Raw genomic sequence first — 72,089 nt, 5'->3', positions numbered from 1 at the left:
ATGACTTGATTTCTGCAATGAATCAATGGCAGAAGGAAAAGAAAGATAGAGAGAGATACAGATAGAGACTGAGAACAAGCCATGGTTATGATATTATCTTAGCATATACACTCAACGGAGAGATACTTTAATAGAGTATTGGTTTTATGAGCCAGGTGGCTAGAGCTCATATCCCGATCAGCTATTGTCATTACACAAATAAACTCATGATTCATCAAGGGGTGAAAAGCCAAGAGTTGATGCAAGGTTCAAATGAGACCATGTCTACCAAATATCTAATATGAAATTGTATCTATACATAGTTTTGTAGACATCTCATTTAAATATCTATACATAGAGTTCCTGCAATGCCGACCATTTCTCTCCTTTTGCTCATTCTGTCCCCTTGAGTGTTTCAAGCTTATCTATAGCCTGCCACTATACCCATTAATGCAGTCAACAAACTCATATTGAATAACTATGAGTCTCAGGATGGCAGTAATTATAAGCACAGTAAGACAAAGTCCCTGCCCCAAGAGGATTTTCAATGCAGTCAAATTGTCGAAGCCACAAGATGAAATAAAGGCAGAGGCTACTAAATGTGGCAAAGGGTTTGGGGCAGGAGACATGATTTCAAATCTCAGCTCTGCCATTCCCAGCTGAGTGAGTCAGGTCCACTCTGCACCCTGAATCACCTTGTTTTTGGCTCTGAGAGACCCATGTGTAGGGACAACTTCAACAGGCCTGATGCCCTCTGGCTTCCTACTGGGGTTGACCTCCAGAGGAGCTTGGAGGCCAAGAGCAGAGGCAGGCAGGACAATTTTCTTCCTCGTGACTTAGGACCTGCTGTATTTTACTACCTGAGGTCCCTAGGGGCTGCTCTCACAATGGCCCTCAAGAGAGTTCTCTCTTTCCCTCCTCTTTTTAGTCCTTTGGGTAACAGCCCTGACGCTAACTAGTCCTGGAATACTGCACTATGCCTGTCACTTCCTAATGCTGCCCACACCTTTTAAAATAATCCTTTACTAGACTGTTATGAAGCAGTCTCCTTTGTGTGAGCCACCTGTTTCCTGATGGAACCTTGACTAGTACACTGGGTGATCTCGGGTAAGTCTTAAACTTCTGGAGCCTTTGTTTACTCATCTGTAAAGTGGGACTAAGTGTAATCCCTTCCACCTGGCCCTAGGCAACTTTGATTAAGGAGAAGGCTGTGAGGTACAAGGAAGACTAAACAGGGGGAAGGAGAGATCAAGGTTCAAATCTGACTTCTGCTCTTACAAGTTGAGTAACCTTTGGCATTTGGCAACAGATATCTTTGCAGCTCAGTTCCTTATGGATAAAGGACAATAGCCTAGGTTCAATAGGACTAAGTTTGGCTGAGATCCTAAAGGGGGACAAAGCTAAGTAGCCATTGTTCTAAAGAGAGGAGCTAGGCCCCTCTCCAGGAGAATGTCTGGTCTGTATCCAAATCAACATTCCCAACAGCTTGCTTACAAGAAGACTAGAAGCTTCCTTAGAGAGGAAGAATTCTTCCCAAGAACCTAGTAATATTGGGTGTGAGGTCATTTCCACTCACCCATAGCAAAATGATGGTGTCTAGAATAATCAGTCTTGAAGAGAGCATTTGTTACTAGAAAGCAGACTGGATGCTTGTGAGATGTGGAGATGCAGGGACCGGTCCCAAGCTGTATAGTCTTGGGGCATTGTGGAGTTCTTGGGACATCTTCAAATATGTTCTATTGGCATTAGTTGTTTAGAGACTAGTGCCTAGCACTTCCCTGGAGAAGACGGAGGATGGGGCCCATCAAAGCAGCCCAGGATGGCAAAGCAAGTATGTGCACATTTAACTGGGGCCAGGTGAATACCATGGAAGGTAGACAGCTTAACTTATCTGCTTAAGCAAACTAGGGTACCATGAGGTACAGAAACTGAGAGAAGTCACAAGAGGTTACTGTAGTGCATTGCCAAGCCAGTGTCCCTCATGAAAGATGCCACATGAGTGAGACAACATTTGGATCCTACCATTTGTAGGGACTTTACTAGCTAAGAGAACACTACGAACAGTATCCACCACCAGATCTCTCATCCTTCTCATTACCCTAACCTTGAAAAATCCATCAACTATTAGGTGAGTCAGGTAAGAAGCTGAACAAGGATTATTGAAGAATGGATCGAAGGCCCCATGCCTTTACTAGTATCTGAGCATCTGGACATGCCTGAGCTGGGCAGAGGGAAGAAGCTCTAAACTGGATATGAGATTAAATTTTGACTTAAATTGGACTGGACATTTTAATACTTGTAAGTGACCAAGAAGTTATAGACCATCCCTGATATGCCATCAGGGGAAGGAAGAGGCAAATGAGTTTGAAGGCGATAGGGAGAAAAGTAAAGCTATTTCCCGATTGTATCGACCAGGTCCAACCTATTTCCAACAAACCTATTATATTCATTTTGCAGAGTATTTGTGAAAAATAACTGAAATAACCCATCATGCTATATCCTCGTGAATAGCAGTGGTATTATTAAAGATTCCAATGTATATGTTACACGTGCAAGTTAACACACGCAGTAGTCACATTCCAACAAGGTTAATGTGGAAGAGTGGTTGCCCCAGTGTGCTTCAGCCCAGGGATATGTTTTGAGGGAACCCCTGGCTCCTGAGTGGCCGGGCTGCTATCCAGAAAGCTAAAAGCCAATGCGAAAGGTCTACACAGTCTTTAACCATGACCACTGAACTGACATCCAGTCCAAATCCACACCACCAGTTGTATCCTTTGTTTATCGCACCCACATAATAGTCTTCAAATTCTTAGAGCAGCACACAAAATATTTGGACTCTGGTTTCCAAACCCACTTTCCACAAATCCTACATTACCTGTTAGTTTCTTCTCCCTAGAAGCTGTCTGCCCTGCTTTTTGGTCATGGTTGTTGCCCTTGCAGGACAATCAAATCTTTCCATTAAGACTAGAATACCTAGGTTTCTATGTTCTTCTAGGCTTCTTTTTTCTCCTCTCTTCAGTGATTCACCAACTCTATCATTAACTCTTACATCCTTTAAAGGCGGGTTAGGTGAGAAAACTTGCCTGAATTGAATGAGTGACAAAAAATGAGCCCGGGGCATTAAGAAAATTGTCAAAATTCACATGCAGGACACAGGCCTTGAGACTTTAAGGAGATTCACTCCCTGGGGCAGCTGGATGGCTCCGTCGGTTAAGTGTCTGACTCTTGATTTCAGTTTAGGTCATGATCTCAGGGATGTGATATGGAGCCCCATGTCAGGTTTCACACTGGGCATGGAGCCTGCTTGAGATTCCCTCTCTCTCTGCCCCTCTTCCAGCCTCTTCTCCCCACCCCAACCCTCAAAAAAGATGACGAAGAAGAAGATTCACTCCTTGTTTTTGCGTGCTCAGTGAATGTGGAGTGGATGTGCTTGTGACCGCACATTTGTGTGAATACCCAAAAGTGATCGAAGCTTCTGTGTAATCAGCATGTCCCTTCCTGACTGTATCCATGTGACAAGGGATGAAGGAGGAGTATCCTTCTTTAACCACTTCATGGTTAGCATTATGCAGACTACACAGATTCAAGAAGCCAGCTGGTATCAGAGTCTTGGCCACAACACAGCTTCAACTATCACTACTCCTTCACTGTGCTCCACGGCCTCTGCACATAGGTCTCTCAATGACCTATGAGACTCCTTCCTAGAAGCTAAGGAGAAAGGGAGTTTTTCTTCTCCTATGAGTTTTGCCTAAAATATACTGCGCAAAGTTTACAGAATGTTTCAACTAACCCTCCAGTCTAGTAGTTCTTCATGTTTTGGCGGATGTGCGTAATAGCCATGGGACTCTTCTGAAAGATTTGGAAATTTTCTCAGAAAAAGAAGGCCACAGAAGACATAGATATACAATCTGTATAAGTATCAGAAGGTTCATGAACACTATCTATAGACCTTTGCAGATCAGTGAATTCCAGGCTCAGATTCCTGTCCTCATGGAAGTAAAAAAGTACCTCCTTGTCAGGCACCCTCTGAGTATCAGTAAGAACCAGAGGATCAATGATCCAAAGTGGTTCCTCTTCCAAGGAGTGTAGGGGGAAAGGGGACAAGGTCAGTTGGGTGAATGCTACTGAAAGCAGCTCTGTGAGAAGTCCTTGATTGAGCTTCCCCTTGCACTTTTTATTTAAGATTTTATTTATTTATTCATGAGAGACACAGAGAGTGAGGTAGAGACACAGGCAGAGGGAGAATCAGTCTCCCTACAGGGAGCCTGACGCAGGACTAGATCCCCGAACCAGGATCACACCCTGAGTCTGAGCCGAAGGCAGACACTCAATCACTGAGCAACCCAGGTACCTCACTCCTTGCACTTTCTTGCAGCAGAAAGCAATGCTTGTAAGTGCCGCTATGCATTTCCAGTAAATTTGGTTCAAGTCCAGCTTGGATTCATGACTGCGATTCGTGTTATATGGATCATCATAATGTTCATGGGCCAAGTACCTTCTCAGCTGATGAATTTTATGAAAACATCTTTTTTTAATATTTAGCAAACTCCTTGTTGGAAATCTGCTATATGCCTTATATTTCATGGCCCCTGATTCCAGCATCGTTTCTCCTCCTCTATTACCCAGGCTGCAGAGGAGACTGATGAGCACACGTTAGAAATATAGTGAACATAATTTAGGGAACATAAGGGTCCCTGTCAGAACACAGGTGGGTGTCCATGAGGGAGCTGATCCAGAGTGCCTGGGGGAGGGGGGCAGTCTGCAGTCTGCCCTTAAATGCCATCTTAACTGATTTTACCATTAAACACATTGCCTTTGGTGGAATGAAGGGTGGGAGGTATGGAAATGAGACCAAAGGTATGGAATTCTCATGATGAGAATCATGAAGGCAAAAAGATTCTAAATTTTACAGACTGAAGAAAGTGGACCGGAAAAAGAAAAGGAAAAAAAAAAAAAGATAAAGAAGAAAAAGAAAATCACAGCTAACCCACAGATGAACTACTTAAGCACCCATCTCATGGCCCGGTGTCACCCTGGCTTAAGAAGGCTCAGCAAGCCCCTGCAGCAAGAGCTTTTACCTCAGGGAGGATGAGGAGGGGTGGTTTTTAAATCTTCCCTCATAACAGTCATAAGCAGGGTGAGGAGGCTGCAACTATTGGGTTGATTAGTAACAGAGGTCACCTTGCTATCTGCACAGCTTTCTTGTCTTTTTTCTCTGGTGGGAAGCTTAAGACCTGAGACAACAAACTTAACCCCTTGGTTGTTTATTTTTTTTTTAATCTTTTTTTTATTTTTTTATTTTTATTTATTTATGATAGTCACAGAGAGAGAGAGAGAGAGAGAGAGAGGCAGAGACACAGGCAGAGGGAGAAGCAGGCTCCATGCACCGGGAGCCCGACGTGGGATTCGATCCCGGGTCTCCAGGATCGCGCCCTGGGCCAAAGGCAGGCGCCAAACCGCTGCGCCACCCAGGGATCCCTCCCCTTGGTTGTTTAGGTGGGACTGTCTAGAAACAAATTTGTTTAAATAATGGAGGTAGCAAGATGATATAGGAACCCCCGAGGGAAGCTGCTTCCTCATTATCATGGTCACTGTCATCATATCGTCATGATTACCTGGCTAGATGCAAGAGTGGTGTCGAATGTGTGTGTGTGTGTGTGTTTGTGTGTGTGTGTGTGTGTGCATACATCTTCCCAGCAACCCTGCAAATGTAGATTTTGAGTTGTCATTTCATAGATGAGCACACTAAAGCTCCCAAAGACTAGATGTCCTCCCCAAGGGCTCTCACTTCACTCAAAAATCAACAGCACCAGAATTATGTTCCGGATGTTATTAGCTCCCAACCCCCTTGGGTTCCATTATTTACTTTATTTCCAATTAGTCATTTAGCAAATGGATTTGCAGACCTTGGCTATGATGTGCTGGACACCATGCTAGGCTGTAGGGATACCAAAATGAGGAGACACCATCCATCAGGAAGTCCACAGCCTAGTAAAATAAACTACTATCTACTGGAATATTTGGAAATTTGCCTTCACTACGAAAGCACTGTACAAATACTGGCTGCTCCGATTGGACTAAAGCAGTGTCACTCTCATCTTTCACCCATTTCTTCAGGAGCCCTGCCAACCTCACTTACACCTTTGCACTCCTTATCTCCTTTCCTCCGGGGCTGACTTCCAGGCTACAGGTCAAAGTCTGCATCTGCTCTCTGTGTCCCTCTCTGTCGGTTCCCAGGTCACAGTTCCCTGGCTCTCTTTCTGTCTGCCACACACCCTGCTCCCCTTCCGGCCCTCCCCCTGGCCTGGTCCTGCTGTTAGTGCCTGGACTCAATCAATTTCTTAATGCTGTGATCAGTGGCTCAATCAATTTGGAAAGAGGAAGGGAAGGCAAGGAACCAGGTCTGAAAGGCTCTGTAGGATGCCGAAGGACAAGAGTCTGGCTCTGAGGGAGTACCCCAGGAGAGGGTAGATTAAATTTATTGAGTGTCGGTGTTAAAAGCAAGGACTTTGGAGTCTTATAGACTTTTTCTCATCAGTCTTTCTAGCTATGTGACTTGGAGGAAATAATTAATCATTCTCTGCCTTGGTTTCTGGAGACTTACTAAACTCCTTACAGTGTGACTCAAAGTAGTGACTGAGTTATCAGAGCAAAATAATTATCATTATACAGCATTTGGCATTTAATTCAAGGAGTCTTAGATGGCCGTATGAACACTCAGTGGGATGTGGTCCCCATGTGCCGGACATGTTCAACTGACCAGCCCCAGATTCTCCATCCTTCCCTGTGCACCAGGAGGCTGACCTGGATGACTCCATTATTGGGCTCCCTTGCAATTTGGTTTATCCTAGGCTTTGGCCAATTAGAAATACCAGCAGAAGAGGGAGGATTGTGAACTGGGCTGTTTATTCTCAGTCACACCTGGAGCAGGCTGTCTCCTTTCTCCTTGGGTCTCGTTTGTGTCAGACAGCTTTCTCCATACTGGTCAGGCCCTCTCTGTTTCTGTTCCATATGCCACTCTGTCCCTCTTTCTCTTGGACCTGTTCTTATCACGTACTGCTTCTTCCCTCAGGGTTTCTCTATTCCCACATAGGACGTCAGTAGGCTCTTGATTAAAGTGTCCTTGAGTGTGAATAACCTGAAGGTGATGTCTTCTCCCAGGACCCTGACCGAAACCACCCCCTTCACTTTGCCTGAGATGCTGCTTGCTCCAAAAGAAGGCAAGAATCCAGTTTTGAAGTTCTTGTCTTCTGGCTTGAGTCTGTGTTGTTGGGAGGATTGAGAAAGAAGTACTAGTTAAAGTAAATAACCCTGGGGAGAACACGTTGTTGAGGAATAAAGAAGGAATAAAGAATAAAGCTCTTATGGAAAGAGCTTGTAATTGGAATGAGGAACCACCTATCTCAATTCTCTTATCTCTGGAGATCACCCCACAGCATCTTCCTTCCTGTCCAGCACCTCCAGCGCCCTCCTCCCCAGGGCTCCTGAGAGCAGATCTAGGCCCACACTAACTGTGGGGCGAGGAGGGGATAGGACTGACTGATGAAGAGCAGAACAGATGTTCAACTTCACTAGTAACCGAGAAAAGGAAATGAAACGTTTAATGGTTTTAAACAAACGAGGAGCGCTTTCTAAACCAGGGCACATTTTTAGATTGACAATTTTTAGCGCAAAGACTTCTGGTTTCAGCTCAGAGATGTAGAGCACTGGAAAGAACATGGCTCTCACCCTCACAGCAATAACAAAAACAGCTGGACGAACTACAAGGTAACAGCTTCTCTTGCACCTGTCAGAGAATGGAGGCCACAGGACTATCCTGGAGTCTGGGAGAAGTAGGCATCTACGAAGGAGGCACATGATTCAAGCATTTGCTCCTTTATTAACCTGGGGCAGATGCCAGCTAAGAAGATTCAGTTCAAATCATGTGTGAGTATAGTGTTATGTGAAAAATACACAGACCTATATGCATATATGTATACAAGTTGACTCACACCAACAAACGGTGGGTACGTATTAATTTGAATTAAGGGTGGCGTAAATTGTACCATACTTAGTTCACTTCACGGAGTGGGTTTAATCATTCTCATTTACTCCATTGTTACCTTTACTTTTACACATTCTATTTTTAAATATTTCCAACTTCCAATATAATTACAGAGAGTAAGACATACATCCACCGAGCTCTCACTCCCCAGATTTAACCCATGCCAATATATGCCCCCTCCCACGCTGGCCACCCCTCCTCTGTTTCAATGGGGCTGACCCAGCTCCTTAGGCTTGGCAGACTTGCAGGAGCCCCGCACAATGCCCACCCATCTTACTGCCCATGGCAGCCTCACCATACCTGCACAACTGTACCTTGTATTCTCCTCTCTGGTTTAGCGACCCATCCCCTTCCTCTCTAAATGGTACTCAGTGTGGTGAGTTCATTTTTGTTTCGCTTGGAGCTGGTGAGTTTTTGTTTTCATGTGTAAGAAAAAGGATCTGCTTTCAGCCTCAGCTTTGAAGCAGAAATCGGCCTGTACCAGACTAAAATAGATGCTTCCTGTCACACAAAGATCTTAATGATAAAACCGCTGATTTTGGAAGCCCTGATATATACTAACTCATTTAATGTATTGTTCCATTTGCCTTTCTAGCAACACTGAGGGGTGTGTGGGGCCAGCCCTGCCCTTCAGACAGGAAACAGAACTGAAAAGGCCAAGGCTTATGGAGCCTTGTGTATCTATCAGGCACCCAAACCTGCACTTTCTTTTTAATGACAAAAGTACAGATTGTCTTTTATTTCACAATATCTAGATCGGTTACTCTAATAGGCCTTTTCTCTATCTGTGGCCTCATTCCAGAAAACTGAGGCTGAGAGGTAAATTACTTCCACATTAGCGAGGACAAGTGGGGCTCTCCAATATTTCTTTGTAGCTAAGCCTTCAATTCCTGAATATGACATTATTTTGAACTTAGACGAAGGGTATAGCAGAACTTCACTACTCTCTGTCTTAGGTCTGTGCCCTCAAAGCAGCCCCTGGGACGAGTGATTTGGGTGAAGGCAGGTTCAAGGACTGGGGAGGGCCCTCAAGAGAGAGCAAATGCAGGAAGCAGCATGGGCAGGGGAGGAGGCTAAGCCAGGATGTGGTCTCAGCAAGATCTAGCTTTAGCCTGAGCTCATAGGGAGTTCTGGAGCATGAAATATGCCAGTTAGTCATTGCCACTTTGAGGCATGGGGATGGCCTTTGTGGAAAGGTGAAAATTATCTTCTCACAGCAGCTGGGGAATTTGTGTGGGGACCAAGTAAAAGGAATCCCGAGAAGAAACCAACATCCCAGCTCCACTGTCCTCAAACATTTGAAAGATTGACGAGGGCCACAAGTAGACTTTTGTATTATGATAGAAAGGCACAGAATGATTAGAAGGTTTGAATTGGAACTAAAGAAAACCTGCTACCTTTTAGATGATTGGACACACTGGATAAGGAGATTAAGTATGAGGGGGGGGGGTGGAAATGCTGGTCTTAAATGGTGAATTTCCTCTACCATCTGCAAAACCATTCAATTGCAGGGGGAATGAGTTCGGTCCATGGCTGACTACCTCCAGAGCCTTCTGCTATTCTTTCTGATGATGTCTTCACGGAAGCCCCATTGCCAGCCTTGAGATTGCTGATTTCAAGGCACTTTTAAGACAAAAATAAAAATTCCATTACTTTCTGAGGGAGATGACTGTCTGCTCCTTTTGAGCTGGGCCGGAGGGAGCATTCAGAATACATTGCTGGAAGTAAATGGAATTTTTCAGCTATTTAAATTGCAATTCACCCCTGAAAACTTCATTTTATCAAAACTCCAGGTTAATACTATTTTCCGTGCTCAGGTATTCTCCCCAAATACACATGCAGGAGACGCTGGAGCCCAGGGGACACTGTTCCAGAGACAGAGTTCCTTAAAGAGGCCGCAGGTACTAACATCTTCACAGCCATGTAACAAACAAAATTCAGAAAGGACTGACCTTTAACATGACAGACAGGTGTGCTGGGACAGAGGACGCTACTGAAATCAGAGGATTTAATTCTACCTGTGTGCTGGTGAGAAGGTCATGTAATTGTGGGATGCCTGGGTGGCTCAGCGGTTGAGTGTCTGCCTTCCGCTCAGGGTGTGAGCCCGGGGTCCAGGGATGGTGTCCTGCATCAGGCTCCCTTAGAGGAGCCTGCTTCTTGCTCTGCCTGTGTCTCTGCCTTTCTCTCTTGTGTCTCTCATGAATAAATAAATAAAACCTTAAAAGAAAAAAAAAAGAAAGAAAGAAAGTAATATAATCGCTCTGAGCCTTTTAGTTCACATCTCTGAAATAAGATTTGGGACACCTTCCTTGCCTATCTCAAATTGCTGTCGTGACAATTACATTAGGTCACTTTATACAAAAGTGCTATACAAAAACCTACAATTAAACTTATAGTAGTCAAAATTCTAAGACAAGAATCCCCTCAAGAACACCACACCTTGGTAAACATACCTTATATAATCCTTGCTCCCCGAATGTGAACATGTCCTGTGAATATGATAGGCTAGGCACTCCCATGATTAGACTATGTAACTTCAGTTACATAACTTAACAAACCGGAGAGAGATTTTTCCTGCTGGCTTTGAAGAAAGTACGTTTCCAGGTCATGGTTAGGACATAGGGGTAGCCTTGAGAAGATGAGATGGACTGCCTGCCAGCATAAAAACAGGGACTTCAGTCCTACAGTCAAAATTTAAATTCTACCAACTACCCAAATGAGGGTGAAAGAAGAGCCTGGCTCAAAGAAAGAATTCATTCTAAGGCTTGTTAGACCTTGAACAAAAAATCCAGTTACTCTGGGCCAGGACATCTGACCTACAAAAATATGACATAATAAATGGGTGTGAGTTTAGCCTACAAGTTTGTGCTGATTTGTTACATACCTACAGAAAATGGATATACAATTAGTTGTTCTGAAATGGTTGATTGAGGACCTCTGAAACCCATTTCTCTATAAAAGCAATGAGAACATGAGTGAAAAGTGTCAAAATACCTGTTTCATAACTCTGAAAAATCACCAGTGGCTTCCAGTAATCCAAGCAGTATTTATTCAAGAAAAAATGGCTGAATTTGGGCAAGAATAGTGAGCTTTGTGGCATTTTAACGGACTTATACCCATCAGCCTCTCCCCAGCAATTCAGGAGCACTGGAAGCCAAAAGCCTCGCAGCTACAGTAGCTGTGAAAACAGCAGCTTAGCAGCTACTGAAGAAAGCAAAATGGGTTTGGAGCTTCCAGAAAGTCCCATTCCTAGAAATTGTCACCATGCGATCTATCTGGCAGTTTGTGAAAAAAAGCTTCACTTTTAAGGATGTCTTTATTTGATCTAATCAGAGCATGTTCTTTGTGAGGAGCCCCACCCACAGAGTATTTGTCAAATACAATCAGTGGCAATTGTTTAATATCACAGCTGCCCAGAGATGTGTTAACAGTTAGAGCTAACAAGTGCAAATCAAATATATTAAAAAGAAAAGCTGGATAATGAGATATCCATAGGCATCTTTGAAAAGCTCCAGCATATTACTGGGAACCTAGAAGCCCATGTGCATTTTCAGGACTGTGTATATGCCCCAGAAAGCGCTAAATATGTCCTACTCTCTCACCTCTGGTTATGCTGTCATGCTCTGCATGAGCAAGGAGTTAAGTATAAGCTAGAATCATAAACTGCCTGCCAGAGCACTGAAAACATAACTACACACACACACACACAGTCCTTAAAAAGACTGGAAGGTTATTAGTTCATGTAGTTTTATGGAAATCTCTTGTTTAGTCATTAGTTTATCACTTCAATAGCCATGCATGACACAGAATGCAGATTTTATAGAAATAGTCCAAGAAGGTCGCTCAACTAGCAAACTGCAGCAATAACAAAAAGCCTGGAGAAGAGAATCTGATTTTCAGACTTGACACATCATACTATTTAAAATGTCCAGTTTTCATTAACAATAGCAAACAATACAAGACATGCAATGAAATAGGAAAGTGTGGGTCATACAAAAAAAAGAAAAGTTTATAGAAGTTATTCCTGAGAAAGCCTAAACATTGGACTCACTAGGTAAATCAGTTATCACAAATCAGTTAAATCGGTTATCATTGAATACATTCAATTCCACTTGATCATGGTGTATTATCCTTTTTTACATATGCCTGGATTTGATTTGCTTATATTTTGTTAAGGATTTCTACATTTATGTTCATAAGGGGTATTAATTAGTCTAAAGTTTTTTGCTATTTGTCAGGCATTTCAACATAAAACAAACCCACATTTTCTTCTGAATGTCTACTCTGCCTCCAATCTCTATTAGCCAAGAAGCAAGGCAAGAGCATACATTTGCTTAACCACTAATGTCACCTTGGACAAGTGATGTGAACTCTCTGAGTCTTGATGTCCTCATCCATAAAATGGGAATATTAATATCTGCTTCATTGTGTTGCTGCAGAGATTAGATGAGAAAATATGTATATTATGATAGCTTGACTTTTTCTCTCCATAAAAGATATGTTGAAGTCCTAACCCTCAGGATCTCAGAATGGGACTTTATTTAGAAATAGAGTCATTGTAGATGTAATTACTTAAGATGAGGTCCAACTAGAGTAAGATAGGCCCTTCCTCCAATATGACTGGTGTCCTTATAAGAGGATAACTAAGTGGTGACACAGACACAGGGGGAGAATGCCTTGTCACAATGGAGGTAGAGATCAGAGTTATGCTACCACAAGCCAAGGAATGCCTGGGGCTACCAGAAGCTAGGAAAAGGCAAGGAAAAACATTCCTCAGAGACTTTTAAGAGAGTTTGGCCCTATGAAGATATTGACTTTGGATTTTCTAGACTTCAAAACTGTGAAAGAATAAATTTCTATAGTTCTAAGCCACCTAGTTTGTGGTATTTTGTTATGGCAGCCCTAAGAAACTAGTGTACATGTAAAGCTCTTAGAACAACATCTGGCGTATGATAACTCCATTATAAATATTCTAGATGTTTTTCCTTGTTGTTTCTGTTAATTTTAAAATAATTTTATAAGTTAAGTAATTAGTCTGCTTGAGCTATCATATCAAAATACCACAGACTGGGTGGCTTTAGCAACAGAACCTTATTTCTCACAGTTCTGGAGGCTAGAAATACATCAGGGTTCCAGTATGGTCAGGTTCTGGCAAGGATGTTCCTCCTGGCTTCCAGACATTCACCTTCTTGTTGTGTGCTCACATGGTGGAGAGAGGAGAGGAAGCAAGCTCTCTGGTATCTCTGTCTTTCTCTTTTCTTTCTTTCTTTCTTTCTTTCTTTCTTTCTTTCTTTCTTTCTTTCTTTCTTTCTTTCTTTTTCTTTCTTTCTTCCTTTCTTCTTTCTTTTAATTTTTATTTATTTAAGAGAAAGCAAGCTAAAGAGAGAGAGAAAAAGCATAAGCCAGGAGGAGAGGCAGAGGAAGAAGCAGACTCCCCACTGAGCAGGGAGCCCAAGAGTAGGCTCAATCCTAGGACCTCAAGCTCCTAACCTGAGTCAAAGGCAGATACTTAAATGACTTGAGTTACCCAGGTGCTCCCCTGGTGTCTCTTTTTATGACACTAATCCTATTATGGAGGCTCTATCCTCATGACCTCATCTAAGCCTAATTGCCTCTTAAAGTTCCAACCTCCAGATACCATTACATTGTGGGTTAGATCTTCAATATATGAATTTTGGGGAACACAATTCAGCCCATAGTAGTAAGTATTATTAACTCTGTTTAATGGGTGTGAAATCATAACACAAGAAAAAGAATAAAGGATAATGGTATTAAAGGGGAAGATTCTTGCAGACATGCGACTTCCTCATGGGTATTTTCATACACAACCATGTACATACCATAGCAACAGTAGTATTACAGCCCCTGGACTCAGAGCCTGAGTTCAATTCCACTTTCTGCCATTCATGAACTTTGGGACCTTGGGAAAGTTACTTAACTGCTCAGAGTCTCAATATCCTTCCTTGCATCAGGGACAATTCCTAAAGTCATGGAGTAAGTCTGAGCACTCAATGACAAATACATGTCAAGAGTGTCCCAGAGTGCCTGGCACACAACAAACATCAAATAAAAGTTCAAATTTCAAAGATAAATATACAAAGCTGGTTGATGTAGCTGTGATAGTTAGAACAGATTTAGACAACTTCAAAATTCAACAATAAGTTAAAGAAACTACAATCCATTCCATAAAGAGATACTATTGAGACATAAAACAGAATAAGATAGCTAGAATAAGACAGATTTATGTTGACTTACTAAGTTCTTTCCTTGTACCCATCTGTTGTGTGACTTTAAGCAAGTGATCTAACCCCTCTGGGCCTGTTTTCCCATCTAAACTATGAAAATAAAAGCAGTACCTATTTCATAGAGGGTTACATGACATACAGTCCAGACAAGATACTGAAAATCTTCCCGGGCACATAGAGAGCACATGATAAATATTAGCCATTAATATATTATGATTCCATTTGCATGGAAGGAAGGAAGGCAGGCTAACTGGTTAATTTCTGGAAAAAGATATAAGATTCTGCTATTAACTGTTACTTCTGGAGAGTTTGAGGAAGAAGGGCTTGAACTTTCCCTTTACCCTTTGGGTACCATTGGAAACAAACCAACCCCAAATTATTAGCTCTCTTACTTTCATTGGCTCACATTCCCTCTCTAAAAATATTCCAATGGTCTGACTCAACGAGTTATTTTCAAAAAGTCCGTTTTACCAGCTTTGTAGTCCTGGCTTGTCCCAACTGGTTCAACAGTTTCAAGAGAAAAGCAGAATTATCAACTCTGTGAATAATTAACAAGTTGAGTTTGATCTCTGGCCTAAGACTGACCACTGAACTTAATTATTTGCTGTGAACAAAAAGACAAGGAAAACTTCTGTATGTCAGCACTTTTTTTATGCCTGGAGAGGTAGGGAAGCCAGAAGGATCATTTGCACTCTGTTCCTCCTCTAGGAGATGAAGTCTCCTGCCCAAGGTCATAGGTGCTTGGGGTCTGGGACTCCATTCCTCAGGGACTGGGCAAGGTTTTGGAAATTAAACAGTCTCAAGTTTAAGTCATAATCGGTTGTATGACTTTGGACAAAATTACTCCCTCCATCCCCTGACTTCCTTTGTCATTTGTAAATGGGGGTGATAGTATTTATAGGCACTTAAGCTAATATTCTGCAGAGATATTAACATTTTTCAGCAGTCATCAACCAATCAAAACGCCTCACATAGAGCAGCAGCTGAATGCTGGAGGCCCCAGCTCTGTGTGCATATACCTGTCAGTCTGTGGGGATATTATGGGTGTCCCAGGGCAGTAGCCAGGTGGTCAGGAAGGGGGGTGCTGTGGTGGTGAGGGATGGGTTTTAGGGAAGCAGCTATTTACCCACTGCTATGGAAGTATTTCAAGATTTTAGTATCTGCTTAGGTGTTCGAATGGCTACAGGATGGATGGGGTCTTTTGCAATACGAGTTTGCATTTCTAGGGGAATTTACTCTGTGATTGGCACTCTGCCTAACTTCTTTCTCTCATATGATTCCATATAATCTTCACAAACACTCTGGAAGGTGCTATATCAGGTTCATACTTTCAATGAGGTTAAATGCCTCTCCGAAAGTTACAATGGCCGGTAACTGGTAGACCAGTGATCTGAATTCACACTGACCTATGGCAGAGCCAGCCTCACACCTGCAATGGGAGAGAGTGAGAAATCCTGGGCAATAGTGCAAAACTGAAATTGAGAACATGGGGAGAAAGGGCGAGTAAGAGAGCTGGGCTGGAGGACACTTCAAATGAGAATTAACAAATCTGCTAGACACGCAGAGTCTGTGGGCAAGAATGACATTAAGTTCCTGTATCCCACCTGCACTTTGCAGATGGAATAAAATGTTGACAAAGATGAATCTGCATCAAGGGTAGACCATGCTCACTCTGCACTATGCCCATTCAAGCAACTTTGAAATTATGCCCAAATAATAAGTTTCAAGTAAAAGGGAAAAGCACAGCCCTTTGCACATGGGGTGTCATCTTCCCTCAGCTCTTTGTCATCTCTCAGTTGGATTGCCCAGTTTCTTGCCTTCATCTACTCAGTTTTCAGAGTACCAGGGGCCAGTGAAGAAGATGTAGGTGGAATGTTCCACTTCATCAACTTTCAGCAGCACTGAGGAAATCTGAAGAGAAGCTTTTGTGATTGTGGGACTTGGAAACACTTGCAAAATGAGAGTGAGTGTAACCACTGGAAGAACCTGCCATGTCGCAGGAAGAACAACATTGGCCCAGGAGTCAGATAACTGTAGGTTGATCTTGTTGGGCCCATTTCATAGCTCAGCAATTTTGGGCGAATCATGACTTCATATTAAAATGAGAATCATAGTGGCAACCTCCAAACTCACACTGAAGATTAAATGAAATACCATTTGTAAGATTCCAGTCATGGGGTCTGGAATATAGTATGTGCTTAGTAAACATTTTATTTCCTTTTCTCAGAGGCTCAATTTCTATACCTATTCAAGGAGGATGGTAGTAATATCTTAAGAGGGTGTAGAGATTTAATTCAATACCTAGGAAACAAACTTTGACAATGACTAATGTTACCAAGACGTTAAGTTGGCGTTGTCAACGATGGAAGGAGTTGATGAAGGTGGCTCAAATGTCCTTTAGTCCCTAACTACATCTCACAGTTGTGAGGGAATGAATGTCTCATTCTCTTTATTACTTTCAAGTATCTCTGATTCTCCAACAAGACTATTGAAGCATTATCTATGACTCCGAACACAATTCATTCTAGCCTAGGGCTGTGGAAGTTCCAAAAAATGTGGTGAACATGTGCATTTCCAAAGGAAAGGCCAAGGAGGTCACAGGTATTGTGAAAATTTCATTAAAATGAAAGGTTTGTCCCAAGAGAACTGTAAAGTGGTGAAACTATGAGGCTCTGGATAGTTTTTCCCCTTACCAGTGAATCTTCAATTTTAGGATTTCGACTGGTCAGAAAACATTAGGGTGCAGACAATTTTGGGGGGCCATGATTCTGCATCATCTTGCTACATGGTATCACAGTACAGTTAGGAGTTGTTTGGTAAAATTTAGATTCAGATATAAGCATATACCCACATATATATACACACACATGCACACACATACATATATGTAGGCATTTAGTTGTGATACATGGTTCATTTCCTGTTGCAGGTCAGTAGTTGAAGTGTATGAAAATGCTGCTCTAGAGCAAGAAGGAAAAACTTTGGTGCATTTAGAGAGAAAAAAAAAATAGGCCTGTGAAGCTGGGATATAGCTGTAAGAAGGAGTGATAAGAAGTGAAGTTGGCAGCATAAACAGAGGCCAGATCATGCAGGTCAACAGGCCATAGTAAAGAACTTAGATTTTATTCAAAGCACCATGGGAAGCCACCAGCATGTTGCACACTCTGACATTTTTAAAAGGATAATTTTGGATACCTTTCACTGTTACCTTTCTACTGTTTGCTCAAGTTCACAGATTGAACTCTAGAATTCCCCAGGCTGACCCTATCACCAAGTGCTTTGAAGAGAATTAGAATACATATAATAGAATAAAACTAGTAAACCGTTGATTTGAATTCTTAGAGATACCAATGAAACTAGCTCAGGTGGTAAAAAAATAAAACTCCCATTGAAACTCAAACAATTATGTCCTATTTTTCACTTCTAAGTTAGCAAATATTTTCAAAAAGCTTTACCGTAGTTGGCACAATCTTTTATAGATGGTCACATAGTCATTCCTATCAAAATCTAAATTTTTCAGGGGTGCTTGGTGGCTCGGCTGGTTAAGCATCTGACTCTTGATCTTGGCTTAGGTCATGATCTTAGGATTGTGAGATCCAGCCCCACATGGGACTTTGCACTGGGTGTGAAGCCTGCCTGAGATTCTCTCCCTCTGTCCCTCCTCATCCCTCCCCTCACTCTCAAAAAAATTAAAAATAAAAAAAATCTACCTTTTTGCATAACCTTTAATCTAGAAATTTCACTTCAATGATTATATCCTTTAGAAATATTCTCATGCATGCCAAGAACAGGTGTAACAAAAAATGTATGTGGTATCATTTATAATCAGGAAAAATTGGATATAGTTGAAATGAGTATCAATAAAACATGCATAAATAAGAAACAGAAGCTTTTTACTATGAAAACTTGGGACACCTAGGTGGCTCAGCGGTTTAGAGCCTGCCTTCCGCCCAGGGCATGATCCTGGAGTCCCAGGATCGAGTCCCACATCGGGCTCCCTGCATGGAGCCTGCTTCTCCCTCTGCCTATGTCTCTGCCTCTCTCTCTCTGTGTCTCTCATGAATAAATAAATAAAATATTTTTTAAAAAACAGGAAAAATACATGCAGCTAAGCATGTCTGAATGTTCATATAAAAAAATCTAGAAGGAATACGCAGCACACCTGATATTAATAACCCTTGGTTACAGGTGGAATAAGGTGAAAGAAGGCAATGGAAGATGTCCTTTCTTTTACTTTATACACTTTGGTATTTGAACTTCTTTTAAGTACATATTATTTTTGAACTGTAAGAAAAAAGTAATAAAATTATATTAATAAAAAATATTCATAGGCTGAAAGGGCAGGCAGAGAGAGGCACTAACCAGGAAGTAATAAAACAGTTACAGCTTTAAGATGATATGATGATTTCAATGCTTGAGCTGCACCTCCTTGGTTGTCAGGTTGGGGAGAAACTGAAGATTCAAATGAAATGATGCACTTGGCTTGTTTATGTGCATGTGTACATAGGTTTGTGTGTGCATATATTTATGATTTTTCTCCAAACACCTGGAGGCAGAGAGTTTTAACCATTACAAAACCAAAATGTCACATCATCTCTTAACTCTGGTAAAGTTTCTTTGGCTCAACCTGCTCAGATCTGAAATGCACCTGTGAGATTTTGGTGAGGCGTGAATATAGGGCAAAAGTGAAAAAGGGGAAATGGATAGTCATAGCAACCGATCCCTAAGCATAAAACTTCCTGCCAGGAATACTTGTTTTTTGATTTTTGTTTTAAAGATTTTATTTATTTATTCATGAGAGAGAGAGAGAGAGAGAGAGAGAGAGAGAAGCAGGCTCCACACAGGGAGCCTGATGTGGGATTCGATCCTGGGACTCCAGGATCATGCCCTGGCCCCGAAGGCAGGTGCTAAACCACTGAGCCACTCAGGGATCCCCAACTTCTGAGTGATTTCTGTATATTACCAATCCATAACCCTGCATGATGTGAGACATGTTATTCCCACTTTACAAATAAATACACTATGGCCTCCCAAGCCAGGAAGGGCATGTGCCCCAGTGGCGCAGAAAGAAAGGTCCCGGGCTGACACCCAGGCCTGACTCAAATGCCAGGCAATGCTTTCCACAGTGCCTCTTGGCTTCCTCAAACACAGGGAAAGCAGCCTCAGTCCCAACTGTATTGGAACTGCTTGGCTATGCCTAAAGTCAGCGGGATGATGGTGTTAAAAGAGAACAGAACACTTTTAATGCAGTGAAATTATCCTTTCAGAGTTTTTAATAATGTGCCCTCGTTGACTGAAATCTGTATCAGCACTATGAAAAAGAGGATTTATTAAGCAATTGATAGTATTTTTCTCATGCTCCGCTCCCCCAGCCACATATAGAGACAGATGTGTATTTTGCTCCCTAAATAAAGGGTTGATGAGTTGGAAGCAGGATTATGTTAGAATCTTCCTCTGATATGATATCCTCCTATCTGCTTAACTTTGCCCAGGAAAGCTATTCTAGACCCTTTCCCATCCCCACCATGTGGGGTTAGCTGCCAACATCTCCACCCCTCACTAGTGCTACTATAATGCCTGGAGCCTGCCACTTCTCCATCATCACAACTTCATCCCAGGTATTGCACTTCCTGTGTTGCCCATCTTGCTCAGTAGAATATGGGTAGGCCCCTGGGGTACAGGGACCACATGGCACTCCTCTTTCTAGCCCCAGTAGGTAGCACATTGCCTGGGGTTGGCCTCAATTCATACTTAAAGAATGAATGAACACAATTCTAGCCAGACACATCATTCGTAATGGTCAAGAAAACAGAAGGGCCCTGCAGAGAAATGGCTCTTAAGTTTTGATAAGAGGAGCTGAAAATAGTCCAATTCCTAGTTTGGGAGAGAAAGAATTAAAGAAGATGTGTCTTGTGTAAAGCTATTCTGTGATCCTATAATGGTGGATACATTTTTCAAAATGATAGAATGCACAACACAAAGAGTGAAACCTAATGTAACTCTGGTTGACAATGATGTGTCAATGTTGGTTCATCCAGTGTAACAATGTGCCACACTGACTCTCATGCTGACCCTGGGGGAGCCTGTGTGATTGGGAGAGGGGGTAGGTGGGAACTCTGCTTTCCACTCAGTTTTGCTGTGAACCTTAAATTGCTCTAAAAAATAAAGTCTATTAATTTTTTTTAAAGTACTAAAATAGATGTCAGCACAAAGAACTGCCACTGTTTGATGCTTTATGGCTTTATGAACAACCTTGCTCTTACTGAAATATAAAAAGAAATAGACTCCATTAGAATAAATCATGCACAGCCATTGAGATACAAGAAAATTCTCTCTATGGGCTTTGATGTATTGGCCGACAGTATAGCCAGGTAGCAAAGAGAAATGTACCCTAGTATGAAAAAAAAAAAAAAAAAAAAGGAGAGAGAAAGAAAAAGAAAATTAGTGTATTTTCAAAAAGCAAAATTAAAACAGAACAACAGCAACAACAACAACAAAAAACAATGAAATACTTTTTCTTCCAGAGGAAATTCTATTCCTAAAGGAGATACAGATTAATTTACTCTTATTATCACCTTTTCCCTCACCCATGACCCAGATTTGGTTTCTAATATTAAAGATTGTAACAAAATTTGCTAATTCAAAAAAATGTTTTGTATGTGTAGTCCCTATCTTTCACAATAAAAGCATTCCCTGAAATTCAATCATCTTATTATCACTTTTTTTTTTTACATTTCCATATTATTTTTCCTACATATTAATTTTTTACATGAATGAGGTTTAGGGCTATAGCCAAGGAATAAGTATTAGTTAGTATTAATTATAATTATGTATAGCAACTTCGAGAACCATCTCAAAGGATATAGTTGCTCTTGGAACCTTGTCATGGACCCCTGCTGGAGTTGGGTACTACATACACAGAAATGTAAATTCAGGGTCCCAGTGTGGTAAAGGGACTTGCTCAAGGTCATATATTATATTTGTAGCCATGCCATTTGTGGCAGAGCCAATATGGCCCCTACTCCACACCTAAGTGCTCCATGATGCAGTTGATATACGTTATCTCACATAAGCCAACGAACAGTCCTATGGACTAGACAGTCCTAGTAACTCCAATTTTTAGATAAGTCAAAATGGCTTAAAGAAGTTACTAACTTGCCCAACGTCACACAGCAGGTCAGGGGCTGGAGCAAAGATCTGAAGCAGGCCCGTGTGACCTTATTTTGGTCTGAAGGAGGAAAGTGAGTCACAAAAGCACTGACAGGAGAGGGGCAGTTTGAGTAGGGATTGTCACAATCTCCGCCACAGGAGGGTGGAGGTAATTAGGGGATGGTCAACATTCACCCAGGGTTTGTTATTGTTACTCATGATAAGGGTGTAAAATCTCTCTTGGAAGAGTTGCTTCTCCTCTTCCTGCCTCTTCTTACCTCTGGGGTCACTACCTTCAGAGTTGCTGCAACAGGAGTGAAAATCTACCTGCCTCTCAGATAATGCTGCCAAAAGTAGGAGCAGAATAAGGTTCTCTGTATCCTCCTTGGGTACAGAGAAGGGAGAGGCAGCCAAAGGGTGGGAGTGGCGATGACCTCTCAGGGCAGGAATCCTGGCCTGGGGCTTTGGAGACCAGCATTCCAGTTCCAGTCCAGAAGCTGTCGCTTATTAGCTTTGTGACCAGGGACAAATGGCTTCATTTCCCTAAAGCTATGCCCTCAACTATAAAATGAAGCTATCAGCAGCTGTCCAGAAAGGCTGTTGTGATGATTAACACTGGAGGCGGAGGTGGGTGGGCGACACCGTGACCTCATCGCTGTTGATATTATCACCGCACTATCACTTCTAATTCACCTTCATCTCTCCGGCACCTTATACCTTAAAAGTTCTTAAGAAATATTGGTTGAATTGATGAGTAAACATAATAAAATGCATAAACAAATTAAATGGTTCATCTACTAAAGATCAAATCCTCTAGCAGTAGCTAAACAACTGCAGTACTGAGTTCTCTCTTTATCTTACCAGTTTCTTGTAGCTTAGCTAAAAAATACTCTAGAACTAACGGGGAGACCTCTCTCGACCAGACAAAAATTCATTTTGAATAAGGCTTTTGAACACCTAGAATATCCTAGATTTTCTCTTTATCAATCACAATTGCAATTGATCTGCACTTTAGGTGGGTTGTTTCATTTTGTGCTCACAACCACCACTTAAAGTAGATACTATTATTTTAGTCCAATTATATGATTATATACATTATGTTATTTTGCAAGTACAGCTGAAATTCAGAGTTAAGTGAATATGACCTATGTCATAGGTCACATTCTACAGAAGATAAAATAAGGCTTCCGAGCATATATTTAACTTCCGCCAAAGTTACCAGCTTGACAGTGAGCAGAGCCCAGAGTAGAGAAACCCGGGTAGGTTGACTGTCAAGACTTAACCACTATTCAGTTTTTCTTGCCTAGGTCAGACCCTCTACTTCCAGTTTAGCTTAGCCACTGAGAATCCTCAGTGTTATGAGGTTAAGGTGAATGCTTATTAAGGTAATCAAACCTTGGAAGTTAAGCACATTGTTGTCCAAGTTTCAAGTTTCTCCCCCCAAAGTAGCAAAGCTCATCTTTTGAGTCATTAATGGCCATTGATAACGAGGCACCAAAGTCTACATTCTGATGGTGGGCCTGTGTTGGCCAATCGAACGAAATAATGTCTTCTGTGATCATGACTCCAAGACCAGGGCATGAAGGCTGTCAAACTTGTGCTGTTTTACCTCTGCTTCCATCCAGCCTGACCTGTGCCACTTCTCTCAATCTCATCAGGCAAAGGCCCGAATTCACACTCTATTTATAACCCAGCTGGCAGTGGAGTTCTGGGAGAGGGGACAGTGTCACTCCCTTGCTCCCTGTTTGATTCATCCTACAATCACTGCTACCTCACCCTCCTCACATCATAGAGATGACAGCACCTTGAGGAGATAGGAGGGCTTTCTACTCTGGCAAACTCAACCTCCAGGGTCATTCACTCCCTCAAATGTAGAGTGAAGGTCTCTCTCTGCCAGGTCCTACTGGAGTAAGAAGCAAAGGCATTTTGAGGCCACTCAACATTCTTTCGTCCCCTCCCCAGCGTCCCTCCCTGAATCAGTGTAAGCCGTGCCCACTCTGAAGCACCTGGCTCTCTCCTTTACCCTTCTCTCGTCTCCTCTGGAAGAGTTGAGCATAAATGCTTCCTCAGGGAAGCCTTCACCAACTCATTGACGGAGAGATCCCATACACCCTGTACGTTTCCATCGACTGAAATTAAATTATTTACAGTGAATTCCTTTTTGGTAAGAAGTCACCTGTCTTACCTGTTAGAATGTGACACTGAGGACAGAAACTATGGATCTGGTCTATCTTTTTACGTTATGCACTGGGAATTCAGGAGCCTCCCAGTTAAGTACTTTGTGAATATTAGGTATATTAGTTACATCCTTTTTGCCATCATCTGTACCTTCAGAATTTCGGTCTGAATTCTCTAATGGGAGTACTCTAATTCAACCTACACCCATCTGCTTTACTTCAAGACCTACCAACCATCAGCTCTGAACAGGGCCGCCTTTTATTATCATGTCCCCTACAAAAAAGAGTGAAATGAATTCCCCCTGAGAAACCAAGACTCTCTCAATGCGTTTGTCATCTCTGCACATTCCAGTATCTGGGCTAGAGCTCAGCATCCTCTACTCCTTCATAAATCCCTAGTATGTTGTGATTGCAAATACACACCAATCATTCTTGCATCTACTCTGCAGATAAAATGGCTCTATTTGTTCAATAAGCCATTTTCCCAGTTAATTCAGTAAAAGGAAATAAAAGCCCTTCTCACGTATTCTGGGTCTGTTCATTTTGGAGGTCCTTTTAAACGCTTCCAAACATGTCATTTTCCTACATTAAGCAAGCTCAGTCCACTTAAAGGGAATGGAAACAGCAGCCTACACCAAGATCACCCAAGAATAAATGAACTTTCTGTATCAAGCTCCCTTCCCTCTATTTTCTTGTACAAGGAGAACCATGATGAATTAAGGACTCCCACTCTAGGGATAAATGGCCCTCCTGCTGCCGAGCTCCCTATTACTTTTTGCATTTCTGGTTCTTTCTACTTAAAATTCTCCTAAGAGCCTGTTGACAAAGCCCAGGCTTTTGAACCACATGGGACTGTGGCAGTAGCTTCAGGTGCTGGCCTAAGCAGTGCTCGTGGCCTCCCACACACCAGTCCCAGATGCCACATCTGCCTCTCTATCAACTGCTGGCATCTGCATCCCTTATGATGCCAACGGTGCCATGTGGTCACATTTGTCCGTTTTCTGTAATTCAATTACCCAGTGAACACATTCCCTTTGTCTGAAACTGAAACCACCCAAGATGCAACTGATCCTAATACCAAAACGCCCCAGTATACATTCCAATATGGGAGTGTGGTGATCAGCAATGTTTGCATTGATTCTGAAAATCAATGTGCACTGAAAATTTATGTTTATGAGACATTTTTCACGAACACTGATAGCCTAGAAGCAATGGGTGATTAATTCTCACAGAGCAAATGCAGGGAGGGCTTTGTCACTAAATGAATTCATCGAAATGTTTACTGAGCAATGTAAAGATGAATATCCTCAGAAAAACTGCAGCTTGATATTTGAACCACACATAGCAGAAAGAGGTATACAAGTGGGGAAAAATTATAAATTCAGTTAACACTAATGAATGGTTTATTGGAAACCTTTATAGCATTTTTCAAAAGGACTTGATAGATTTCATTTTAATAAGACAGTGAAGAGGAAGTGGTTCAAAAGATGTCATCGATCTTTTATTTTAACTAAACACTGCCCTTCATTTTGAAGGAAATGATACAGTTTCAAATCGGAACCTCCTTCTCAAGAAGTGGTATGAGAACATTGATTTAACATACAATCTTCAACAAAAATAGTTTACACAATTCACTAGGAAATAAAATACACATAGAATTTACCATGTTAGTAAATGTAATTCTCCATGGGGCACAAGAATTACAGCTAAGAACAAAACATAGTGAAAATGTGAATAACCAGTCAAGTTTGTAGTTACCATGATTTAAAGAAAAAAAATCTCACAAATGTAACTTCCCAAACAAAACCATTCGATGACCATGATCACAGATTTTATTCTAATTTATTTTAAAAAATGGTTAGACGATCACATAATATCAAGAGTCTTCGACACAGTGGATTCGATTTTGTTAGGAAAAAAAAAATAGAAAACAAGTAGTCATTATTTTTTCTTAACTCTCCATAGCATATGTGGTACAAAATTAAAGTTTTGCTTCCAAAAATATGTTTCCATGTGGTTGTGGTGCTGTCTAGTGGTGCTCTTAGGGCCAGAAACACCGAAGACATGAGAAGTTTAACCACTGAAGTGTCATTTTTCATAAAAACTAAAGATTTCCTTAAAGGTCTGGTGTCAAGTCTTCTGCTAGGCATTTTAGTGCTATAAAGTCATTTTCAATCACGTGTGGAATAAAAGCTACAAAAAGTAGGAGTTCTTTCAATACAAAAAGTGGTGTCGCTGACGTTGTGGGCTCCTTTGACATACATGAGCAGTCTCAATAAAATATTTGCTCAGATAAGAAAATAGAATTTGTTTCATTACTTTTAGGATATGTTCCAGTCCGGGGTCCTGCTTATCCCTGCCACAACTTCTGAAGAACATTAGAATTGATATTTCTTTCTTTCAAAGAACATACGTAATTCACAGTACAAAAGAGTTTTAAAGTCTTATTCCCAAGGAGAAACAAAAATCATTAAATATATTTACTTTTTTAAAGTGCCAGATGTAGCCATAGCCTGGACATTTAAAAACTCACTTATCCACAACACTGCCACCTTGAGGAAAGAGGGGAAGTTGACGAAGTCCCCTTTCTTGGAGCCTTCATTGGTTGATTGTTGCTTTACTTTAGAGCTCTAGAGAACCCTAAGGAAACTTCCAACGGAATCATTCTTCATGTTCCAGACTTCACATCTCTGGTAGCCAGTAAAAAAACGCTTGCATTACATTGGAAAGTAGATGGCTTTCCTCTTCTAGCTCTTTTTCAAAAAAACAAAACATAAAACCCCCCACCTCTTCTCTAGAAGCAGAATGCTACTGTTTATGGGTGCGGATTCTACAAGAGTTCTTCAAGTGGAGACTTCCCACAAAAAGCAGTTCCTTTGTAACGACAGACACTGCTGTACCTCCGTGTGACTAATGACATTCACTTTCCAATTGAGGGCCAAGGAGGCCGACACACAGGGAAGTGGAAAAGCTGGCTGGCTAGCCAGCCCAGAGCTACTAGACTCTGCTGTTCTGTTCTTCTCCCCTCTTGCTGTCTGCACGCTGGTCTTTCAACCAACACGTTAAGTGTAAAAGAAAATCCAAATCTGTTAGATGTGGGAGGCTCTCCTAAATGTCTTTTACCTTGCTTGGCTTTGCCACGAACAAGAGAATATAAACATGAAGCTGGGAGATTATTTCACATGGAAACTAGAGCTACATTTCCCCCAGGCGACTGACATTTCTCCAAGGTCCCAGACTAGGGCTCTGAGTGTGGTTCATCTTTAGCAATGTGACAGGACCTGTTTGGTGATCCTTGTGAGAACAGGGAACATAGCTAATGCCCCCACAATTATTTCATGTTGAGGTGCGACGATGACGGTCTAGGCTTTTTAAAGATTATGGCATCAACTTCCAGGTTTGAAAAAAAAAAGTATACAAAGAAATCCTTCAAGTCTTGTTGCTGTGACTTAGAAAAATCCCCAGGGAGAAGGCCCGAGAACATGGCCACAGCTTTTTAGGACGCTCAAATAGGATTCCACTCCTACTGTAAGAATTTGTTCAGAAAATGACTTGTTCGGTGTCATCTCAAATGACTCCCAAGGGAAAGGAAAACTTCACCCAACTTTTGAGACAGCATTAGCAATGCCAATCTGCGGCACAGCAGCACCGTTAAATCAAGGGCACACATCATGCGAGAGCTCTCATGAATACAAGAGATGGATTATAAAAATTTCTAGAGGCCCCACAGTATAGCAAACAGGATCAGTGGCAGATTCAGAGTACAGGCCAGACTGGTGCCGACAGATCTCACAGCCACCAACCTGTGCCTTAGGACTGTCACCAGATTCAGTGCTGACTACACCAGGTGGCATTTAATTTGTGATGGCTGTCACCCCTCTCAATTGCAGGAGCGCTCTGAAAGGGGGGGGGGGGTTCTCCAAGGAACAAAGAGACTGCTGCAACACAATAAGACTTTGCATCTTGATTAAATTGCATCAGGTGTGGCTAGCAAAACAAACACCTCATCACTGAATAGACCTCAAGCCTAAGATTTTATCACCTGCAGAACAAAAGTGAGCGAGGGGGATGGGACAGCCAAGAGGCAAAAATAAAAAACAAAACAAAAAAACCCAAATCAAATCAAATCACAGGCCCACCACCAAAGCCTTAAGAGTTTAAAAAAGGATTATCTTCACTGTTCAGGAAGGGGATCAGATGATGAGTGGGAGACGATTCCTGCCAGGGCAACCCCATTTGACTACTTCTGTAGTGGATACTTTATGGGGTGGCACCGGCCAACCCTCTGTGTGACCTGCGGATGAACACAACCATGCAGGTTTAATTAGATTAGAGACACAAAGGGCTATTCCCTCCTTTGATAACAACGTGGCTCTAAGTGCCTACAACAGCAGGCGAGAAACAAAGGCGGCAAAACAGAACCATAATTGAATCCTTCCCCAAGCCGGCCCGTGACAATGATTTACTTGGAGGGAGCAGGAGACTCCAGTAGAAGCCAGCTCCCCAAGATGAATTACTTGGGGGGGGGGTGGGGAGAAGGAGGTAGCAAAGTCTTTGTCTTGTAGCCCAAGTTCAGGCAACTATTCATCACACTTCACAGGGGGGCTGCTCTGGTTGTGGCCTGCTGCTCCCAGACCTGGGCCTGGACTCTCCAGCCTTCTACCCCAGGAATCCCCCCAAAGTAAATCACCCCAGCCTCCCACATCCCCACCCCCCCACACACACACACACACCCCGGGGTGGAGGTGGGGGTGCGCCTATCTGCGGCTTGGCTCTCTGCCAGCTGGGCACCGCCACAAACCTGCTCAGGCTTCAGTACAGAACCCCCTCCAACCCCGGGGGGGGGGGGGGGGGGAGACAAGGCAGGCACCAGTCCTCTGAACTTTCCTCCACCCCCGAGTGCTTCAGAAGGGTCGAGTTTGGACCCAGGTCCGGCAAGGATGAAGCGTCGGGCAAGTCCACCTTTCGGCCCAGCTCCTGAAGGGAGCCAGATCCAGCGGGCGGGCAGGAAGTGCCCCGGCTAAAGGGCGCCTAGTGCTCCCTCCTGCTCCTCCTCCATCCAAGAGAACGAGCTCAAGCCACAGCTGGCTGCGCATTTCGCCAACTCTCCTTTTCTCCAAATGGCCCAGGAGCCCAGATGGGGCCCGGAAGGTGCTGGAGGAGGGAGCGAGAGGAGGGAGGGGGGGCGGCAGCTGCTGCTGCTGCTGCTGCTGCTGCTGCTGCTGCTGCTGCTGCTGCTGCAAAGGGCTCCCGCCCAGGGGCTCGGCACCCAGCTCGGCCGCTCAGTGCACCGCCGCCTCCCGGGCCTCGTCCTCCCCGCCGGGCGCAGGGGGGCGCCCGGGAGGCGGCGTAGTCCGCGCCGCGTCGCTGTCGCCCTCGTCCGGCTCCGCGGGATGCAGGTGCATGGCGAGCTCCTGCAGCACGGCCGCGCGCCCGATCTGGTCGTTGCGCCGCTTCTCCATGATCAGGTCCTCCAGGCTCTGGAACTCGAGCGTGTGGCTGCGCTGCGCCGAGAGCTGGATCTGCAGCCGGTAGGGCTGCTTGCCGATGCGCAGCTCGCCGCCGATCTTGAACTCGCGCTTGCCGTAGCGGCACCAGGCGGCGAAGCTCTCCGAGTTGCGCCAGCTCAGCTCGCGCTCCCTGGCGCCCACGTGAGCCAGCGCGTTGCGCACCACGGCGCCGGGGCTCAGCGGCTTGTAGCGGTACAGGTCGTTCACCACGCGGCCGCGCCGGCCCTGGCTCGCGTCCGTCAGGAAGCTGTTGCTCACCTCCAGCCGGTGCAGGTGCACCACCTGGAAGTTGCCCACGTACACGGCCCAGTGCGGGTACTGCGCCTGCGACACGAACTCCACCAGGTCGCCGGGCTTGCACTTGTTGAGCAGGTTCTCGGGCGTGTAGGTGCTGAGCGCCGCCGAGCCGGGCGCGAAGCTCTTCTGGTAGATGCACTCGTCGCGGTAGAACACGGAACACTCCACCTCGTGCAGCCGCGGGTCGTAGGGCTGCGGCGGCGGCGGCGGCGGCCCGTCGCCACCCTCGGGCAAGCCGTCGCCGCCGCCGCCGCCGCCGCCGCCACCATCAGGCCCCTGGGGCGGCGGCTGCGGCTCCGCGTCCTCGTCGTCGTTGGAGAAGATGTAGGAGACCCCGATGCGCGGCCCGTCGTCCCGGTCCACGCCGGTCGGGTCGGCCGTGGGAACTTCCTTGTAACTTAGGTGGGTCAGTTTCTCCACCTGGTTACCCATCCCGCTGCGGATACGCGTTCACACGGCCGAGGGGGCAGAAAGCGAAAGCACCACCTGGGTCATCGGCACGGGTCCCCCGGACTGGGGCCGAGACCACCTGTTGGGAGAGGAAGGCAAGGCATGTAGGCGCCCCTCCATGGAAAGGACGAACTGGTTAACACAAGGAAGGAGGGCTGGGGGCTGAGCACCTGGAGCCATTTTACGGGGAGGCTCGGACGCGGCGAGCCTTGGGGGTCCCGGTCCCAGGAGGCCGGGCAACTGGGGCCCTCCCCGCCCCCAGCACTTCACCTCGGTCAGGCAAAGCCCATTGCATCAGCAGCCTGTACGGCTTCCGCCGGCGCCCTACCTGCCAAGCCCAGGCAGGAGGGGTGAGGAAGAGAAACTTTACTCCAGTCCCCCTTTCCCTAACCCTCCTTCCACCCCAGGGCCCTAACTTAGCCCCTAAGGCGCCCCCCCCCGCAACCCCTCACGCCTCCATCTCCGGGGAAACCCGCGAGGATCCCGCAGCTCGGCCGGGGCAGGTGAGCCACCCTACCTGGCTCACCTGCGGCGCTGTCGCCTCCCGTCTCGCCGCCCCTCCCCCGCGCGCCCGCCCGCAGGCTCCGGTTACCTGCGAAAACTCACCCGCGGAGAGGAGGCGGCCTTGGGGAACCGACCCCCCACCCCTGCTCCCAGCCGCACCTTGGGACTTCTAGGGTGAGTTTGCAGGTGTGGGATCCGCAGTCCGTCCTCTCCGGGCGCGGGCGGCGGCGACGCTGGGCAGGGGGGAGCGACGCATGTCTGCCCCCGCGGCTACGGGGCGCCCCGAGCCTCGAGGATGGGAAGCGACGGGTTTGCACCGCGCCCCTCCCTCCTGCTGGGGCTGCGGCCGCCCCCCAGCCTGCTCCCGGGGGAGGCGGCGCGGCGCGCGAGCCGCGGGGAAGGCACGAGCCTGGCGGCGGCGGCGGCGGCTCCAGCCCGGACCCGGCGAGCAACAAGCGCCGGAGCGGGAGGGACGGGATTGTAGATCCGGCTCCGGGCTCCCCGGGCGGGAGCGCGGCAGCCCCTGGCGCTTAAAGAGACAGACGCTCGCTCGCGGAGCCCGGGCCTCTCCCACACGGCGCGGAGCCTCCGGGGGCCCCGCCCCCGCCCCGCCCCCCGGGCCGCGGGGCTCCGCCCAGGCCCCGCCCCCGCGCCCGAGCCGGTTTAAACCCAGCTGGCAGGTACCCGCTTGGCGGGCTGACACCTCGGATCGCGGTGTCTACACTGGCCGCGGGGGGTCCCGGCTGCTTCCTAGGGCAGGGGCTCGCCGTGCGGGGCTGCGCTGCTTGCTCGGCTCGTGCTCTTCCGAGCTGGCGGCTCTCGAAAGCGATTGGAAGGACCTGCGCCACCTGCCAGCGCAGAGGCACAGAGGGACTGAGGGTTTGGGGGTCTGTCCTGTTCCCTCTCCGCCTCGTTCCCAGAGACCTGGAGACCTGGAGACGCGAGCAATAGTCATGGGCTAGTAAACAGGCGTTGGCTTCTGGATTTCCTTTCCTGGAATGTATTTCTTGCCCAAGGTCATTGAGAAAAGGATTTTTTTTTCTTTTTTTCTTTTTTTTTTACTGGGACAGCTGGAGAAGCGTTTCAGTTGAGAGGTGTTTCTAGAACGCGTGCTGTGAAACTTTCAGGAAGGCAAAAAAAAGAAAAAAAAAAAGTTCACAGAAAGGAAGGCCTATTAAACTGAACGAAGAGGGAGTGGCTGGCTTTGCTCCCAGGCCCTGCCCTCTGTTTGTAAGCTGTCCCTGGAAGGTGGCACAAAGTAGATTTCATAACCTCTTGTTGTTTGCAGAGTGACCGAGTCATCCGGTGGGTTAGGAAAAGCATTTGCTCAGAAAAAAACCATTTGCGCTTGTCGGTTTTCCCTGGGGATGGGGGATCTAGGAATTGTCTAATTGTCCTTAAATTAAGGACAAATTAGCAGAGGCCCCTGGTGGATCTATTTCCTTCTTGCTGACTTAGGGAAGGAAGTGACCGAAGAGGAGGATTGCCTCCTAACCTCCACCACAAGGGGACACTTGTTCCCTCCATGCTGATTTTGCTTTTTGTCTTTTGTATTTGCCGGTTTGTGTTTTGTTTTTCCTTTCATTTTTGTCCCTTGTCTGAGATGCAGGTTACCAAAGGGTTCTTTGTCTTAAAAAAAAAAAAAAAAAAAAGGCTTAGGCATTCTCTGGAACACCAGACTCATTCGTGGTGGAATTAAGAATGCAATTTAAGACCTCTTCTACCCTGTTTTCCATCACTGTTTGTTTTAACTAAATTTTTCCAGGTAACACTATTATTAATTCAGTATGCATACCAACCAGTGGAAACAGGAATATACTAACACTACTGCGATCCTTTTTAGTGAGAGAGAGAGGAAAAAAAAAAAAAATCAATCTACTTAGGCCCTTTTGAGCCCGAACAATCGATATTGGCAGGGCCGTGATGGAAGTTAGTCCTTCAGCAAGTCTAAGATCACAGTACAAGTTCCGCCAAAAAGAGACTTGTGTGTGCCTGCTGTGCAGATTAAAATTACAATATTTTCTAAACAGCCTCGGGCACATGTTCTGAGGTGCTGCTGTTACCTGAACACTTGGTGTCACCACCATGTGAGCTCCTGGAGGTACTCATTTTACCGGGAGGAGTTAGGCTCACAGAGTCAATGACAGTCATTCCATGTCTGTTAGTCTGAGAAACCTCTGCTAGGGTAGACCACTTTGCCGCAGCTGGTCCTGGGTAGGTTGGCTGGGAATAGGAGAATCCATAGGACACAGAAGTATGACAGTGTGCTGCCAGCACTCTGGGACAAAGATCTAACAAGTAGGAAACAATACCTAGTTATCTAGGTGCCTGTCCCCCTGTCTCGAGCAGCTGTGTCCAGGTATGTGATCATGGCTCAACAATATTTCTTGAATTGAAACCAACTGGAAAGTCTCAGGGGAAACAGGTTCTGAGTCATTTTTATAACCCAGTGCTTCGTAGTTAGTTAAGTGCTCCGTAAGTGCTTGATGGATGCTTTAGCAGAATTCCTGGCCACATTAATGGTCCCCCTCCTGTGTAGCTTCTTCCACTAATTCCTGTTTAGGGCCCAGCCTCCATCTAGCCACCTGGGGCTCTTGGTCAGAGGTTATATAAGGGCTCCCAAACGTGCTTTGCTCATCTCAAATAATCGTTTAGTAAATTTAAATTAGCTGTCAACAATCTGGAGACTTGGGAAATCTCATGTTCAAATTTCCAGATTTGCTGGAAAAAGGTAACTGTGTGAGCCCACCAGGCCCACATTCCACCACAATGGCAACAAAGAGCTAAAACTAAGCGATCATTGCCTCGGAGATGAGATGTAGTCTCCAGTTGGCCCCCATCCCATCCCACCCACCTCAGCTACCTTAGTTCCTTGGCTGGCCTGGGGAATCTCTGTGTTGGCCATCTCTGCCATTCGAGTTCTATATTATACATTGTATCACTTGATTATATATAATTCAGCACGTGATCATTTGCCATCTGGTATTATTTTTTAATTCGTGTATTTAAAATGTCTTTTCTAGAGAGAGCTTGATTCAAAACATGTTTCTGGAAGAACTGCTAGGTACCTACTTGTCTTATACACCACACATATATGGTATAAGTTCAACAGGCAGCATGCTGGGCCTTGAGGTATTCATGTCACCATGGAGGAGACAGAGAAATAAGTAGACATCTTAGGACAGTATGGCATGTTCTGAAGGAAGGGGAAGTAGGAGTGCCTAGGGGAAGTTTCAAGGCATGTGGGCACAAGTGAATGTCAAAATGCCTGCCGTCAAGGGTGTTGAGAGTGACATAACTGTAGATTAATAATGGCAACTACTATTTTTTACTATTTTTTTCTGATATTGATTCTATTTTTCTGTTTTATTAAGTTTAAAGAGGCTGGGTGACTTCTCCCAGCTGGCAAGTGGGATGATCCCACAGGTCCCCTTGACTTCAAGCCTTGTGCTCACAACCACTTTGTTTTAAATAGAGATAAACACATTCTTTAAGATTTGACAAATACTGGGATCCAGAGAGAACGCCAAGAACACAGTAGACAAAGTCCTTTCTCTTATGGCATCTATATGTCGATGGGAGGAAGGCAAGTGGCAAATAAGTCAATGGATAAGAACTTCTGAGAGAGATAAGGGCCATGATGAGACCAAAATAGGGTAATGGGATCAGCTGGCTGCAGAGAGGATGGGGGGGTGGGGGTGGGATGGGTAGCCTACTTTGGATAAGATGGCCAGAGATGGACTGCTGAGGGAGGGAAACTTGAGTTGGCACTCCAATGAGCTGGCCTTGGCATTCCCTCCACATTCCCAACTAAGGTGGGAAGGGATTAGGATGTTCAGAAAAAGGAAAGGAGCCAGTGAGCAGGGGCTGGTGTGGGACGTACAGTCAGGTAGGAAGCTTTGAGGTTTGAAGGTCTTCAAGCTGGCTGGCCCTTGGAAAACGACTCTTCAGGGCCAGGAGAGGAAGCAGGTCAGGTCCAACTCCAGGCTGCAGGACGGAAGGCATTCCATGCAAATGGAGCCTGCAAACAGAGGAGGAAGGCCATGTAGGCACCATCCCCAAGAACAATGGCTCACTGAAGACACAGTTCGTTGGATTTGGATTCTCAGCCACACTGTAGCTTCATCCCCCCCAGCCCGGTGTGACCCACGTGTCACATCCCACACACATCCTTGGAGGAGGCGCTCAATAGAAACAAGCTGTGTTGAATGCCAGTTAGTCACTTTCACAGTATTCCTGTCCAAAGCAGTGGGGAATAATCGAGAATTGACATTTCTACCTGACAAGGCACAGGCCCTGACTCTGCAGGTGTAGTAGTTTGAATGGCTTGCTCCAAGAATGTACAAAACAGGAGCACGAGGGCGGAATTATCTGATTAGGCAATCTGGAACTTTGCCTGTTCCCTGGGCTAGGCCCCGGCCTCCCCGTCGCAGCAGATAGCTGAGTGAATTTGCTGGAAAACAGATTCCTCACACCTCCATCTATTAGGAAACTCCCAGACTTACCTGCGCCTGCTACCTGCTACCAGGGTTTTGTTGAAACCATAGGAGGTGAGCGGTAGCAGAATGGAAACAGAGGACATGGGCCGGTGTTGTGTTTGCCACATGCATGACCTTGGAGCCTCTCTTCTCCATTTGGCCTCCTCTCCTGGTCTCTAAAATAGGGCTGATGGTATGGTACTCCTGGTCTTGCTTGTGAATCCTCCGATGAGACAGTTTCTGTGGAGGCATCTTGTAAACCCAAAAGACTGTGGAGATGCCAGGCATTATTCACACACCGTGGAAGAGCCAGATGATGATTTTAATATGGGAAGGAAAAGGATAACCATTTGTTGTGGGCATGGTCTTACTAAATTTCCATGCCAATCCTGTTTTTAACATTTCCCAGATAAGCACCCAAAGCCCCAGGGATATGAATCTTGCTGACTGTAAGTGAGAGAATCTGGATTCAAATCCAAATATGGCTGGTTCCAAGCCTGCTTTTCTCTCTGCAACAAGCTGCCTTGGGAACACCAGCGTATATGTTCACGTAGATATTGGCCAGTCTAAGGACCAGGCAGCTGGTTGTGTCTTCTAGATGTAGAGTGACCAACTTGACCTGGTTTGTCTGGGACTATCCTGATTTTAGCATGTCCTAGGCAAACTGGGACAGTTGGCTGCCCTATGTGGGTGCTTCCCCATCGTGATATTGCCTTCCCTGAACCAAGGGCTTTCATGGAGTTGCATGGTGGGTGGAGCAGGGATAGGAGAAGGGAGCAAGGCGAGTCAGGTGTTTTCATCAAGACCTACTCTCACAAAGGGCCCCCGTTTCCAAGTGAGGTTATAGACACAGCAGCTACTGCATAAGCAGGACCATCCAATAAAAAAGGACAACAATAGCCTGCTTTTGGCATTTATTCTTTTTTCTTTCTCCGTTTTTAATAGGATGCTTCCACAGGAGGTGAGGGCTGGGCCTCTGTCCCTTCTGAGAGCTGGTGCCCTGCCAGCTGCTCTTCACACCCTCTCAGCCTGGCTGTCTTGGGTTTTAAAACCTGCATACAGAGTTTTATACTTTAACTGAATTATTCCTTGACCTTCAGATTAATGAAGGAATCACCAAGGATGAAGAGTGGCATCTTTTTCCTCAGCTTCTACATTCTGCTTGCTTTGGGCCGCAGATAACCAGAGCAGGCTCTCTCAAGCAGGCTGGTCCAGAGCTAGGCTGCCCTGCGGGTAGGCATGAAGAGGAGATGCCCTGAGAAGGGGTCTGGGGCTATGCCGCCCACACAAATCCATTAGTTTTCCATGCATTCATCCTTTGGCTAAACTGTGAGGAAGCTTTTAATCCTTTTCTAGAAGAGGACTCACTAGTGGGAAAACACTGAGGCCTGTCCCTTCCAGATCCTTGCTGTTTGGGGAGGCCCCTGACAACATACTGTTGATGTTGAACCGGAGAGTTTGATTTGTGCTCCGGAGTCTGAGCTTGTAGCTGGGCTCCTGCAGAAGCCTCATGAAAGATGCATTTCACCAGGCGGTTCCAGGGGAGAGACCGGCTTAAATCACAGCTCTATAAATCCAAATATTGGCATATCTGCAAATCCAAATGTAGAGATTTCAAAAAAAAGTCTAAATTCTAAGAATCTTATTTTGCACTTCTTGTGCAAAAAAGGGGAGGATGAGATATTTAGAGAGGAGACAAGGCTGTCAATAATGAGAAAAGCTTCAACACAGCAAATCCAACCTCCTTTTCTTTCCTTGGGCATTCTTCATGCTTCCAGGGAAGAAGAGCTGACATGAGAGAGGAAGACAGCATTTGTTCGGCATGGCTTTCTGCAGGACAGATTAGAGGGGCCACCTACCGAGGATTTGGGGCGTAGGGCTCAACAAATCTGGTTGGTCAATTTATGTCTCTTTGCCCAAGCCACTTCTAGGCCTAGGGCCAAAGGAAGCCCATGGGGCTCTTAACCCACTATAGTCTGTTCACAACCCAGCAGCTCCTAGCAATCCCATGAGACCGTGAGTCAAGCCAGGTCTCCCTTTTGGTCAGAACCTTCCTGTGACTCCTCCTCTTTCTTGGGGAAGGGCCAGAATCCCTAAAATAGGCCCTAAAGCCCTGGCCTGTCTTCCACCTTACCTCTCTGACACCCCATCGCTCACACTTCCAGACACACCGGCCCCTGGCTGTTCCTCCCCGCCATGGTGGCCATGCTTCTCTCTCACACCCTTAACATTTGCTGTTCCTTCTGCCTGGAACACTTTTCCACCAGACAACTTCATGGTGTGCTAAGTCTTGACTCAGATGACAGCTTTCCGGTGAGCCTTCCCTGGGCAACCCTATTTAAAATTCCAAATGTCCTCCCATACATATTCCTTACTCTTCTTTCCTGCTCAGTTTCTCTATCACTTATTCAACTCGCGTATCACCTTTTTAGGATTCTATTTTAATTTCTATATGATTTTGTTTATTACCTTTCCTAATTCGGTATAAGCTCTATGAAGTCAGAGATTCTTGTTTTGTTCACTGAGGTATCCCTAGTTGCTAGAACAGTGTTTGACACATATTCGGGTTATTCTTAATTTAGAGATTACTTTGAAAATTCCCTAAGTGCCTGTAGTGTGCCAGGTACTATCCTAGACAGTTGAATCTTTAGAGCGGTTAAGAAGTTGAAGCCAGGTTAACACAGCTAAGTTTCACCAGGAAATTCTAACTCTGCCCTGTTCAACATGGTAGCCACTAGTCACATGTGGCAGTTGAGTACCTGAAATGTAACTGGTCTGAAGTGAAATGTGTCGTAAGTGTAAAATGCACACCGATTTTATAATATGGTACAAAAGAGTAAAATATCTTACTAATTTTTCCCAAGTGATTACACATTGAAATTGTAATATCTTAGATCTCTTGGGTTAAAAGATGATTTTACAGAGTTGGGACACCCACCATTAACATTATCGAGCATGTTCTACTCCCTACCAACTAAGTACCTTTCTGAGAGGCGTTTGGGGAGACATGCTTAGAAACAGTACAGATTGACCTAATAAGTATATTTCTTTTTGTCAATCAGTAAGAGAGGTGGGGGACTGGCTTTATGCCTCAGACTGTGTAGGCTAAGTCTATATACTTTCTATGGGTTGGCTGAGTTGGGTTTCTGAGCATTTGAGCTTAAGGATTATGCTTCAGATGATGAAGAATTCATGGAAGTGGTAATAAATAAGATACTAGCAGCTAACATCTGTGAAGTGCTTACTATAAATAACACCATCCTAAGAGCTTTATGTGTATTTACTCATCTAAGCCTCACCTAACGAGCTAGGCATTGTTATCGATATCCTCAAGCATCTTACCTATGACAACATAGCTAGTGATTTTTGGAGTCAAGAGTCATAAGAGTGATGTGTCACAAGAGAGTGTCACACAGTAGGGGTAACCTCCGGCCACCCAACTGCCGCAGACGGTAACCAATATGGCTGAGTTCCTTTGTCTTCATACTTCACATCCCTTCTGTCTTTGCATTCACTCATGAATCTGGCTCCTCACCATCCTTCTGGCCTCATGTCTCCCCATTTGCCCCCTCTGTATGGCCCAGCCACATCAGTCCTTGGTTTCCTGTCCACATCACGCTTGTGATTACCTCAGACCTTGACATGTCCAATCCCTGGGCCTGGAATGTCCTGGACTTCCACTCTTCATAAAGCTAAATCCTTTGTATGCTTTAAAAAAAAAAAAAAGATTTTATGCATTAGAGAGAGCACAAGCAGGCAGAGTGGCAGGCAGGGGGGGAGGGAGAAGCAGGCTCCCCCGCTGAGCAGAGAGCCTGATGTAGGGCTTGATCCCAACACCTGTGGTCATGACCCCAGCCAAAGGCAGCCCCTTAACTGACTAAGCCACCGAGTGCCCTAATCCTTTGTATTCTTAATGTCTCCAATTAAGTCAAGTCCTTAGAGAGGGTTTTGCCAACTACCTTATTACCCACCTCACCCTTCCTCAGCCCATTTGTTTCCTAGTAACACTTACTACAATAGTGATTGTATTTGCTTCTTTCATCATTGCCTGTGTCTCAAGGAGCCCAGACTGATGTGTCACCATTGCACTCTTACTGTCCAGTAAAGTGTCCGGCACACGGTTGATGCTTAACAATTATGCACTGAGTAAGCAAACCCTTCTTTCGATTAGCTTGATATTCTCATTTTTCATAGCTCAGGAGAAGCATTTCTTCAAAAAATGATTTTGAGTTGCAAGAATGTGTTCGGTTTGCAAAACGAATGTGTGAAGTGGAACCCTGAAAAAGCTGAAGGAGTAAAGTGGGTCAAGGGAGAGAAATAGAAAAGAAAAAGAAAAAGGATGACAATAAGGGCCTATTAAGGGGAACAGATGTCAAGAAAGGACTTTGCTAAAGCTCATGGCATCAGGAGTTGATGAGTTAACTGATGAGACTGCAGGAGCGAAGGATGGAATGGGGTTTTCCCTCTACGTGGGAAGGACTTACCTGTGAGCTAGCCCTGCCCTGGACTCTGTGGCCGGGGCTGAATGTGTACCACTGTGCATGAGGGTCGGCTGCAGTGCCTGCCAGTCCCATTCCAGGAATCCTGGCCTACTTTATGCCATCCATCGTTCTCACTTGCTATGCAAAGGAACCAAAACCTGCCCCTCACCCTCTGGATGCTCATGGCTCCATCACATCAACTAACTAGCATCTACAAAACAGCTTAGGAAATATTCAGTAAGCACTTTTTAAAGTAATGGGTTAATGAATGCATAGAATTAAGCCTTTGTCTTAAGAGTCCTAAAAGCAGTTGGGGATGCCAGACAAAGGATATTTAGAGACTGAGCCAAAAGGATAAGTATATAAGCTATGTTTACCGAGCTTTTGCAAATTGGAGAAGCTATAATCACTCTGTCCATAGCTATTGTAGGGGAGGAAGCAAATAATTTTGCTCTGTCTTAGGTTCATTGGCTGGGGTCCTTAAATTAGACTAGCAAATGACAGATTAACAAGAGAAAAACAAATAAAAGCTTATTAACGTGTGCATCACACATATACATGGGAGCACCCTGTGAGGCGTAGATCAAAAGGGTGTTTGGAACTTGGGCTTATATAGTATCTTAGCAAAGTATAGTAATTTTGTAGAGAAGTGACAAGACAAAGGACTTTGAACTTCTAGGTAAAGCAAATTGTGGGAAGGCAAATATATGGGGAAACTAATAGTAAACTAATGGAAATTTTCTCTGTGCCATCTTGTCTCCAATGGTACAGGAAGTGGAGAAAGAGCGACACCTTAACAAGGGGAATTTGCCTGAAGACAGAGGGGGGAGGGCAAAGCATCGCTTATATCTGCTTCTTTTCAGTTGCCTTCCACCTTGTGCTAAAGTGACACCTTTTGGGGTAACATATTATGCTGCTCTTCACAGTGAACCAGCGGAAAGATGAGGTCTTGTCTCTGAGATAGCAGGAGACTTCATTCTGTGCCAGGTTCTGTGCTAACTATTTGTAATCATTACCTGGTTAACCCTTCTCATAACCTCCCAGAACAAATTCTCTTATGATTCTAATACCCATTTTATAGCTGGGGAAGGTGAACCATCTAAAGTGGCAAGCCAGCCAACCAACAGGATATGGACCCAACTAGGTCTGAATGCAGGCCCTACTGGACCGGCGACCCTGGTGCCCCAGCCACTATTTTTCCCCACCGATGTGACCAACAACAATGGGAAGGAGCTTCTTGGTAAGCCAAAATGTAGCCATTGACTGTTTCTATCTCCTTCTCCTCCTCTAAGTGGGGTGTGCTTCAACCAGAGCAGCTAGCTCAAGGGTTTCAGATCGGTGTCTTAGACTTTAGCACAGCCACACTGACTTCAATAACAGACTGGTAGAAGATGGCCCCATTGGGAAAAGGAACCTGAACTTTCTATATCAGCAGAGCCCAGGGAGAGGGAAAAAGAAACAACCTGAGGACCCTGACTAATTTGATAAATGAATATATTACTGTGGGAGGGTCTGAGTCATTAGAGCTTTGGGGACATGCCAACTATGATAAATAAATTGGATTTCAGTGTGCTGTACCGAATCGCTACGTCCCGGCAGGCACTTAAACACGACACCAAACCTGAGCATGAAGAAGCCTGCCATTTTGGCAAGGTCAGAAAGATTCCAGCTCCCACCTGGCAAATTTCCCTCACCTAGGGATTTGCAAATTCCTGCTCCAAACTGTCAGGGACTAGATCAACATTTACCAAGACCGTACTCAGCTCCTTTCCTTCCATTGTCCACAAACCTCAGGGTTTCTGGCCTCCTAGGTCGTTATGTAAATGAGTTACCAGCAGACTCTAACAACCATTAACTAGGAACAACTCCACCTTGACCATCTTCTAGTTAGCTGGATTTCTGCTTAACTGAAGGTTAAATAAAACCTGCCTTGTTTCCTTCCTTGTTATTGAAAATCTTTCGAAACTGTGTTAGTTCACCTACCTGCCGAAGTTTCTGGAGCAGAATGGAAATAATTACATTTTTGCTTGATGATCAGACATCTTGCAATGCCTTGGGGCGCTGTTCTTGCCTAGCGGTTAGGATTAAAATTTCACTGTCGTTGGAGACTTTTGTGAGAAATTGGGCACCAAATGTTCTAAGTTGAAAATAAATTAATTTTGCTGAGAGAAATGTAGCATCTTGCCTTCCCAGTGCCTAGCAAAGTGTCAGGAGCATTTTCTCAAAAATGCTGATGGAGTCAAAGGATGCCTGATATGAATTTATTTCTTGCAGCTTTTTTCTCCCCCTAATAATGATTGTTCCTGCTCTTTATTGATTGCTAGTGATCGGTTCCAGATGTTGTGCATGCATTACAGCATTTTATCCCTTGTTGCCACCCAGAGGGTGGACTTTATGCTACAGAGGAAGCAAAGGACCCTCAGAGAGGCTGAGTGACTTGGCATAGGTTCCAAAACCAGGAAGGGACAGAACAGAATTCACATTACTTGAGGCTTTTATGAATGGCAGTTTTCCTCTGCATATGGGGGCTACATATACCAGGACTGCCCCCAAACCACAAGAAAATGGAGCCTAATAGGAAGTGGAATTCCCTGTAGAAAGGGACAGACACACATACGCCCCATGGCCCTAGACTCCTCCGTCTATTAGGGAATCAGTACAGGGTAGTAATTTCAAGAAGTGATTTCCAAATTATCCATGGGAAAGGACAAGTCTGTTGGTTTGGTTTCCTGGTTTGGTTTCTAATTTCTAACTTTTTGTGCACCTTTGTCAAATAACATAGAAATTACTAGGAGGATGAAGTCAAAAATAAAGTGACATACAAGCCATACCTTTGGTACTAGACTTAGCAGATATGATAACCTGTCAAATAGTCATAAAATTTCCAGCGGCTTGCTCCCAGTTTTTGTTCTGCTTTCTCTGTGGACAGGTAACGAAGAGTAGATGGATGGACAGAGGTGCTCCCACTCCACTACATAGCGCTGCGTCAGATGGCCCCTCCTCCAGGTGTGGTCTGACTGGGCAGCATAGGCCTCACCTGGGAGCTGAGCTTGTTGGCTATGCAGGATCTGGGCCCCCGCTTCCACCTGCTGCATCAGAATCTGCATGGAAGCAAGGTCACCGGGTGATTCTGGGGCATCTTAGTGCATAGGAAGCACTGTCTTAGAACATAGGCTCTGAAGTCTGACCGCCTGTTTTAATCAAGCTCTTATCTCTTACTTCTGTGTGACCCATCTCAACCTTTCTGTGCTTCCAGTCTCTAGTTTTCACAACAAGGCCACCCCCTACCCCCACCCCCAACCCCACCTCTGGGCTACTGTGAGCACTGCCAGGTGATCTATCCAGGGGGCTAAGGCCAGAGGATTACACTCAAGGGCACCCAGCCCCGAACCCCATGGAGTCCTGCACTATAGCTATTGTGATTGTTAATGATTAAAAAAAAATTTTTGAGGGGCTTCCTAAGCCATCCTATTGTCTTTGAGGTCTAGGCATTCAGGCCAAGGATGTTTCCTTTGATGGTGTGATCTGTTAGCTGCATGGAGGGCTCCCCTTTCCCTGCTGGACTCACATGATTTAAATGGCTGCTGAGGCCTTTTAAAGCCCATTGGGACAGCTTCCTCACCCCACTGAGGACCACCTGTTCTTACTAACCATCCCAAACAGAGCGAGTCTGCAAGGGGGCCTTGCAGGCTGGTAAGTTTTGGCCTCCCAAGTTGTTGAGGGCAGATCTCACTGTAGCTTGGTGGATCTTTCTGGCCCGTGGAGCCACCACAGTTCAGCCAGGAGAGGGGATACACGCTCTGCTGCGGGTGGTGGGGTTTCTGGGGCAGCTGTGACTCTTGGATGCTCTCTTTCTTTCTCCTGTTATCTCTACAGATGAAAACCAGCGTGTCCACTGGTGAGACGAACTGTTCCGTGAGCCGGGGCCAGGAAAAGGCAGCAAACAAAATGAACAGTCAGCCAAGTAGCGTTTGCTGGAGATTTACGTGGAAACCTGCTCACAGATGCAGGGCTGCTGGATTTATAACAAGGGTGGGATAATTTGTTCTTGTGTGCTAAGATAAGGGCAAACAAATTTCATGCTGTGATGTAAGCTCCTATCTGCAGAAGTCAGGAAAGATTCCCGGCCCTGCTGCCGAACTGCGCGCTTGACAAATTATCCTGAGAGGCTTATTTCTCTAGAGACTTCATCTAGAGGTCACGCTGGGGCCTGAGTGTGAAAGGTGGAAGGACATCTGGTTGCAGAGGAAGGACACTCTTGTATTTCTGTGCATCTGGAAGCCCAGAAATGAAAGTGGCCACAGTGCTGGCTATAGTATTTGGAAAATCCCTGAGAGATGCTGGGGTGGCATTGAATAGCTCTGTGGGATCCGTGGGCATGATTGAGGAAATATGGCTGGAAATAGATGTTCCCATTTCACACCACACTTGGCCTTGGTCCAGCAGACACACACAAGCACTGGCTCTGCCCTTTATGCTGTCAATGGCAGGTAGGTAAGTGTCCTGTGTTCCTAGCTTTCCTCATCACACCTCCATGGAAAGAAGCCTTCACTAAGCTGCAGGAACTTGCTGGCTGTCTCTGCCACCCCTTCCACTTCTCGAGGACAAAGGCACTGTCTTGATCATCTTTGTATCCCACATGCAGGAGTTACTCTATATATTTGAATAATGCTTACAGAAATAAGAAAGCAAGCTAGAGCTCGGAGGGTGAACCCCTAAGAAATGTCGAAGCCTAAAATTTGGAAAATTATTATTTTGTAGTATACATTGTTTGGTGTTTTCCATATATTTGTTTTATAATACTAATGATTCTATATCTAATTATTATTATCTCACAAATCTTCCACTGGAGACTCTAGAAGCAAGAAAACACAGGTCTCACGTAGTGAAGCCAGGATTAGAACTCACTACTATTAGGCAACCAACCTTTCTTTGCCCAAGCTGATCTCAGAGTCTTGATTCCAGGGTATATCACTATCCATGTTCCTTTAGGGATTTCCCTGGGCCTGGGCCTGGTCCCATTTTTCCCATCTGTAAAATAGGGGGAGAGACCGATTAAGATCCCATCAGCTGCTTGTCAGTGGGTGTCCAGAGCACAGGAGGAGGTGTGCAGTCAGGCAGACTGGGCAATGTCAAGTGTGAGTCCCCAGTAAACTGAATGTTGTTTCGCCAGTGTGAAAAAAGTGAACAGGGAGCCAGTCAGTGGCACAGAGCCTTCTAGAGGCAGTTCATCCCAGGGCCTGGAAGTCCAATCTAGGATTGGTGAGTGACCAAGCTGGTGTAATAGAGAACAGTGATCCCAAAAGATGTGCATGGTCCTGTCTGTGTGTTTGCAGAGTAAGGCACACATATGTGCACACTTATGCACACATGGATACAGCCATCAAGAGAGTGTCTGTCTGAAGCCAGAGACACAAGAGACATAGAATAAGATTCTTCTATGTTGCAGATGATACCATACAAACTCTCCAGCTTCCCCATATAGGACTTTGAAGATTATAAAGGTCTCTTATTAATCAGTCTCCCTCTGCCCATGATTTCCATATTCTTGGGGCACACAGTGTATATTATACATTACATTTTGTGGAAAACAAGATTTTATGTGTGTGTGTGTGTATGTGTGTATATGTGTATGTATATGTATGTATGTCACTATATATATATATATATATATATATATATATTGTTTTTTCCATGATTTTTCCATATATAGACTGTTTCTAAAACTTTATCCAAAAAGCTGGTAAGCACAGTTGCCTCTGGGTAGAGATCTAAATGCCAGGGATACAAAAGAGAATAACTTTGCATAATATCCTCTTTTATTATCTTTGAATCTTTTAATCATGGGTATAGATTCCTTCCTCAAAACAGGAAACTTAAACAAACAAAAAGCTATGGCCAAGTGTCTGTCCTACACTCGGCTGTTTCTGAATAGGTTCCTCAGAGCAGACGATTATTTCTGAATGTGATTAACTCAAAGTATTTATGATATGGTTAAAGGTCATTTGGGGTTCCTGGGAAAGAAGTAGACTGAACGAAGGCCCCTGGCGGTGAGGAGGATGGAAATGCCCAAGGGGGTGGCAGTTCCTCAGCCTCAGCCGGTAAAGGCCAGACCACTGGGGCGTGACAAGTGCCAGTCATTCTAACAAATCAGTTAAGAAATAAAGTGAACTCTTTATCTTGACACCTGGCTGAAGGGGCTGTATTTAGAAGTATTGGGAGATTTGAACTGGACTTAGGGAACTTTTTTTTTTTTTTGAAAGTAATTCAGCAGCATGTACCAAATATTTGTTACTGGACTAAGCTGTGGCCACGGAACAAAGATGCAGACTTTTTTAAAAAAGAGAGTTAAAAAAAAAAAAAGAGAGAGAGAGAGTAAAGAGAGTTAGCTGACTTTATTTAATTACTGCCATAGGCCAGATTGTTGGGTAGGCATTTTACAGGTCTCATTTAATCTTAAATGATCCTAAAAAGTATTATTGCCTTTTACCTGTGAATGAAATGAAGACCACAGGAAAATAGGGGTTAATCAGATGTGGCCCTAGATGTCACAGCTAATATGGCAAAATCACAACATGACACCATGTCTCTTTGATTTGAACCCTAGGCTTTACCCAATTCCATCTAAAGGAAGCTGAAACTTATAGTCTTATTATAATAACAAATATTATGATAAGGTAGTGGCTCTCAAACACTGACTACATCAGAATCACCTGAAGGGGTTATTCAAACACTTATTGCTAGCCTCACCCCCAGAGCTTTGGATTCAGTAGGTTTGGAGTGGGGCCTGGAAATTTGCATCTCTAAGAAGTTCTCAGGTAATGCTGATGCTTCTGGTTTGGTGACTCCCCAAGAGAACCACTGTCCTAAAGAGCATACAGTAGGGGCACATAAAGCTTCATTGGTGATTTTAGGATCAAATGTGTTGGGAACAGGGCAATTTCATGCTACTTATATTTCTTGTAATTATTTGCTTTGGGTTTTAATGAAATGCTTTCTGAAAATATCTACCTGTTTTTATCTATTTTAAGGTAAAAGAGGAAAATGCCTTTGTGTTTACACATGAGCCAGAGGGAAAGGGGAGCAGTGCATCTTAAGGTATGATATGCAGAAGTGACCCCAAAACTCCCCAGGGGAAAGACCAAATCCCTGATCAGGACTCTTCCAGTCACAAGTGACAGAAATCTAACTCATTTCTCTTGAGATTGAATTGGGCTATGTGAGAAAGCATCTCACTTTATTTATTTTATTTTATTATTTTTTAAAATTTTTATTTATTTATGATAGCCACACAGAGAGAGAGAGAGAGAGGCAGAGACATAGGCAGAGGGAGAAGCAGGCTCCATGCACTGGGAGCCCGATGTGGGATTCGATCCCGGGTCTCCAGGATCGCGCCCTGGGCCGAAGGCAGGTGCCAAACCACTGCGCCACCCAGGGATCCCAGCATCTCACTTTAGACAGGTGTCTTGAAACCAATTTTCTGTTTTTCCAGTACAACAATTCTGTAGTTAGAAGGTCACCAGTATTGCTTTAGCAGCTCACCAAAATCAGGTCTGGTACCTTTGTGATTCATTTTTATGTTCTTTTTTGAGAACCCAGTGTCTCAAAAGAGCTGCCGTGGTGCCAGTCATCATACCTGCATTCTAGTAAGGAAGGTGGAAAGTGGTGGAAAGCGATATGGTCTGCCTTCTCAATTGTTATGTTCTCCTTAAAGGCTTCCACTGTGTCACATGACCACATCTAGCTGCCAGGGAGATGGACAGAGCATTTAGGGGTGGAACGTTGCCCCCCTGCACAAGATTTTTCAGTCAAGGGAGGAGGAGTGACTGGACATTAGAAGTGCACTGAACAATCTTGCACAGCAGATTAGGCAAAATCCAGGAGACAGTGGCTTCAGGAGAAAGACAAAAATAAGTGGCTTCAAGAAAGAAGAGTTAGCTTTTGCTGAATAACAAGCCACTGCAAAACTCAGTGGTTTTTTTTTTTTTTTAAACTCAGTGTTTTTTAAAGCTTAAGTTTAAACAAACATCTATTTGCTTATGAATCTGTGGATTGGCAACTCCTGTGGGAGACTCACCTATGCTCCATGCGGCATTCTCTAGGCTTAGTGTTGCATCCATGACCTTAGCCAGATGGCTGGGACAGCTGGGTTCTTCTTTCTACACAGTCTCTTGTTCTACTGTCACCTTCTTTATATAGTAGCAGGACCCAGGGACCTACAAGTTATTTATTGTAGAACAACAAATCACTCCAAGACTTGGTGAAATAAACAACCACCTTCCTTTTGCTCATAACTCTGCACCATCATTTTGGGCTGGGCTCAACTTGATGGTTCTTCTGCTTATCTCTGGTATCCCTCATGGAGCATAACTGGGGCCAGATGATCCATGATGGTCTTCCTTTTATGCCCAGCAAGTGGTGCTGGCTATTGGCTGCACTGCTTGTCTCCAGCAGGGTAATCTAGGCTTCTTCATGTGCTAAATTCTGGTGTGCTTTTGGTGAGATGCTTTCAGTGAGATGCTTTCTTTTTTTTTTTTTTTTTTTTTTTTTGTTGTTGTTGTTGTTAGTGAGATGCTTTCGATGAGATGCCTATCCTGCAGCAAAGCAATTAGGATGCCTCTATTGGCACTATTAGCAGTTCCCACTAGAAGTGTGTATTTGGGCAGGGGTTGCAGAAAGAGCAATTTTGGAGACACTACCCTAAAAATAAAGTCATATATCTTCTGGAATAATGGAGATACACTGGCTAGAAAAGACAAATATATGGGCACAGACATTGGAGACATTTTGAAAAGAAAATCTCATCGACTCTCTTGTAGATGTTTTTTGTCTTGTTAGCTGATTGGGAGGGTCGGTTTTAATAAGAATTTAAGCTTGGCTTGAATTTCTATTGTTTTCCAAAAACACTAAACTAACCTACACATTTCCCCTATTTTATTTGAAAAAATACAGACTAATATCCACCGCTGCTGGCCCCAGTGGGAAGGTTTCTAACGGTGTTCTTTGTGGCAAATATACAATAGCAATTACATTGTCTTGTCACTCACTGACCCCTGAGATTGTGTTGAGATGACAACACAGAAAAGCAAAAGAAGAAAGACCTCGGTCCTTAATTGGCACATTGGTCACATCAATAAGGATCTATTTTTTTCCCTTCAATCCCGTTAGGAATTCAGGATTATGCTAATGACTTTTCACATTATGACTTGTGAATATATGGGAATGAAAATTGCTGGGGCTGCCTCTGCTATGCATGGCCTCGGATGGGGGCATTCCAGGTGAATGTCATTGAGGGTCCCCAGCTTGAGTGGAGTATATGGACCCATTCTTGCCTTTTTAATTGGAGTGAGGGGAAAGTAAAGAGAAGCAACCATGGAGTGTAGGAATGCTGGTCCTTGGAGAATGCAGTCCAGTTTCCACAAATAGCAGAGATTCCTGAAAGGCTTTGAGGCAAGCTCTACTGGGTAGCCATGGCGATGCTATGCTTCTTGCTTCCCTGCTGCTGGGGGGAGTGAGTTTGCTCCCCCATTTCCAGGGGCCTTAGCTGGTACAGCCAGGGCTTATTTCAGAAACTCTGAGACACAACTGCTACTCAGAAGCACTCCATTAATTGGTGGAACTGGCTCCTAACTGTCTCGGTGCCCTGCGGCATTTCACAGACTCCCCTTCTGCCCAGAAAACATTTGCCAGTAATTGTGGTGTCACCACTTTTAGTTAACAAGTTCTGGTTTGCCTTCAAGGGGTTGTTGAGTTTTCCTTTGGATTCTTTGTTAGCAACTGGGGTGTGTTTATAACTAGGACTGTTGAGGAGTCTTGGCTGTGACTTTGGAATATGAAAGTGGTCTGATTTCACATATACCCAGTTCAAAATCCACGTCTGTACTCTTCCATGGTCTCCCATACCCATGGGTCCTGGATAGACATATATGGGAGATGGCTGGATCCAAACTGGGATTTCTCAGACAATGTGATGGGAAAACCAAAGTGAGAAGAGCATCATTTCAATCAGGCAAATTGTGCTAAGGTCCATGAGAAGCCACAAGGAGACCACCTGCCTTTCTAAAATAACAATGGGCTACAGAGAAATAGATTGAGCTACAGAGCAAAGAGTCAGTTCAGACTACTTAGGGCATACTTGTGGTGCTAGGGGTGGGGATAGGAGCTGGGGGGGGGGGGCATGTGGTAGGCAAAGCAAGGGAAGGTTTCATGTAAGTGCAATAGAGATTTTTCCATAGTGGCATCTGAGGGACCCACAAGGGGGAAAGTGAGGTGTGAGATGAGTTTGTGGCTAGGAAATGGGAAGGCTTGCACTCCTACTTCAGTTAGAATCTATCTATTTGTATATTTTATACATCGAGTGACCAGCTAGGATGCAGATTTTTAAAAAAACTAATAGACTTTTTAGAGCAGTTTTGGATTTACAGGAACATGGAGCAGAAATTACAGTGTTTCCATATATCCCCTTTCCTCTCCACCCCCCAGTTTTCTCTTTTATTAACATTTTGCCTTAGTGTGGTACATTTATTACAAATGATGAGCTAATACTGATACATTATTACTAAAGTCCATAGTTTAAATTAGGGTTCACTCCTTGTACATTTTATGAGTTTTGACAAACCCATAACGCTATGTATGTACATTATAGTGTCAGAGAGAATAGTTTTACTGTCTGAAAAATGCCCTGAGCTCCATCTATTCAGCCCTCTCTGAACTCCTTGGAAACCACTGAGCTTTTTACTGTCCCCATAGTTTTCCCTATGTCATATAATTGCAATTATACAATATATAGGCTTTTAGATTGGCTGCTTATACTTACCAATATGCACTTAAGTTTCTTCCATTTCTTTTCATGGCTTGAGAGCTAAATTCTTGTTATCACTGAATAATATTCCATTGTTTGGATATAATACAATTTGTGGGATGTAGATTTTAAAAGAAGTCTTCTACAGTGTTTAAAGTGTTTAAGAACCACTGGTTTAGAAACAAACACACATTTAGAGTTTAGAGTTTACAGCTTTCTTCTATGAGACAGCCAAGATGTTGGGTAGGCCACCTCCAGGGACAGCCCCCAGGTAAACAGATGTGAGAGTGGGTCAGAATGTTTGGGTTCACAGAAGGCCTAAATTCCTGCATACAGATAAAAGACAGTGTTTAAAATGGCTGGTATTAAGAGGAAGAATATTAGACCAGGAATGAGAAAATATGGTCCAATATGAGTTGAGCATAGAGTGACATTTTGTTTATTTGATCATTCATTCATTCAGCACTGATATATTGAACACCTAATTAAAAGATGTCACACTTGGTACTGGGAATAGAATAATGAACAAAACAGATGCAACTGATGGAACTTTCAAGAGGGTCACACACTCACCAAAGAGATCACACTAATGAATATACAGTTACATACAGAATGAAGTGTCCTGGGGGAAAACAGCATGACTGTGATAGGAGAGCTAAGGGTGGTTTCCTATAGGAAGGGGCACTTGACCTGAGGTCTGAGGAATAACTAGGAGTTGACTTGGGTGAGGAAAGAGGCTGTTACCCTTGTGACCAGCCCCACTAGCATCCTACTTTTCAGACCCTTCTGTTCCATTATTCTCTCTATAAGGGGTAAACAGTAGGTATAATCCTCTGAGACCAACCCAAATTGTTGTCTATCTCCACATAATACAAAGGGGCCAAGACAAGGAAGCTTTATTTCTTGCTTGCTGTGTCCTCTATCTCTTTTTTTCCTACAAAATATATTTTGAGTAGTCATGATATTCCAAACATGGGAAGTATAAAATTAAGTAAAAGATGGTGTCTCTCTTTGTGGATGAGGCTGATGAGTCAATATATAATTGCATAACACACTCTGACAGCAGCCCTCACAGGTTGTTCTGAGGGCATCCAAGTGTGTTCCTCCTGTAATATGTATTGAATGCCTGCTGTATGCAGTGCATTGTGTTGGGTCAGAGATGAGGAGATGAAGGGGGCATAGGAGCTTCCTATAAGGACCTCACTTTCCAGTGCAGGAGATGACCTGTCAACATAATTCAGTACAGTGAGTCCCAAGATAGGCACAAGAGATAACAGAACTACTTAGAAAAAGGCATTGGTGAGAATCCTCGCTTAAAATCTTTCTTCTTTAGGCAGAGGAAGTAGACGTCTTCCGAATTTATGGTAAAATGATTTATGGAAATGCATCTACGTAACTATTTTAGCTAAAAAATTCTTTTCACTTAATCTGAGGCCTGAGATGATAAATTCCACACTCTGCAGAGAGAGGTTCAGTGTTGCAGAATTAAATAAAGATTATTCAGCTTCCTGAGGTGGAAGGCAGAAACTAGCATGCTGAGGTCAGTCCTGCTCGGATGCAAGTGGCGTCTTTAGTTCTGGCTATGAATTCTCTTAGGGTCTAGTGAATGAATTAGATTTTGGGGGTCAAATGTAGCCCTGATTTTTCTTTTGGAATAAAGAATCAACCATAGCCTGTCCTAGTCGATTGGCCCCAATGGGACCCTCTCTTGGCTCAACCAGGGCCATTAGAGAAAGGCTGATGGTGGGTCTGGAATATGATTCCCAACCAGGATTTAAATGTGTCTGATGGCTCCTCCCAGCCTCTCTGCACCATCAGGTGTTTTCTGCCCCGATATCATTGAGAAAGTCCAGTATGCAGGCGCAGCAAGCCTGGTGAGGATGTCTTTTTTTTGGCCTGCTTTCTTTTGGGTAAGCTCTTGGCCTGATAAAGAGGTTGACACAGTGCAAACCGTCTGCACCGTCTCATTTTGCCCACCACACATTCCCTTGAGGTGGTACACAAGGCTGCATCTCTAGGATTCCCAGTTGGTCTTATGCTTTAGTTTTCTAAAAACTATCTATAAAATTGATGTGATAATAGTATCTATGTCAGAATTCTGACAGGAAATAGAGGCTGTACTCAGGTTAGGGTCATTCACACAGGGTTGTTGTTGTTGTTTTTGTATTTAAAGATTTTATTTATTATTTAGGAGAAAAAACACAAGTGGGGCAGGGGCACAGAGGAGCAGAGGCAGAGGGAGAGGGAGAAGAAGACTCCCCATTGAGCAGGGAGTCCCATGTGGGCCTCGATCCCAGGACCCTGAGATCGTAGCCTGAGCCGTAGGCAGATGCTTAACCAGCTGAGCCACCCCGGCGCAGCTAAACAGGTCTTCTTTATAAAGAGAAACTGTAAATGTGTGGAAGTGGTTTAGGAAGCCACACCACGTAGTGAGGTAACTCCGGTTCATAGCACAGAGCTGTGGCTACACACAGCCAATAGGAAAGAGGGAAGAGACAAGTGACAGGAACCCAAAGAGGGAAGAGGTGCTTAGAAACAGCCTCTGAGAAAAGCTAAGATCTTAGTCTACCAGAAATGGCCTCACCGAGAGAGAGCCTGACCTCCTTTCCTTCCTTTCTCCAGAACCCTACTCTCTTGAGGCTGCCTGTTGGTCTAACTCAAGGAGAATCTAGAGGCAAGAGAGCGGGTGGTACAAGCTGTACCAAGAGGCAAAGGGGAAGAGGGTGTGGACGGCGGTGGAGGGCAAGTGGAAAATATCCAGCACAAATTTCATAGTGCAGCGGAGCTGATTACATAATGCAATGACCTTAAGGGCTTGTTGACCCTAGGGGCACAGTTCCTGGCACTGAGTATTTAAGGAAATTTAACCATGACAATTAGTATTTCTGTTTTCTAGCTCACATGTAAAAGAATTGGCAATGCTTTAGGGCTAAGCACATGATACAGGGCCTAATTGGAATACCAGAGGTTATGCATATGGTCCCCGCCCATGCCCAGGTAATGATGAGTTTGTGCTTCCTTTGGTATAAAAAGAAAATTGAGTGTTGTTTCTCTTGTCCTGAGGAATGCTCAAATACTTCCTCGAACCCATCCCACTTCCTGCACTCCTGTCATCTTCTCTTTGCCATTTCAGGTTGCATGGGAATGTGCTATTATAAAGAAAATGTGACTTAAGCTACTGATCACTAAAGTAATGGTTCTCAAAAGAATAAGGGCTGTTTGGGTTATGGAGAGGCAGGAAAGGGGGCATTCAGCTTCCCAAAGTGCAGTGTGTGCAGGATGTATGACGATGACATGAGCTCTCATCATCAAGGAGGCTGACTCCTGGAGATAGGTCCATCCCCAATCTCAGTATTAACAGACTGCTGCATGGGCCTTCTTCCTTAACTTTCAGTATCAGCATGATGAACCAGTCTGGTGCCTAGATTGCTCTGAATTCTGTGTCTTGCCTCACAGGAGTATTCCACAGATGAACAAATATACAGAAAACACATGAGTCTTTTGCATGGGGAAGGGAGCCTGCTCTCCGACTGCCGATAACCGAAGTTCATTAGTCAAGGTGGGGTGCTAACCCCTCTTACCAATGGTGTGAACTTGGATCAGCCATGTCACCTCTCTGAGCCTCAGTTTCCCCATTTGTTAAGGTGGGATAACAATATTTTTCCTGTGAAGTTATTTGGAGTACATGAAAGGAAATCATGAGTGCAAAAGAGCTGTGGGCACTCAATACATGGCTCTCTCTCTCGAAATCTATTTTATGTAAAAAAAAGTTATATTAATTATATTGTTATATTAATTAATGTATATTAATTAATTACAGTATTTATTCAACTTTTAATTTTTTGAATTTTAAAAATATTTTATTTTAAACACCAATAAGTGCCCCAATAAGAAGGATCCAGAGATACTTCACAAAGATTCTCTAACACCGACTGAAAATGGAAATATTTCCCACTCTTGCTATATTCAAGTGCCATGGATTGACACAGCTTTGCAGGTTTCAGCCTCCTTCCACTTGCTCCTGCTGATCCTCCATCTGGAAGGCTGCCCTTCTCACACCCCACACCATCAACTTGTGTCTCTAGTTTCTGTGTTTACCTTTCCCTAGAATCATGTTCACATACCATTCAAGGCCTCACTCACCGAGATGCTCTGTTCTGCCCACAGGCTCCCTGTTGGGCTATGCCCTCCATGCAGGTAGCACCTGAGATGTAAGACCAGCAAACATGCTTTAGTTCCAGACATGCTCTCTCATTGAATCGTCACATCCACCCTCCAGGGCACTGTTACCAACACTTTATGGATGAAGAAATTGAAGCATCAGAGATGTCAGCGTTTTTACCAAAGGTCTCAAAGGTCCAAGTAGCAGAGCCAGAATCCGACCCTGGTCTGACTCAGGGGTCTTCGTTTTTCTCTGCGCTAGTTGTGTTGGTGTTACTAGCTCTGGGTAGACCCCCTGCCTCATCATAGGTGTTCCAGAAGTGCTTATTGAATTAACCAGAACAAACACCTAAAGCTATACTTGGAAAGTTTCAACTTCATGGACTATATACCCTTATGGGAAGGAAATGCTGATGTAATGAATCTGTGCCCATGAGGCATAGGAGAAAGCTTGGTTTAAACTTTGTTGGTTTTTTTTTTTCAAATTTTTTAAATTTTTTAATTTAATTTATTTGAGAGAGAGAGAGAGAGTGCATGTGCATGAGCGGGGGTGTGGGGGGAGAAGTAGAGGGAGAGGGACAAGCAGATTCTGCACTAAGTGTGGAGCCCCACACGGGGCTTGATCCTACGACTCTGAGATCCTGACCTGAGCCAAAATTGAGAGTCAGTTGCTTAACCGATTGAGCCACCCAGGTGCCCCAGGTTTAACACTTTAAAGTCATCCTGCTATTACGTATAACACAATTTGTGTAGGGTCCTTTTTCTGTAAAGACACTTACCTAGCATGATATGAACACACACAACCGCACATTCCACACACTTCCCTTTCCTCGGCAGGGACCAGCTGGGTTAGCTTGGGGAGTAAGATTGCAGCACCTCTCTCTGTGTCCTTGTAAGGAAATTCCAATAGCTCACACTTAGAATCTTGCCTTTGGTGGGAAGCAGCTCACTGCACAGAGGAGCAAGATAAGTGTTATCGTGGCCATTGGACTTGACTGAAGTTTAACCCCCAGGTCACTGGGAGGCCAGAGCAGAAGAGGGGAAAGAATGTTGGCCTCCAAGCCAGCTGAGCTTCGGGGTGTGCTCACGCCCCCTGTTGGCCTTTCCGTGGAGTGCTGTGAAGGTCTGTACCAGCCCCTCCCTGCCCCAAGCCATGCTTCTCCCCGCAGGAAGGGAACCAACCCTGCAGCTCAGAAAGCTCTGAAAGCTCGGGCACCTCCCTGCGTGGCCCTCACTCCTCTTTGCCCATGCAGTCCGTCTCCAGTTCGCACAAAAGACTCTTTCATAAACTGGTTACCTAGATTTGAACTTTCCAACAAGGCTTTTTTTTCCCCCCCTTTAAGCTCTGCAGCTAAAATACCAGATCCTGCTGTTGCTAAGATTAAGGATTTTCTCCCTCAGCTCAGTTTCCATTGACTAGGAAAGACCAGGCGATGGATAACTGTTCTCTTGCCAAAAGCAGAGAGGGTGCTTGAGCTTCTGGGGCTTATACTGGGATCCGACATTATTCAGGCCTGCGCTAATAGTCCTTGGGTACTCCTCGAGCTCTCACAAAAGTCACACGCATTTGTGTCGGTAACTAAGGCCCACGGAAACAACTCAGCCCGAAGTGCACACAGGAGAACCGTGGAGTAGGAGTAAAAGGTAATTTAACATGAATATTTATATACTGTACATACTGCATGCCGTGATTCACTCAGCTTATTTTCAGTTTATGCATTTGCTTCCCATTTGCGGTCTTTATTTATTACAAAGTTAAGGCCGTTAGCGAAATAACACATCAGAGTGGGTTTTCTCCCCCGCCCACCCCCGTTTTTAAAAAATTTTTCCTGCTTTCTAATCTATTTCTGGGAAAGTGTGCCAATATAGCAACAAAACTGGTCACTGCTGCCAAACCCCAAAGAGACTGATGGAGTATTGTACTGAGTGGAGTCTTTGCCAAGCCTTTACTGTGGAGGGCTGCCCACAACCACCACGGAGCTGGGGCTGTTCCTACCTGGCACCATTAGTGACAGGAATCACCCACTGCTCTGACTTTCAAGGTGGGAATGCAGGTGCCAAGACTGCTAGAGTGTTCACTGGATGCTAGATCTGGAGCTAGAGAAGCTTGGGTTTATGGCTCAGCGCTTCCCCTTAGTAGCTCAGTGGTGTCTAGCAAATGACTTTCTGCATCCTTTCTACAAACGCTCTCGGTCTCCATTTTGTCTTCTATAAAACAAACATAATGCTAGAACCATCTTCACAGAGGTAGGTACATATTAAAATGTATAAAATGCATGTATGCGCTCTGCTTGACACACGGCAAACTCTAAATATGCATGTGATCCTAACAGTAACCTGGACGTGATGAGACCAAGCATAGCCTGGGGAGGTCTAAACCTCCTTAATGAACACACCTACTGCATTTTGGACCAAGTTGTCTGATCCCTGTTTGCTTCACTCCAAAGCTTACAATCTGTTCATAATGAAACCCACCTCAGTATCTCTTGCCACTTTCTACCAGGAGTAGAAATCCTGGAATGCAGTTTTGAAATGTGTTCAAAATCTGACAAATTTGAGCTTTTGGGGTCCTTGACCTGGATACAAATGGTAAGAAGAGGTTAAAGAAAAAAAAAAAAAGGATGCAAGTCATCCTCATGCCAGTCCCAGATGAAACTTGCTTTTTAGAAAAGTCATCCTAATATTTTGATTTGCACCTGAGTTCTGTTTCTATGGGAGCTGCAATTGCCAGCGCTCCTAAACTTCGCTGCTGCCACCACGGTCTTGATGACTGGTTTACAGAGAGATTGCATCTCTCCATCCCAGAGGAAGATCTTGTCCAGAGCTAGATGTCATTTTCTGAGAGAAGCAGAGACACATTGGGCATGCCCAGAGGAGGGCCAGCAGGTTGGTGAGGGCTGTAAGAACATGCTAAGAGCAATGGTTGCTACATCTCAGGTGAGGAGGCCTGATATGTGGCAAACATGGTAATCTTTACCTTTGAGTCTTCAGACGGAAGGTCTTGCACAACAGGTAGAAAACAGTTTTGGATTCAACTGGAAAGAGAAAGTCTCAAGCCTGAAAACGGTTCAGCAATAGAATGAGCTCTGCTGAAGGAGAGACTTTTTCATCTCTATGGGTGTGTCTGATGGGCTGAGGAGCAATTTTTAACCATGTTGTTCCAAGGGTTTATACATAGATGAGAAGATAACTAAGGTCCCCTCCAACTCAAAGATTCCACTCACATGATATGTCGGGTGCTTACAGGTGTGCAAAAGGCTTTCCTTCACCTGTTTTCTTTCACTCATTCATGTGCAGTTAATCTGCAGGCCAATGAATGGCTATTGTTCTCCCACTATCTGACACAACATACCAAGTACACAACAGTAAACAAATGTTGCTCTCAAGTACCTTGTGGTCTTATGGGAGAAATGGACAAGAAGACAGACATTTGTAACAGAACATGGTAAGTGTTGGAAGAGGAAGCACAGAGAATGCCAAAAAAGAATACCTACCCCTGTCTGGAGTTGAGAGAAGGTGTCCTGAAGGAAAGAACATCTAGGATGGGATCCAGTTGGACTGAGCAAGGTGAACAATGGAGAAGCATAGCAGTCAAGGCATTAGCCTGAACCATAGGCTGGAAGCCTAAAAGCACAAGGCGGGATGGGGAGCTGTAAGCAGTTCTCTTTGGCTAGAACAGAGTCTGTGGAGGTGAAAACAGGGACACAAAGAGATGAGTCTAGAAAAGGAAGTTGTGGTAGATGTTCAAAATGGCCACAATGTTCTTTTCCTTTCATCAACAGGGGACATCTATTTTTCCATCTCAACTATTGAATCTGAATCGCCTATGGGACTTGCTTCAGCCAATGAGAAATTAGCAAATAAAATGCAAGAAGAAGCTTGAAAAATGCTTGCACATGAAAGCTTCTTGCTACTCTTGGAGCCTGACACTGACAGTTTTATAAGTTCATGATAACCTGCTGGATAATGAGAGGCAATGTTCCCAGTGTCTTCTTAGTCAACTATCTTCAGATGCAGAGCTGCCTGGCTGACCTGCAGTTGACCACAGATGCATGAGTGAGCCCAGCAAGGCTCATTAGAAGAACTGCCCAGCGGAGCCCAGCCCAAATTGCTGACTCATAAGTTCATGAGCTAAATAAATGGCTATTATTTTAATCAACTGAATTTTGAGTGTTTTTTTCTTCTTCTTTGTCAGTAAAAGCTAATTGATATGGCAGCCATACAGATTTATAAATCATGTAAAGGAATTTGGGCTTGAATCTGAGAGTGCCATGGATGCTTCAAAGGGTTTAAGCCATGGAAGTAGAAGTGTCAGATTTGTGTCTCAGAAAAATCACTGTTGGCTCCAGTCAATGAGATCATGAGTGATTAAGTATTTGCAAATTGTAAAGAAGTATGCAAATCCAGTTGATGACTAAAAATATTACATACCAATGGCCTAGAGACACATGGCATACAATTTAAGGTAAGCCCTTCAAATCAAACTCCCCCAAAATATCCAGCAATGGCACATCTGACCATAAACAAATTATGCCCCATGTGCCTTGCTGCTGATAACCAGCTCCGGGCCTGGGAGGAGAGCTGGCCAAAGCAAGGTGGCATGGGGAGGGACAGAGTGTGCTAAGAACATGGAAAATTCACTTTTCTCAAAGATGACTTGGATCAGCAGTTTTTTAGGCTAATTTGGTCCCTGTAACAAATACTTGGCCTCAAGGAACTCTTTTAGAAGATTACCATAAGGACAGGATCAAAGAATTGCACAAAGATTAGTGAGTTTCTTCCTTGCAACATTATTTATACTGTGAAAAAGTTAAATGTCCAATAAGAGGGAAATAATGATGTTACATTATTGTACAACTATATAATAGCCGAAAACTATGCAAATATTAGAATAAAATTTTTAAAGATTGTGGCACGGAAAATGTTCACAATATAAATAAATATGTATGTGACAGTTTTCCACTAATACTCATTTTACTTTTACCTTTAATAATAAACTCCTGATTTTTAGCTGAAAACATGGCCACTCAGCAAGAAATGTCACTTCTCAGCCTTCCTGGCTTCCGAGGGTGACCATACAGCTGAATTCTGGATGATGGAATGTGACCAGGAGGGATGTATTGCCATTCCAGATTGCCCCCTAAGTATTTATGGTGGGAGTCTTCTCTTTGCCTGTACTTTTTTGTAAGGTGGAGTCGCAGATGTCATGATGGGAGCTCAGAGATTTACCTTGGGCCCAGCACCTGTCTAGGGAGTAGATGTCTCCTGTGTGGATGAAACTCCTGCCCAGTGTGAATGCCTCACCAAAGCTCAAGTGACCCATGAGCTGCTGTATGTTTGAGGGATACTCACTTGAAGGTCACTGATCAGGTGCTCAGTGGACAACTTGGGAAAGTCACACACTCAGCCAGCAGCAGGGTCCTGCCGAGCCAAATCTTCTCCTTCTAGGTCTGCTACCTTATCTCTTAGATTAACTGTGATATTGTGGGGACTGTAAGTGACATGAAGAGACAAAGGAAGGACAGTCACAGGAGTGCAGATGGGTACGTAGAAAGTTTGAATGAACCTGGATTTCATTTGGGGTCATTTCTCCTTTGATCTATTTTTGTTGACTCTGAGTTCTGCTCCCTTTCTGTCATGGGTTGAAGGCTTCTCCCCACCAAATTCTTATACTGAAATCCTAATGCACAATGCCTCAAAATGACACCTCACATGCAGAAGGATCTCTGCAGATATAATCAAGTTAGGATGAGGTCACTAGGATGGTCTCAAAGCTAACACCACTGGTATCCCTAGAAGATGACACATAGACATACGCAGAAAGAAAAAATGGCCATGTGATAGTAGAGGTTGCAGTGTTATAACTGCAAGCCAAGATTGACAGCAAACCACCAAAAGCTAGAGAGATAATCAAGGAAGTGATCCTCCACATGAGCCTTCAGAGACAGCATGGCCCTGATGACACCCTGGTTTGGGATTCTGAGGCTCCAAAACTATGAGAAAATAAATTTTTCTTTTAAACCACCCTGTTTGTGCTACTCAGCAAGGCAGCCCTAGGAAACTACTATACTCCTTCTGGGCAGCCTAATTCCCTGCAGAAATCGCCAAAGTGGGCAGAGCAGTCTAAGCAGCAGGGTACCCGCAGAGTCCTGATCCCTTACACAGGGCCCTGGCAGTGACTGGCCAGGCTGGGGGCCTTGACTTACAGGATTTCCCTCAGCATTAAAGCCAGGATGGATTAGGCATGAACAATTGTAAGAGTTATTACTTAATCCTGATTCCTATCAGGGCTATGGGGGAAAGAAACAGCTCAGTGGTCTATGGAAGATCTTTCTGGGACGCCGAGCCCAAGCTCTTGCCATATTCTCCATGTTCCTTTTATGATTTCATTCTTTTCTGGGATAAAACTCCTCCCAGATTTGTACTCAGATCTCCTGATAAGGTGGAGCTAACTAGATGAATGTGAACACCAGTATCAATAATATCACAAGTTACTTCATTTGCATGCACTTTTCTCATTTAAATATCATTACCATAAGGCAGAGGTCCTCTCCCCAGGGTGAAGAGTAACAGAAAATGAGCAGAGTAGCTTTGCCAGAAACTCTTTCTCCACGTCGACACACTCCTGCTGTGTTCGCTGCTACCCACCCAAATGCCATTAAAAGAATACAAACCATTGCATAGTTCTGCTTTTTTTCTCATCTTGTTTTGCTTTTCTATTTGCCCAAGATTTGACTCCTTACCTACCAGGTAGGCTAATTTAGCTCTTTCATTTCTTCCAGCCGAGGTTGATGATCCTTCTCTGGTTCGATACCCTCTCCCTTTGATCTACACCCCACTTGTTTCTGTTTCTGTGTTTCCGATGCTTGGTACTTAGTCATATGACCTGCCGTGAGTGTAAAATTCCAGCTTGGCTATACATTAGCTCCATGACCCTGTGATAAATTCTTGCATAATTTCAGGCAGCAGGTTGCCGATCTATAATATGAGATGTCATACTTTAAGAGAATAAAATAAGGTAACACATATGAAGGCCGATACATATAGGCTTCACATGAGTTATCTAATGCTGTGTCACTTAGAGGCTTCGAGCAGCAATACTCATTTTTCATTCCTCACCACTTCTGAGGCTCAGGAGCAGCTTGGCTGGGCTGTTTTGGCTTTGGGTTTCTCATGAAGGTGTAATTAGATGGTAGCTGAACCTGTGGTCATCTAAAGGCTTGGCTGTAGCTGGAGAATCCACTTGGAGGCTGGTGCTCCCATGTGGTCCACTCATACTGCTGCTGGCTGTTGATGGGAAGTGTTAGTGCCTCTCTGTGTAAGCCTCTCCAGAGGGTTCTTAAAACTCCTCATGGCATGGTAGCCGTCTTCCCTCAGAACAAAGTGAGGGGGGAAGAGAGACAGAGAGAGAGAGAGAAAGGCACAGGGTGTGCATATTTTTTATGACCTCACATCTGAAGTCACATACCATCACCTACACCACATCTATTTGTTGAAAACGAAGTCACTAAGTTCCCAACATTCCAGACAAAGAGATTTAAACTCCATTATTTGAATGGAAGCGTGTCCACAGGGTCTGCAGAAGCTCCCCCTGGTTCCTGGGTGTCTTCACCGTGTCACAGTCCGGATGCAGCCCCTGTCTGGGCAGCTGTGGGGGACCCAGCCAGGCTCAGCAGCTCCTCAATCTGGGCTGGAGCTACCTCTGGCCCATCGGCCTTCAACACATGCTGCTGCTGCTAGAGGATGCTGTTCACCGGCGCCGTGTTGGGCCTCTCAGTCCCCACCTGCTCCTGGGCAAAGTGACAGGGCACCGCAGCAGGCTAAACACTTCTTTTAAGGCGACAGACAGTGGGCAATGTGTGTTGGTTTCAAACCTCAGGAGATCTCCAGATAAAATTGGAAACTAGCCTCTGCACAGGGAGGGCAGAGGAAGAAAGAGGTGGGCCCCTCGAGATAAGTAGGTGGCAGGTTTAATAAGCAGGGGCATTTACCCCTGAGGATTGTGCTGGGCCCCAGAAGACCAGTACCTCTCCACACAGGCCAGCCAGGATCTTGGCAGCTTGCACGGACGCCCTATAATGGGGGACCCGCGAGTGCCTCCCTCCCTCCGGCTGCACCCTTGAGCCACCCCTGCCCTGGCAATGCTGGGCCAAATGTGCATTCTAAGGCCAAGGGAGGGGGCAGGAAGCCTCCCGTTGCTCCAGGGTCCTCTCGATGACCCGCTTGCACGGCGTGCTTTGGAAGCAGGAAGCCTGAAGGATCAGCTTCTTCTCCTCGGGGCTTTGGCTCTGACCTCCAGCTCTGGCTCCAGGCTGCTCTCTCGTGGACACAGACAACTCCTGGCACAAAGTGCGGTCTTTGGGCGGAATCTGCACTCAGGAGCTCCAGGACCTGCCAGACCATGGAGCTAGATAAACGGCCCCCCACCTCCAACCCTGCTCCCACGCCCGGAGAACCTTCCTGGCTGGAAAGATCAGCTGGCTTTTCCCAAGCATGGCTCTGAACTTGTGGATGAAAAGCACCTGGAACGGTCCCTGCAGAAGGCACGTCCTGCTGGGATCACAACAGGTAGGCCTTCCCTGTACTTGACACATTCTGCTCATACCTGAGCCTCAGTGAGACCAGCCCCTTGGGTGCCACCTCCTTGTTGTCCTCATCTGCCAGGCACACATTCTATATGTGTCTGTATTTGTGGCAAAATGGAAAAATATATATATATTGTTTCTAGAATTTACTGCATCTTGTTCTGGTATCCCCTTAACTGCTGAGGGGTGGCATGAGGGACTGAGTACTTATGACCTCCCTCCTAAATTCATATGTTCATATCCTAACCCTTGGTGTGATGGTCTGAGGAGGTGGGGCCTTGGGGAGGTGATTAGGTGATGGAGCCATCAGGAATGGATTGGTGCCCTTATAAAAGAGACCGCAGAGAGTCCCCTTGCCCTGCCTGCCATGTGAGGTTCCAGTGAGAAAATGCTCTCTGTGAATCAGAAAGTGGTCCTCCCCGGACACCGGATGGCCGGAGCCTGGATCTTGGACCCCCCGGCCTCCAGAACTGTGAGAAAGAACATTTCTGCAGTTCACAGGCCCAGTGTGTGGTGTTCTCTTATAACAGCCCCAACAGAGGAGGACAGGTGGCCTAGAGTCCCCGAACTAACATTTGGTAGCTGAAAAGATTAATCTCTTTCTTTTTGAAATAGTTTCTTCAGCCTCTTTAAGGTAAATAAGCTGCTGATTAAAAAAGCTCAGACTCCTGCAGGCCTGATGTTTTCCCTCTTGGGACATTCCTCCTTTCCTCTCTCCCAGAGAACCCACACCCACTTGCGCTCCCTGGACCTGTTTTCTGCACACAGCTCTCTTTCTGGCCCCCACTCCCCAATGTTAGTCTTCCAAGGCCCCATCCTGCTTCTTTGCCTTTTGAATTGAAGTCATCCTTCTTTGTCAAATAAACTCAAAATATGATTTTTTTTTTGCTGAAAATTATTATGATGTGTTGTATTTAGATTTCTAGGCTAGTTGCCAAAGGCTTATTCCCCCAATAATATAAGTAATATCTGACATTGGGCATTTTTGGAAAAGTAATAATGTTACCCAATGAATAACTAAACCAAACAGAAGAATATATTCTTTTGTTTATTAATTTTATTTCTTAAATTATCACAGAGAAAGATTGACTGGGGGTACATAGTTTTCCCATTTTTTTAAAAAAGATTTTATCCATTTATTTGAGAGAGAGCCAGTAAGAGAGGGAGAAAGCACCAGTGGAGGGGGGCAGGCAGAGGGAGCCAGAGAGGCAGACTTTTCCCCTGAGTAGGAAGCCCAGGATCGCCAAGCAGGGATCCATGTGGGGCTCGATCCCAGGGCCCTGAGATCATGACTTCAGCTGAAGGCAGACGCTTGACCAGCTGAGCCACCCAGGTGCCCCTAGTCTTTCCAATTTGAACACATGTATGATTCATGGAGCCGCTTCCACAGTCAGGTTACCAGTTACGGTGTCCACCAAACTACCTTGTGCCCTCCTTTCAAATAGCGTCCCCCACCCCTAACCCTGGCAAACCACCGATGACTCCATTACTATCATTTTGTCACTTCAAGAATATTGTGTAAATGGAATTTTTTGAGATTTTTTTTTCTATGATTCTGTTGAGGTCTACCCACGTTATTAAATATATTAACGGAGATGCCTGGGTGGCTCAGCGGTTGAGCATCTGCCTTTGGCTCAGGGTGTGATCCCAGAGTCCTGGGATCGAGTCCCATGTCGGGGTCCCTGCATGGAGTCTGCTTCTCCCTCTGCCTGTATCTCTGCCTCTCTCTCTCTCTCTGTGTATGTGTGTGTCTCAGTTGAATAAATAAATAAAATCTTAAAAAAATATATATATCAATAGTTTATTCCTTTTTATTCTTACGTCATATTCCATTATATAAGAATACAACAGCCTATTATTTGCCTGACCCTTGAAGGACATTTGGGTTGTTTCCAGGTTTTGACAATTGGAAATAAAGCTGCTGTAAATATTCAGGTCCAGGGTTTTTGCATGAATACAAGTTTTTACTTTTTAAGGGGAAAAGCCCAAGAGTGGAATCGCTGTTGACTCTCATGACACACGTATGTTTGTGAGAAGCTGCCAAACTCTTTTCCAAAGAGACGTTTCCACCAGCAATAGACAATTTCAGGTGGGCTAAATCCTCCCTAGCACTTAGTATCACCAGTATCTTTTTCTTCTTCTTTTTTTAGCCATTCTAATCGATAACGTAGTGGCATCTTATGCTTTTAATTTGCATTTCTCTAATGGCTAATTATGTCGAACATCTTTTTATATGCATATCTGCCATACCGATATCCTCTGTTCTTTTGCCGGTTTTTAAAATTGGGTTTTTGTTTTCTTTCTGTTGTGTTGAGAGAGTTCTATCTATAAAATACATATGCATGTCCCTTGTCAGATATCATTAGTTTCTTCTAGTCTGTAGCTTGTCTCTTCAATCACTTAATAGTGTCTTTTGCGGAGCAGAAGTTTTTAATTTTAATGAAGTTCAGTTTATAATTTTTTTTATGAGTCGCGCTTTGGGTGTCATTTGTGAGAGCTCCAGTTCTTTGGTTTCTGAAATGTGTCATTTGAAGTGTTCCCCCATAGGTAAGGCATCATTTTTCTCTGGATGCTCTAAATATTTTTTTTTTTTTCTTTGTGAGTTTCTCAAAGTTTGATTAGGATGTGCCTGGATTTTTGAGGGCTTATCCTATATAGGTTTTGTTTAGTTTTCTTCTATCTGTAGGTTTAATTCTCTAGCCAGACTTAGGAGATTTTTAGTCATTGTTTCCTCAAATATTTTTTCAGAACCATCCTCTTTATCCTGTCTTTTTGGGACTCCAGTGACCTGTTTCTTCTGGCCCCACAGGTCCCTGAGACCGTGTTAAGTCTTGTTCAATCCTCCTTCTCTTTGTTGTTCAGATTGGATGACTTCTATTGATGTATCGTTGGGTTCACTGATGATTATCTCTGTATGTCAGAGCCCCTCCAGTGAGCTTATTGATAGAGTGTTTGGTTATTGTATCTTTTGTTTCTAAAATTTCCATTTGATTCTTTTGATATTTTATCTCTTTGCTGAGATTTTCTATTTTTTCCAGTTGTCTCAAGAATGCTGGCTATTGTTCATGGCATTTTAAAAATAGCAGCTTTAAAGTCTTTGTCAGAAAGTTATGCTATTTGTGTGTATTAGTCTACCAGGGCTTCCATAACAGTTACCACAGACAGTTAGATGGCAGGCATTTACCCCCTCATGGTTTGGAGGCTGGGAGTCCAAGACCATGGCGCCAGCATGGTGTCTTCCAATGCCTCTCTCCCTGGCTTGCTTGTGGTTGCATTCTCACTGTGTCTTCCGGATTAGACCCCACTCAAATGGCCTCATTTTAATGTAATCACATTTTGAAAGACCCTGTCTCCAAATGCAGTCACATTCTGAGGTACAGGTACTAGGGGTTAAGGCTTCAGTGTATGAATTGGTGGTGGTGGGGAACATAATTCAGCCCATAACACTGTGTCGCTTTGAAGAGGTTGTCTGTTGATCGTCTTTGCTATGTGGATTGGGAGTTTCTGCTTTATCAGGCAATTGTCCTGGTTTGGTTCAGGCTACAAGTTCTAGCCTTTCTTTTGTGGCTATCATTCCCATGTCAGTTCAGTTTTTACAGCCTTTGCTGTTAGATTTGTCACATGTGCGTGGCATGCAGGAATCAGGCTATGGAGATGTGGGCAGTGGCTTGGGTGCTCAGTTTTGGAATTCTTTGATATGCTGATTAGGATCACATTCATACCGGTTGGGGGAACACCTGGTTTATAAGTAACTTCATGAGGTCATTTTCTTGATCTCCTTCCACCTTGTAGGTTACTGACATTTGTTCCCTGAGTGTCCCCTTTTGTGCCTTTAGCTAGAAAACTGGGGCTTTAAAAAAAGAAAGCTGGGGCTTTAGTTAATCCTCCCTGCCACACATTTCTGGAACTATGTCGATGTCTGGGGCCAACTTCTAGGAGGACAAAGAGAAAGAATCAAGGTGGATTATTCCACCCTCTTGGAATAGCAGCTCCATGGAGAGGAAGACCCACCCCCCCATACCCTTCCCATTCAGTGGGCTTCCATGGGGGACCTCTGGCACTACTACCATGGTGTTGCTTGGGGACAAGGGAATGAAACAGAAGGGAAAAAAGATGAAGGAAATATACATATTTCTTTTCATTTTTAAAAAAGATTTTATTAATTTATTTGACAGATAGAGAGAGAGAGCACAAGCAGGGGGAGTGGCAGGCAGAGGGAGAGGGAGAAGCTGACTCCCCATTGAGCAGGGAGCCCAATGCGGGACTCAATCCCAGGATCCTAGGATCATGACCTGAATTGAAGACAGACACTTAATCTGCTGAGCCACCTGGGTGCCCTCTTTTCATTTCTTGAGGCCAAATTAAGGGCTGCTTCTGGAGCTCTCTGTATTGATACTCACTTCCTGGTTTCAGGCTACATTGTACTCAGGTGGGAGATAATAAGGAAAGAAAAAAGTGAAAAAATCACCACTGATAGGTGGTAGTTTAAATTCTGAACTTGTTTCCCCATCTTCCTGCTAGTATTCACTTCTCAGAGCTTCTGGGTAGCTTTTTCAGGTATTCTGTTCCTGTTTTGTAGCTGTGTTCAGTTAAAGAGACGCAATGGATTGTGCTTGCTCCGTCTTACCAGGAACTGGAGACTCCTGAAACAACAATATTAAAATTGAGTAAGAAAAAGACGGACACATGTCTTTTTGAAGGCTATAATGCTTAAGGTGAAGAGATGCAACTAGGTAAAGATGAGGATATGTGTAGAAGTTTAAGGGGAAAATAGGAATCCTGAAGCAGATGTCTAAAAATCTGTGAAGGCTTTTAAAACTGAGAATACTGGTACTTACTGTTTAATTTTAGATAAAAATGGGTAGTTTATATTTTCTTGAATGCTGACATATAACTAATACCATCCTTATGCTTATACACAGTGATGAATTTTCAGCTCATAGGAGAATAGGAGTAGGAAGAGGAACATTCGTGGGGAATGTAAGTGTAGCAAGAGAGAGATGTAGTTTAAAATGGTATGTTTGTCCTAATTGGTTTGAGTTTGATAGTAAGGAAAACAAAGGTCAGAAGAATGAGGAAGGCTGTTGGTGCTCAGTTCCCATTTTAACAGGAGGAAGAGTCTCAGAAAAAGCAGGCATCATGGTATTCTTTGGTGACCACGTGGTGGCACTGTTGGCACGACACAGCTCAGTGCTGTCCTCCCCAAACAAGGGTGGATACATTCTAGGGATGTGCAAGAATACCCCTGAAGAAAATGTTAGAACTTATTTTTTTAAAGGTTTTATTTATTTATTCATGAGAGAGAGATAGAGGCAGAGACATAGGCAGAGGGAGAAGCACACTCCCTGGGGGAAGCCTGATGTGCGACTTGATCCCAGGACTCCGGGATCATGACCTGAGCCAAAGGCAGGTAGATGCTCAATCACTGAGCCACCCTAGAGCTTAAATTTCTGTTTAGATTTTATCTTAAGAAAAGAGAAATATATTAAGCTTTATTAGTATTTAACATATGGACTGATACTGGCTCTACCACTGAATCAGTAAGTTAGGTGATTCTGTGTCGCATGGTCTGCAAAGACACTACAAGGATGGGGACTCTATAACTCAGAAGTTGGTGGTGGCCACCTCTTTCAGTCATTTGCATGAATGTGTAATGCCATATTGCAATTCACCTATTCTTGATGGGATGTATTTATATACTATTACCGATTTTCATATACTAACCCTCTTAAAACATATAAGTGACTTAAAACATTTCCTGCAAAGAAACTGCAGGTCCAAATTACACTAACAAAGGGCCTGGCTCAGTCTGCAGAGCATGTGACTCTTAATCTCAGGGTTGTGAGTTCAGCCCCATACTGGGTCTAGAGCCTACCTAAAAACAATGATTCTAATAATTCAAGCCTAGGATAACAACAACAACAACAACAAAAAAAAAAAATGGAAGAACAACAAGCCTTGTTTGGTCTATTTTCCAGACATAGCACGGAATTAAAAACTAGGGCTATTGGTGATAGATAACCCAACAGTGATTTTATGACAAAATATACCCACTTAATCAATCTCTTTGAGGTAAAAGTAATGTTTTTTATAATAAATGAGAAAATAACAGCTTTTTGAAAGAAATTCATGCTTTGCAGAAAGAATTTTGGAAATATTTGTTTAAAAATATTTCCATCATTATGTGATTTTTGTTCCTGAGACAAAGATGGATGTTTTTTATCTCTAAAACTCTCATGTTTTAATATTAATAAGGCTTTCAAGCTGAATTTTCTTGTCTGTACAAAAATTTTCCAAATAAAGACTTTCAGTAGTTTTTAAGACCATTTGTAAAAAATGTAAATATTAAATACTTTCCATTTTCAAAAAAAGAGACTGACATTATATAAGATGGAAGCTTATTGATCAAATATCAACATTAAACTTAGAATTATTAGTGAATTGGACCAAAAGTGGGGACCAGGATTTCATAATTTGAGCTAATATGGTTACTTGTTTATGAATATGCTTTTTCCATAAGGACCTATGTTTCTTTGTGAAGCATGTTTTTTCAACTAGGCAGAGAGTAAAATCAAGAAAGGAAATAGATTTTGAACCAGGCCATGAAATCACTGTACCAAAAAATGTTGTGTCCAGACTTTCAAAAGCAACAGAGCATATTTAATCACATTTGTTAAAACTAATATTAGTAATATTTTTAGGTAAGGCACAAAAGTTTATGAAATAAAATATATTTAATCTTTTCTATTTTCTTTAAATTTCATTTTTTGTGTGCTTTATAATAGATACAATCATAGTAATTATATCTGGCATTTTATGCATTTTACCGTGTGCTAGGTACTGTTTTTAAATACTTCACATATATCAATTATTTTAACTCTCACAACACCCAATATATATCCTGGTGTCCCTGTTTAAAGGATCAGGAAGTTAAAGATAAGATAAGAAGATAAAGATAAGATAAACCAGCATAAGACCAATTAGTTAATAAAAGACAGAATCAAGATTTATTAGTGCAGTAATGCATATATTTAATTTATACATAAATTACTGCATCTCTAAACTAATAAAAAGACCAACAGAAGTATGGATTAAAATTCAGAGACTATTTGTCTAAAACTAATATGTATGGTAGCAGCATAATAATGTGCTCACAGGGAACTCAATCCTACATTTAATGTAGTTTATTAGTATTTATAAAGCACCCGCATGATCCTATTTAATTCCCACAATAACCTTTGAAGTAGTCATGTTAATCTCAAGAACACAAGCATAATAAAAAATAACATTTAATGGAGTCTCACAGACCTGGGTATAAAGTCTCACATTATTACTCACCACATCTTAAAAGTATTTCCTAAGTTTTTTTTTATTTAATTTCTCTCATTTTCAAAATGGGCAAAATAATATATGTCTTGTAGGGTAACTGTCACAATAAATGGCATGTTAGAATGTAAGGCAGAGTTGTGGTTAAGAATACAGATTCAGGAGCTGGACTATCTGGGTTTAAATACTTGCTCTCCCACATTAGTAGAAGCAACTTTCTTTGTCAAGTTATACATTTTCTCTCTTAGTTTCCTCATCTGAAAAATGGGGCTAATAATACTACCTACCTTATAGAGCTTCTTATGTGGACTGATTTATGTAATGCTATTTAGGACCCAGTACCTAATAAGTACTCAATACATGATGGCTGTTATAATAAATAAAGTGCTTGACGTACAGTAGGTGTGTAACAAATAACAATTGTTTGTAATGATTATACCCACTGAGAGCTTTATTTATTTAATATTATACAATTAGGAAATATCTAAGTTTCCCACTTCTGGATTTTATGCTGTAAACAGCTAGAGCGTACATGCACAGATACTTCTCTTCTGAGGGATGTAGGAAGAATGTGTTCTTGGGGAGAAAACACTTAGCCTGAACTCATCAGGAAAGACAGCACTGGGATCTAAGTAGGCTTTGGAGAGGCAGGAGACTTGGAAGAGGCCATTTGAGGGAGAAGGAATGATGCAAAAGCCAAGACACTGGAAGATGTGTTCAAGGGAGAGTGAATAAAATATTTGATTTTTCTTTAGATTGGAGCAGAGCTACATTTTAGAGAAATGTACCTGGGGGTGTTATTTGAGTAGAACTAGAATAGTAAAAGACCCAGGAAATGAGGAGTTCGTTGTGCTCATCCAGACATGAGCAGTAAGGACCGGAACTAGGGAACTCCTGAGGGAATGGAGAAAGAGGACAGGGAAAGATGTCCTCCAAAAGCAAAGTCTGCAGGGTCTGGAAACTGATTAAATGATAGATGAGCAAATGGAAGTCAGTAGGCAGATTGACACTGGTATTCTCACTTCAGTTGGTTGGGCTTCAATAATGACATTGAGAAATAGGAAAGTAATATTTAGAGGGGCAATGATAGCTTTGACTTTTTACTTTGAATTTGAATTAATGGAGAAACACTTTAAGTAAAAATGTCCTGGGGCATTTAGAAAACTTAGATTGCTTAGGTCCAAAGATAGAGTGGGAAGTCATCTGCATAGAGGACATAACTGAAGGAGGTCTCTATTATCCGAAGAAGATTTATACTGGAAAAAAAGATTATTTAAATGAGTCCACATGGGACAAGACCAATATTTAATGATAAATAGTGAAAAACTGGCCAAATTGGGACCTCAAAAGAAACATAATTACAAGCAATTATTTGTATCTTATATTTAAAACAATTTGGGGGCGCCTGGGTGGCTCATTTGGTTAAACATCTGGCTTCCGCTCAGGTTGTGATTCCAGGGTCTTGGGATTGAATTCCACATTGGGCTCCCTGCTTAGTGGGGAGCCTGCTTTTCCCTCTCCCTCTGCCTCTCTCTCACTCTGTCTCTCATGAATAAATAAATAAAATCTTTAAAAAAATAAAGCAATTTATACTGTAATTCCAACTAGTTACTAATTCTTAGAATGAAAAAAATAACTAATTGCTTATTTGTTGTTTTTGTTGCCATACACCCAATAAACTTGTGTACTAGTCAGTTATAGAATCTTTACTCCATTTCACTTTAAAAAAACATACAAATGCATGTTTATTCCTTAATCTTTTTTTAAAATAAATCATTGGCATATTGGTTAGAGTTTTGACTGGTCTCTCATGCACAGATCTTACACATAATAAAGAAGCCAATCTTGCTTCTTCAACATGCAGTGAAAATTTAGACTCTTTTGGCAAGCAATCTGAATGCA

At 43.9% G+C, this 72,089-nt stretch overlaps 1 protein-coding gene and 1 long non-coding RNA gene across 5 annotated transcripts; one reads left to right on the top strand and one right to left on the bottom strand.

Moving 5' to 3' along the window:
• Positions 1–25,073: 25,073 nt before the first annotated feature.
• LRATD2 (LRAT domain containing 2) lies at positions 25,074–30,784 on the bottom strand. Of its 3 annotated transcripts, none has more exons than XM_025993444.2 (2): positions 30,515–30,784; positions 25,074–29,930 (listed from the first exon to the last, which is right to left on the bottom strand). In XM_025993444.2, the coding sequence occupies exon 2, from the start codon at positions 29,831–29,833 to the stop codon at positions 28,877–28,879; it is 957 nt and encodes a 318-aa protein (XP_025849229.2). In that variant the 5' UTR covers positions 29,834–29,930; positions 30,515–30,784; the 3' UTR covers positions 25,074–28,876. The 3 variants fall into 3 exon arrangements, with proteins under 3 accessions (XP_025849229.2, XP_025849231.2, XP_025849230.2); XM_025993446.2 differs by having other exon boundaries at positions 30,444–30,766; XM_025993445.2 differs by having other exon boundaries at positions 30,458–30,766.
• An 11,480-nt stretch (positions 30,785–42,264) lies between these two features.
• On the top strand, positions 42,265–58,440 carry LOC140595131 (uncharacterized). 2 transcript variants are annotated; one of them, XR_011996507.1, is made up of 4 exons: positions 42,265–42,320; positions 43,191–43,346; positions 46,346–46,412; positions 58,059–58,440. It is a non-coding gene; the product is annotated as an uncharacterized lncRNA (long non-coding RNA). The 2 variants fall into 2 exon arrangements; XR_011996506.1 differs by lacking the exon at positions 58,059–58,440 and adding an exon at positions 53,572–53,844.
• The last annotated feature ends 13,649 nt before the right edge of the window (positions 58,441–72,089 follow it).

This window comes from Vulpes vulpes, chromosome 13, assembly GCF_048418805.1.
Source record: "Vulpes vulpes isolate BD-2025 chromosome 13, VulVul3, whole genome shotgun sequence".
Classification (NCBI taxonomy): Eukaryota; Metazoa; Chordata; class Mammalia; order Carnivora; family Canidae; genus Vulpes; species Vulpes vulpes.
Note: the sequence above shows the minus strand (reverse complement) of the source record. Positions and strands in the feature narration are given on the sequence as shown.

What these genes read in the sequence shown, in the direction of transcription:
- LRATD2 (XM_025993444.2), bottom strand. Translation starts at nt 29,833, where the DNA reads ATGGGTAACCAGGTGGAGAAACTGACCCACCTAAGTTACAAGGAAGTT.